This window comes from Athene cunicularia (assembly GCF_003259725.1).
Source record: "Athene cunicularia isolate RWA chromosome 2 unlocalized genomic scaffold, athCun1 chr2_part1, whole genome shotgun sequence".
NCBI classification, from domain to species: Eukaryota; Metazoa; Chordata; class Aves; order Strigiformes; family Strigidae; genus Athene; species Athene cunicularia.
Window position 1 is genome coordinate 98,533,814 of NW_020799095.1, and position 67,890 is coordinate 98,601,703.

Genomic DNA, 67,890 nt, shown 5'->3' on the forward strand with positions numbered 1-67,890 from the left:
GCCAAAAGTCAAATATGCATAGGTAAATATACAAACATAAGTACGTAGTTGAAAGTCACCTCAAGAAGAGAAAAACTGTCTTAAATTAACAGTCTTAACCTGAGAAGTAATTCTGTGGAGACAGCATGATGGAGCCCTGTGATCATTGCATCTCTTTTCCAATCTGATATTCTTGCCACCAACATCATGGTCTTTCTCAGTTTCTTGGTTTGGAGAACTCACCTGGCAACTGGGATTCAATTTTCCCTTTCATTTGCTCTGTTAACACACATAGCAGCTCTGCAGTGCTACTTCTGCTCTCAGCATCTCCCAAGTAGTCCCAGGAAGACCTCAAATTATATTTTCAAATTATGCCTAGGCTCAGTTCTAATGGTTCACAAGGTAAATAGGAACAAAAAATGTTAAATCAATGTGTGAAAGACAAGCAATTTACTGATACTGTGCATGACATGCGAAGGGCTTTCCCTCTACTAAGCACTGTGAAGACCTGCACAGAAGTGCTGTGTACCAGTTTTGGGCACTATCCTTCAGGAAGAATGTGGGATAATTGAAGGGATTCCAGAAGAGAGGACCAGTAATTACTAAGATCCAGAAAACGGTTGAAACATGAGAACAGATTGAAATACTGAGATTGTTTAGCCTAAGGAAGACATGATTGACTCACTTGTTCAGTAATAGTCTTCAAATACATTAAAAGCTATTGCAAAGAGAAAGAAAATAGTCTGGTCTCATTTACTCTGTATAGGAAAGGAAGTAATGGGTGTAGATTGGAGCAAGAACTGATTTAGAGCAGATATGAAGAATTTTCTAAGAGTAAGGATAATTAATGAAAAAGATTGCCTGGAAATGCAATCTATGGAGTCCCAGTCACTGACCTTTATGGACAGGTTAGACATCTGTTGGGAGATATAAATTTAGTTGATTCTGCCTTGAGATGTGACCTCTGAAGTCCCTTCCAGCCCTATGAGTCCATCACTGTGTAAATTCCAGCATGCTCAAAGATTAAACTGATCATCCACAGTGGAAATGTCCATTCCCCAAGGTCTGAGTTACAGTCCATTAAAATCAGGGGCAATTTTTCCAGCGACTTTAATAAGCATTGGATCAGGCCCTAATTGAGTGTGTAATTTGGAGCTGCATATGGAATTTAGTCCACAATTCTGTTAATGGTATTTGCAAATGAGAAGAATCCAACTCCTTTTCCCAGGGTACATTAGTTTGCAATGGTTACAAGAGAAAATAAACACACACTGCAGAAGCAGTGCTAGATTTTTCTTACAAATTTGAGTAGAATTGAGTGAAGACAGACCCAAGAAGAAGATCTCTGGGGAAAAAATAACAACTTTTTCTCAAGAAAGAACATTTTAGATAGCTATTTTTTGCATCAATTAAGGAGGGCCAGACAGAAAGAGACAGCAAAAAATATGTTAATAACACTTTAAAAATAACTAGGTATCATGAACGTGAGAATGAAATGTTTGTCTCTGCTGAAAGATCAAATTAGCCGAGAGCCTGAAAATGGGCAGAGCAAAAGAAGGGGACACATGGAGAAATTCAAACTGTCAGTGGATTCAATTGACTGATGAGGATATATCAATTCCTCTGTAATCTGTTACCAAATAACAAAGATTTTCCTCCACTCTGAATGATCAATTAAATCACAAGCACTTATGCCAATTAACTCTGCAATTGCACGTTTATGCAATCCAGAGGAATACTAATATGTATAAAGTTAAGAGTTTGCAGATTTGAAAAATCATAGATCCTGTGGGCAAACACAGACACTCTGCTTTTGTGGGTTGTGTGCATCTCCTGGAAATTCTTTGTTACCTTTGCCTTGTGGCAGGAAACAGGCAAGTGCTCAAAACACTCTAACAGATGCAGGAAACTAAGGTTACTAATATGGGGCCAATACACACATGAAAGATCTTTGCTCTTGATTAATTCATTATCTCTAGGAGCAGAGACACAAGGTTTCTAGAATCATCTCCCCACTCTAGTTTGTTTGTGGCAGACATGTCCTGTGTCTGCACACAATCTTGAACACTCTACCTGAGAGATCATTTATGAAATATTTATTTACTTTGCATTTGGGGAAGAAAAAAAGAAAAAAGTCTGCATAATATTATTGATGGAATCTTTGACTGCCAAATACTGAATTATTTATAGCTTAATTGTACAAATGATACCCATGAGGAATCTGTTAGATAGCAATATGCAATTGATACACTGCGCAAAACCAGGGATGTGTCTTTCAGACTTTGTTCTGGGTCACCTTAAAACATGTATGAACACTTTGCAGGGGCAAAGCTAGAATACCTGACAGCATTTTTGAAGTTGCAAGGGGTAAAAAGGCCTGCAGAAAGCCCCATGTACCAAAGATGATCTGACCTGGATTACCCCATGCGGGACTTTTCCACTCCCAACCCACGTGTGCCTATCAGCCAGCAATCTATCATGCTGTGCACGGTTCCCTGATGCTGCCCTTCCTTGTGGGCAACCTAGTCCCTTGTGCCCTTCAGCAGGTCCCACCTACACTATGGACACTGCAATCCCGTTCATGGCTCTCCACCTACAGCCATGAATATTTACCATTCTCCTCCCCCAATACCAAGCACTAACAGGGAAGGTTAGGAGAGTGCATCCACAACTTGTCTGTTGCAGACAAACCTATTTTGCTGTTTGGATTTTTTTTTTCTCTTCCCTCTCTCCTAATCCACATTGCTCTTGCCCCTCTCTTCCTGCTGGCTAGCAGACAACCAGGCCAGAAAGCTTCCCCTCCTTTCACCTTTAAACGAGGCAGGTGTTTTTTCTCCTACTTTGTCCCTAGTATGAGTGAAAAATAATTTAAGAAATTAATAGCAATTTAATAGAAAACCAGAGCCAGCCATTGCAAACCTGGAAAGGTTGTTTTTTTTTTTTCCCTGTGCCTGGGCATTCCTTGCATTTTTTTCCTTCCCCAAGTAAGGCAAATAATAGAAATGAGGAAAATGGGAATATATATAGTGGATCAGAGAGTAGTTTCTATTCATTCACCTCCCTCCCTCTCTGGGCCAGCACCAGAAGCTTCGGAGACTCCCACCATAGACAGATAGGGGATAGTATTTCTTCCACACTGAGACTCATCCTATTTTTAAATACTAGCTTAAGACTTAAGATCTGAAGCACCATGTTAAATACCCTTATGTCATTTTGTTCTCTTCGTTCTTTCTTTTCCAGTAATTTGGGTGTCATTTGCAAAGCTATCAGCAAAGAGTTTATGTTTTCTTCCAGATCACTGATAAAGACATTGAACTGGTTGGCTCTTTTGAAGCTGTTAAGTAACCCATTAGAAGAGAGTAGAAACGTGCTGATGTAGCTGCTAATTGGTTCGCAGAGCATTTGATACAGGGAAATTGATTTTTTATAATACTGCGGGTTTTTACCAGATTGTCATGCAGGGCTACATCAAATGACTTGAAGTAATCCATGTGTATTAAGACAATATATCTACCTTAAGCAACTGCATTTTAATCTTGTCTTATTGCCTGAATGCACCTATTTTCCATTAAAAATATATTGATTAACATTACATAGGCTACTACTTATGAATTAATTTTTATTTGTCTCCCATACTTGTCTTTATTAGTATTTTGCCCAGAGTCTATGTAATGCTTGTAATGATCTGAACCCATCACATTTATTCTTTACAGTGTGCCACATTCACTTTTTACCAGTCATCTGAAATTTCCCCAGTGCACCAATATTTGTTTAGAATGAGTATGAATGGCTCCTAAAGTATCTCCACCAATTTTTACCATACTCTTGGGAGCATTCAACCCTGAAGATTTAAATGTGTTTTGCTTCCACTGATGAACATTCTCTCACACAAACAGTGAAAGAGAAAGAATTTCATATCACTTCATTATTATAAGAGTAAAAATTCAGCTTTTCAAAGTAGCTTAGCAAAAACTGTGCTTTCTTATCTAGAAACTAGTCCCCAGGTGAATTCGGTTTCACTCATATCAAACACACAAAAGAAGTCATTGCATTTTGCTCTTGCTAGCTATTCAGAGACAATACCATTGTGACAGAAACAGGTGAGCTGAATTTTGGCTTATGCATCAGTAACAAAACTTTTAACCAAGTCAAAATATTGAATGTTCAGTCTTAGGGATGGCTAAGTCAAAAAGATCACTCTTTAGGCAATTTTCTCATTCTAAGCTGTTTCCAAGTCTGGTATGTAATCTTCAGCAAATCTTAGGAGGCTTGATCTGGATAGCTTTGATGGACAGCAAAGCAAGGAACTGCATCATTAAGTTTTTATTAAGTAACATTTTAAATCTGAGAATTAGGCTCTTCCTTAAAAACTGTCATGCATTTGGGAATTCCAGTGACATCACACATGATATTTCTTCACAATTTTTGCCCTTTATATTTATGAAAAGTGAAATGAGATTTTAAATCTTGTTTGTCTCTTAGAGGGTGAATTGTATAGAGGTTTCTGAACAACTCATTTGGGCTACTGACTCAATTCTAACAAATTTTAGTAACAACTTTTTGTAAAAGACTGGACAGGATGGGACGGCTTCTGGCCACATTATGACTGACCCAACTTCTGATTGTTTCAGCCTGGATAACATTCTATTCTTAAATGCAAGCAGAAGTAATTTGCTTGATGAGATGACCATAGCAACATCATGCTTTACTTGAAACTAGAACAGTAAGGTTTACCCAAGATGAGCTTAAACAGACTTTTGCACATTTTCAGTTTTTCACTGTCTTTGTGGTCTTTGTATGAGTAGCTAATAAAACTCAACATTTTACTTCATTGTGTCATCAGCACATACCAAGTGACATCATAAGGAAATAAAATATTTTCAGTTGCCTCACAGGAAAACTTAGAAATGCACAAAAACACCCATAAAGCCTACTCTCGTGTGAGGCAATACAGAAGCCAGTTCTGATGAAAGCGATGCAGTTGCCATGGAGGCCTGACAGTGTGGTAATTCACTATACACCAAGGCAACCTCAAGACTTCAAAGCCCTGACCCAAAATGCTCTTATTCAATGGCCTCATAGAAGGACAGCAGTTGAGAGGACAGATACCTAAATTGGAAGTATTTTTTCTGGTGGGAGAAGGGAGACTATTTATACTCCATCATAATCAGTCAAAATCTCACTCTCCATAGACCAGCTCTGAGTACAAAAGACATAGGTAAACAACAACTGTGACATTATAGTAACAATTCTGTTCAAAATTGCAGATGACTGTGAAATTTGGCAGAGAATCTTTGTATCACCTCATCACACACTTTCTATGACGTGGTTTCATATGAAATCAGATAGGCCACCTAGCTTTAAACATGGCTTGCTTACATTTCCAGCATGACCAGAGGGTACCAAAAGAAAATTGCAAGTTCCTGGACTCTAATTCCTTGCCTGAGGCTGGCTAGTTTAAAATACACATTGAAATTATCTAATACCCAGGATTTAGAGCTCCCGCTAAGTGGAAGGAAAATTTCCGATGCTGGTTGAAAATGGCAGGGAACACATCTTTCCTCAAAAGTCTCAGGAAATGGGGACTTCCCATAGGAATTCTGACACCATTTCACCAACAAAGCTGTATTTCTTCAAAAGCAACCCTGTCAGAAGGCAGCCTCAGTAACTTCAGGCTCTCCTGCACTACCAGAGACATAGGCTGAGCCATTTTGCCAAACAGCTAAGTAACCACTTTCCCAGAGCTTTGAAACTCATAGCTCCCAGACATCCTCACCTCATTGTCACTGATGTGATAGGAAACAGACTTCTCAAGAGGGAGGCCCTCCTTCTAATCTGGTAGTTGCTTCAGGCCCTGTAATTTTTTAAACCATGTCTATCAGACAAGAAAGGGTACAATTTTCTGCCGTGGTATGCATCTTTCACTGGTGTGTGATTTGCAGTGAGATGAGGCAAGGTGTCTGAAAGCCATGCCTGCTGACAGTGATGACTTGATGACTCAAGTCTTGTGGATTTTCTAAGGCATCAATTTCCTCCTGAGAAAAATAAAATAAAAATCCTTCCATTTTATCTTTCAGTGATGGATGTTGTGTTATTGTTAAGCCTTTATACTCCCAGCAGCAATACTTAAGTACATACTATATGCTGTGGTTAAATCAGTCAATGCAAATCTACTTGGATACATTTATCACCACCTCATCCTTTCTTCCTTAGTCTTCTCCGGAACAGTTTGTCTTTTTCATGAAAAACTACTCATCATTCCAAAACATCGTTCAGCCAGAATCAAGCTTCATGAAAAGCTAAACCATGCAGGTAGGGTGGCTATGTAAGTGCACTGGAATGTATTAGCCAAAGCTCCTTGTTGAGGGCTCCAACTCAGTATCCGGTGTGTCATGGAGTGTATGAATAAGTATTGTCTTTTATTCATTGGACTTTGTACTATGTAAATTCAGGCATACCCACAGGTAAAGATATGGTATCATTTTTTACAGGTGGAGCCTAGGCACTTGGTGCACTCTTAATCTTGTAATTGTTTATGCTCTTTAATTAGTTAGGGTTCTGAAGTAACAATGGTGTTAACATGGCTGTGCCATGAAATGCATGTATATGCACTCTTTGACCATTTATAATATCCTTTTTACCCTGAAATTTTCTATTTCAGACATCATTTTTGTGCCTCCTCTATCACCTCAACGGGGTTGTAACCCACCACAAAGACTGTCTTTCAGGGTAGGATATTATCATGTTGTTTGTCCCTTCTTTTCAGTTCTAAACATTACATTCCCTCTTCAGAATTTTGTAATCAATTGTTCTCATTTCAAGAAACCTATTTCACCTCCTAAAACATAAAAAAAAAAAAAAAAAAAAAAAAAAAAAGACTGTGGTGAAAAACATTAAAAAATACCCCAACGTTTCCTTTTCTGGTATCTTTGTCAGGAGAAAACAAAATTATCTGTTGAGAGCTCTTTCCTAGATTATTATGAGTTCATATTTCATATCTCAAAAACCTCCTTTGTATTCAAAACTGCCAAGAAACTGAGTCACCTCTGTTAGTAAGGCTTCTGTCCTCCTTACTACAACTATGGGGAGAACCATGCTGGTGTTAAAGACTGTGATGTGGGAGGAGAGCTGGTTAGGTGCCAGCAGGTGGTTCAGGTTGCCACCTTGAAAGCAAATTTTCCCTGAGAACCAGGAATGACCTACAGAGTATGGTAAAACTCAGAGGTAAAATGGTATCTCTGAATGGAATGATGCCAAGAAAGCTATTTCATTTTCATTTGGGTTCCAGACTGTCTCAAGAAAAAGCACAGAAAAAAGTATTTATTTTTAACATCCTTTTTTAGGACTCTTATTAAATTACTACTACACATTTTATGCTTTTTTTGGTAAATACCTACAGTGCAAAATTGTCTCACATGATGAGTGATGCACACAAACAGGAACTTGGGTATTTGGTGGTGATTCTAGGTTTGCTGATGACTTTTTTGCAGAGCTAGAATATTGGAAAGGGATTTCGAAATCCACTGTGTCATCCAGATTGCATCCATTGCTCTTTCTTGCTAAACCTCTGTGAAAACTCCCAACATACATTTCTCAGCAAAGCAGCCAGATTCTTTGAAGATGACAAGAAGCAGGGATTTTTTTTATAAGGTGCTTAACCTACATTTCAACCTTATTAAACATGCAAAGAGAAACTGCTACTATCCTCTTATTCATTTTCTATTTATTTTAAGTCAGTAACAGCAATGCTATCACTTGCCCCCCAAGTCATGTTATATTGACAAAGAGGAAGGAACGTGATGTTCATTTTCCTCAAGGGCATCTCTTAGACATGTAAGATGACTTCCTTATTGATTGATACTTGTCAATATGTAATCAGAAGCATAGGGATTGTCTCTCTCTTAGTCCATAACGGATCATTTCCCCAGAGTACTCTCTACTTGCTGTAGGGGAACAAGGGTTTAGTTGTTAGATATTTATCTTTTTATTTAAATGTGTATTTTACTGTCATGGAGGGAGCAAGAATGGCACTGACTAGGTAAAATAAATGTGAATTAAATTGACTTAATCAGAAATGCATTTTTGTTTTCTAAAATTACCAGAGTGTGGCAATCAAAGGTTGAGTGTTTCATCATAAATAAGGTATGTCTCAAAAAACTTTTGACAGATTATGGGAAAGATAAAGACTGGGTTTCTTAGGGAGGTTTTGAGAAAACAAGGTCAGTACTTTTCAAAGAAAGCTTTTTATTTTTTTTTAATACTTCAGAGAGTCTCAGGGATAAAAATGATTTCTGGCAGGAGTAATTTAACAGCCATAAAAAATAAATCCTTCCCAAGATGATAAATGTTTAATACCTAACCAGAAGCCTCAAAATTCTCTTCCACCCCAGTGCTAGACTTTTCTGCACTGAATAATGACATCTTATTAAAAACTTGTTAATTGTTGTGGCACTAAATGCAAGTTAGTACAGGTCTCTTACACTTCAAGTTCTGCCAGTGTACTATCTTCAAGTTTTCACAACAACTCTGTTACAAAATCAATTTCAGTAACACTTCTACACCAGACCCATTGAAAGCACAGTGATTATGAATGCTAATACCATGAGCCTGTCGTCATATTCCTATAAAATACAGCAGTGATAGTGATAATGCAAACTAACCTGCACCAAGACCCAATTGGTAGTATCAGAACACTGACCTTTTGCAGTGAGGACTCTTCTTAGAAATCAGAACAGGAAACCCATCTGAAATAGATTTTCCAGACACAAAAAAGGACTGCATTATGCTACATTATGCTATTACTTATTTCTTCTCATCTAACCTGCTAAATATGGTCAGCCATTGATTTCACAGTTTCTAGTGAAGAGTCTTACTTCTGGACAGTGAGAGAGCATTTTTACCCCTGGTCCAGCTGTTAAAACCTAGATGTAATCAAAAGCAGATCTTATTAGTGGTCAAGAACACATGAATGGATTCTATCGTTGATGCCGAAGCCTTAAGGAGTAACCTGCACCAATTAACAGAAGCAATGTACCATCAGGTACAGATACTTACAGCCAGTCTGTCCTCTCATTAGTGTTTTAACACTTTTAAGAAAATTACTCTGTAGCCTTATGTAAAACATCATCAAGGGGGAAAAAAAAAATCCCGCATCTTACTGTTTTCCTTTCAGGAAAGGGAGGCATTTCACAAACCTGGCAGTAGCCTAAACACTTTCACAGATTAGGTGAGGGGGTGGACATATAAAGCAGATACATGGACTATTTCATCAGCCTTGCTGTCCTGATTTCAGAACAGTGCTCTGGAGATCACAGCAGGGTGTCCTATGATGCTCTTTGCAGAAGGACTGAAGCTGCAACCATGAAGATTTTGAAGGCCAAAATGTCAAATACTTTTTCTTAAGTACCCTGAGACATAACCTTCAGTCTTCAAAAGGAAAGCAGAGGCGGTTTATTTTTCAGACAATAGTACAGCTCCCCTCTCATTGCTAAATTCAACTCTAAACTAACCTAAAGCACTACAGGAATGTGCTTCCAAGCAGTGTAAAACATCCCACTGACAATGCAAGGACTGATCCATTGAGGGGCACAACTCTCTTTCCACACCGAAAGGAAAAATAGCGTTCATTTCTGATTTTCCAACACATGGTAATAGTTAAGAGGGGCTTTCCTTGAATTAAGTAGATCACCTTTTACCATTTCCATGGGTTCACTTTTATTTACACATAGCTGGAGATAAGGTACATAATTTTGTCAATGTGATTATAAATGCTTTAAAGCAGGGAACGGATCCTGCCGGGTATCTTCAAGCAGTAACTAAACTCACAACCTGTGTAATCCCCTTTGAAACACTGGTTTCTCCTTACACAGAAAAATGTTATGTGCTGTTATCTGATTTACTGTGCTTCTTGTGCACTGGCATGCTCTTCACTTATTATAGTAGTTAGAAAAGCCTTACTCCAAAAACCTGTTTTTCCTTAAAAAAACACCCAACCCTTTATTCATAGTCCTCACTGTTTTGATAACAACTTTGAAAATATGAGCTGGACAGTGCAAAAAACTTCTGGTGAGTTTAAAGACCTCTTGAAACAATAGCACTAAGAGGTATGAAACGCTGCATACTTCTTAAGGGAGTGTTCTTAACTCCTAAAGGCAACTTCAAGGAACATAAAAGTAGGGGAAAAAATTAAACGTACCACCAAAATAAAAACACACAAAAGAGAGTCTTATGAGCCATACTAGTCATGGTTGCTATTGAAAGCAAGTGGTTAATTGTAAGCTCACTTTCTACTGACAGCTACTATTCTAAATTTCCAGTTGATACTGGCCACTCGGGTACCTCTGTTCTAATGGATAAATAACTTAGCTAAGGGCTTTTCAGATAATCTTTTTCTGGTTTCTGAAAGTTCACTTGCACTGCAAGATCCCCCAGGAATACATTCAGTTTCTGCTAAAAGGCCAGCCACACATGTTTCAAGCCGTATTTAAATCCCAGGTAAGCAATCCACAGACTGCAGACAGCCCTTTTTCAAGAGCAAACAATGTAAAAAATGGGACCTATTTTGTTCTGCTTTATTGAAACCAGAGACATCCCCAGATCAGAGGTATTTAAAAACATTTATTAGCGTTAATCATTGCAGGTTCAATAAAACACAAAAACTACATTTTAGGGAAAAAAAATATTATTAGGTATGATACAATTAATATGTAAATCAGAAGGTAAAGTATTAACAGATTGCAGCATCCCATACATGAAGCGAGTGGGTCCAGCCCAGTCAAAGCCCTTACATAAACAAAACAGAGAAAGAGTACTTAGGTGATTTTAAAATGACAATTTATCACTGACTCTGGTTTAAATAATTAAGGGTAGGATAGTAAAATATATCATCATTGTACTGAAAAGGTCTGATTATAGTCAGAGTGCTCACATGTATAATCTATCTAGTCACGCTTATTACCACATGACATGAAGGATTAGTAAAGACAAGGGATGACAAGTAATTTTTCTAGGTATTGATACAGACCCATGTTATATTGTAGCACTTCAGATAGACCTGCTGTACCACCAACAAAAACAATCAATTTTTTTTTTCTAAGTGTCACTTTATTAATTCCCAATTCCCAGATAATAATGGCCTTTTAGATTTCTCAGTAAGACAATTTTTTCTATAATAAACCATTTTCATGTATAAGAATGGCAAGTCAACAACTGTACCTATGTGTATCTCCACCTTCTTGCTACCCTTGATCTATAACTTTAAGTTTATAAAGGTGAAATGATCATTAACAAAAAAAATGTACTTACAGAATACAATGTGCAGTATATGAGAACCAGACATAGTGAAAAAACACTACATGTCATCATAACAATGTAAAACTGTACTTATATACACACACATATGCAGAGCATATATGAAAACTAGTTCCTTCATAATCTTGTTTCTAAACTAGTTCATGACAAGCCAGAAAAGCGAGTCACACACAACTGGACAGTCACAGTCTTGAGTCACGGTGCAAACAAGCTCCTTCAAACATCCCTGGCACTGCAGCTTGTGTCTCAGTCCTGATGCCGGCTCTCTCGAGAAAACCAGTCTTGGACAAATCCAGCACCAGCTGGCCAACCTATAACTGCAGTTATTATTTCTATTATTAGAGCAGATCAGCTACAGAGACAGGTGTTCCTGTACAGTAATTTACAGAATCATAGAATATCAGGTCGGAAGGGACCTCAAGGATCACCTGGTCCAACCTGTCTTGGCAAAACGACAGTGCAGACAAGATGGCCCAGCACCCTGTCCAGCTGAGTATTAGAAGTGTCCAATGTTGGGAAATCCACCACTTCCTGGGGAGATTATTCCAATGGCTGATTGTGAAAAATTTTCCTCGTGTCCACCACTCAGAATCTCCCCAGGAGTAACCTGAATTTGGCTTTTCAGCAGCCATTAACTACTGAGGGGAATTCCAGTTGCTGCTGAAACTCTGGACTCTGTTTGGGGGGTGGGTGGTGTGTGTGTTTGTATGTAATTTTTACTGGCTGTTTATGAAGAGTGGTGGTACTTTCCAAGCAACAAGCAACAGAAGGAAGCAGAAATCATTAATTTTACATTTGAAAATCACAATTTTAAAAACAAACCATTTCCCCATTTGAAGAGGCAGGTTAAAACTGCACTTTAGCTTTGATGAACAGCAGAGAGGCAGCATCACTGTCAAAGGCAAACCCTGTCTTCAAAAAAATGTGAGCTGCTCTGCACAGCGGTTATTTTTTCACCTGTGACTTCAGAATTCCCTATTGAACCTCACTGTAACCCAAATCTCAAGAATTTATACAACCACAATCCTTATTCATTTAAATCCTTTTATTGACTAAAAGCAGAGTGGGATTTAGATTTGACCCACCACATGCAAAAATATCTCTGAGGCTACTTAGCCAACATTTGAATTTTAAAATCTGCCAGAGATCCACTGTAACAACTTCCAATTTTAAAACAATTTAACATGTAATTCCTAAACCTGTTCTAAATCACATACAGCTCAATGGTAGCTGTGAGACCTTGTTTAGGACAATATCCCGCACAGATCAGCATCAATTGCCAGTTTTAGCATAAATCAGAGTATACAAGGTACTCACAGAATTGTCTTACAAAGCTTTCAGACATCAAGTAAGGTTTAATGTTTTGAGATGTCTCATTAAAAAATAGAAATATGCCACAGATATTTATGAAAGTTTAAGAATCAGTTATGCATAACATATGTGGAACTAAAATTTATGACACCTTTAAAAACCTGGGTTCAATCTCACCTTGTTTTCTTGGTAACAGGTCTAGCCTTTTACCGGGTTTTGTTTAGGAAGAAACAGATCTCTTGCAGCATTAGGTTACAGATCACATACATTTTATGAATCTGTGATATCAATAAGTTTAATCTTTCTTTAGTGCTGAAGGCCAGGTTAACCTCTTCCTCTAATAGCCAGGTGAAAGAGCCAGGCACAACTGGCAGACGTGCTTGGATGAGATGCAACATCCCCCGAAGGAGCCTGTCTCCCTCTCCAACTATCAACAATGTTGGTTGCTCAATTTTCACTTACATAACCCCAGATTATCCAGAAAATAGTTGCTGCAAGGAAGCAGCAACATGGATCATATATCAGCACATGTGACAACTGAAAGTTTACCCGAAATACCCTTTCCCATGGTAGGTGTCCAAGTCTGTGTATTACACAAGGGCATATTTTCAAGTATAAGTGCTTTCAGAAGAGTCAAAAATATCTGAGAAATTGATTATATGTGAAAAAACAATGCATTTTAGATTCTTAGATAAAATCCAGTGGGACATTTCCCACTTATAACTACTTCAAGCCCTCTGAAGACAAAGCAACTTTCCCATTGATGTCTTCTGGCTCCGTTTCAAGCCCTAATAATTAGCGCCACTTTATCAAAGCAATCTCATAACTAAGCAATAAGGTCTGTATTTTATGTATAGATACAGAAACCCAGCTCTAGCCTGCCTGTTCATGATTTACTGTGGAATGTTGTTTTCCCCTTTTGTTCGCCTTTCATAAGTCCCCCAACAAATGTGCAGTGAGGTTAATTTTCCTCATAAAAGAACAAATTACTGTTGTGGAATGCAGGCTAGGTTTTGGTTCCGAAGCCTGCATTTCTTACCCTACTTCTGATTTCCAACAAAATTGAGGAAGAACATAAATTTGGATTTTATTATCTCAAACACATTCATAAAAGATGGAAGTGGAGAACACGTATAGTTTTACATTATTTCTAGTTCATAACCACCTACTGGATTTTTCTTCTACACTGCACCAAGCTTCAAAGGTATCACACAGTGGGTCTTCCATACCACATCGCCACGCAAGAGAGAAGACTACTCCACAAATTCACAGAATTGCATTTGTAAAGAAACATTCTATTTTGTTTTATTGGATTCCAGCCTTTGACCCCGAATTATATTGTGCTCTTAAGCTGTTTTTGTACAGAAGTATCATTCTTCAAACTTGAAGACTTCTTGGAGCACAGCATTGAGACCATGAGGAGTGGGGCACTGTGGCACCCTCTCTTAGAAATCAAGGAGTTGGCATCTTTGAGCAGAGATAACTTTAGTCTGCAGCACAGATTGGGAGGAAACCTGGTAAACAGTGGAGATTAAGCTGGCATTTATGTTCTTTTTACGATTTCAGTAATTAACACAGCCTTGGAAAAGGAATCAATTCATGCAAAGCACATTGGCTGCATCTTCACTTCTTTCTGGAGCAGACTGGAACTGCATGGGGCCCAGCAGTATCCTTCCTGACAACCCCTTCTTTCACATACACAGCACCTCCTGACACAGATTTTGACTTCTAGCCTGGAAAAATTGCACTTACTCATCCTTTGGATCCATTTTTTTTTCTAGTTAGCAAATTCAGTCCATTTCTTGCTGATGTTTACTGAAAGTAACAAGATGAAGCTACAGATTTAGAAAAATATTGAAGCAGAGTCCAGCTAGAAAGATGGCAGAGAAACTGTAAGCCAAAATTCAGGTTTTAGGGGTTTTTTTGTCACCCTATTTTTACAGAGAAAACACTTAAAACATGCCAAGTCCACTTTGCAATGTAAGAGAAGTTTTTGCAGCAAATCTAAATTTCATATATAAAAGGATCTTTTTATTAAAAAAAAAAAAACAAAAAAAAACAGTCATTGGTTTAAACAGAGAATTGGAGTACTTTGACACTGTAATTTTGACAGGATATTAAAGAGGATTTTCCAGCTAGGTTTCTCAAAATCCCTTTGAAGTAAAGCTTTCTGCTTCTGGTCCTTGCTTTATTGCTCATGGGAAGTATCAAAATTACTGTTTTCAAGATGAAGAGCCATGTCACTGAGATCATGAAGTCCTTTCTCAGTGAAAAAAGTAAATGGTGCTGTTTTTCAAGTAAATCTAAAAAGATAAAGTTGGGTCAACAGCACCGCCTACCCGTCTGTGAAGTCTGCTTTCCAAGTTTGATTGCTCCATTGTTACTATTTTCATGAGGATCTAAGGGTGGAATTTGCCGACCTGAAACACATGAAGAGACAATGAATTAAATTTTCCTCATGTAGTAACAACACATGCAGGTAACAGAACAATTCAGACTGCATAAGAACTACATCTGTGAAACTTCACCAGAAAACAACTGTCTCCTGTGTACGTTTGAATCTTTTCCCTTGCATACTGATTATGAGAGATTTTCACATTTAAAAAATAATATATGAAATGTCTGTTGAGACTGCATGAAGTACACTGAAACAAAGTACACTGAAATTATGTTATCCATGTATTTAAAAAAAAAACCAACACAGTTATCTTACTGAGCACCTTACAACTAAGAAAGATAAAATTCTCGGCTTTCTCCTAATTCCACTGAAATGCAAATGGTGCTAGTTTAACAAGATCTTGCCTGTCCTAAATCTGCATGGAATTTAGTCCTTGTACACTGGAGTTTTACAAAGTCCTGTAACTAAACACAGGGCTGCCTATCCTTGATAAAGAAAATCAAATCTCTTCTTTTATTGAATCCCTCTCTCCTTTGAGGGGTACCCATGTCTTTCCAGCTGACAGCTTTAATTACTTAACACCAATCTCTTCCCCCCTGCCCCCAAACTCTTCTGACCTTTTAATCATCTTATGGGGTGATTATTTTAAGTGTTTGAAAGAAATGCAGCCATCACAGGAGAGCCAGAGATTTCTCCCAGGGGCAGAAGGCACTGCTCCAACTCCATCCCCTGTTTGCCCTTTCAGTACTACTTCATCTTTTGTCTAACTGACTTCCTACTCATGGACAACACACAATGGGCTTAATAATCAGAATCATAAATGGAAAACCAAGATCCTCCCAGGTCCAGTCTATCCTCTGTTTCTGGTATGGGCCTGGCTTTTCCATTAAACCCACTGTGTGAACTCTCCATCATTAACTTGGGAATTTACAGTCATGGTAAGGTACTTTCTCATTACCTTGTGGGTTTCCTGGAAATTTTTTCTAAAGTTGAATCTACTTTCTATGAATGACTCCTTGTTTTACTATTACCCACGTTAAATAACAAGAATTAAAATATTTAATAACATTTGTCTGCTATATGCCACTTTCAGATAACATAAAGTTCCTGTGAACAGCTCATCATAATCCAGGTGGATTTTTTAGTTTAGATTTCTCCATCCTATGGTGCATTTACACACAGCTCTCTCTTGCCAAATGTTCCATGAATTATGTACCTATGTTCAAGCCTGAGTCCTAGAAATTGCTTGAGGGACTGGTTGTGGGAGGGCGAGTTAAAAGCATTCAGGTAAAATCCAACCACAATTAAACACCAAAATTTAATCTGTAAAACTGTCCCTAAATTACCTTTGGTCAAACCTATTAAAATTTCACCTCTCTTAGATCTGAACAGGCATGTTATAAAACAAAAGTGTGACTTTCGAAGCAGGTAATCTTGGGTGTTTGTACAACTGAATAAGAGGGGGAAAATTCCTTACATTACTAAGCTAGCGATCCAAGAAACAGGTATCTTGAGGGCTGAAGCATGTATAAGCACTGACATTACAATGCTGCACTCTATTCAAGTCACTGAAATATCAACTTCATACCCTGCTTACATTCTGTTTGGGCTTCATGTTTGTAAGTGCCCTTCCAAAGTAAAATAAAAAGCAGAATAGGTGGTTATAGACACAGCTGTTACATGCATTAGTTCTGTTGACTTTGTTTGGAGACAAAGAAAATCCACTAATTCATAAAACTCTAGAGAATATAAAGAACGTAGTAGTACCTGTGACAGGTCTTTCAAGAAGGTAATGCTGTTGTTATAAGAGACCTGCAGAGAACTTCTGCATTAGATACCTACTACTTCCAAAGTGCTTTCAACTCAGTCCCAGCTAAAATAAAACCCAGTCGATCTGATTCAGAGCACAGTGTAGCTAAAAAAACCTGGAGTTTACAGACACAGTTTCTATAACATACCATAAAGCAAATACTCTCCAAACATTTGGTTCTCCTAACAGCAAGTTTGGAAGAGGAGAGCTTTAACGTGAAAATTAGATTAACTTTTATTTTAGAAGTCTGCATTAAACAATTGTTACCTCTTATTTGTTTTTCATTCAATGTTTTATATTTCTTAAGTTTCAAGTCTTTTCTACAGTACTCTTGATGTGTATGCAAACAAGTAGGCAAACTTCTCTTTGGAGAAAAAACACTGTAAGCTTCAAGGTCAGCAAGCACTTTGTCCAGTTCAGACCAGGACACAACATATGTGGTTAAGAATCACCTTGATTTATTTCATTTCTCAAAACAATAAAAAACACACAGATAACAACTATGAATAATAAAGAGAAAAAAATCTCTAGACATAATATTTGCTGAGTAGTTATTTTGGCCTTTGAACTTAAGTACTGTTTGTCATTAACTAGTCGTGTTTTCTGCTGTTTGGATACCACACCCCCACCCCTGAATTCAATACAAGGAAATAAGCCTTTGAACAGTCTAAACTTTTTTCAAGTTTGAAAATTTTTTTTTTTAGTAGGTGAGTTTTCTCTCACTTATAATTCTCTTATTACCAAATTTATTAAACCATCAAGTTAAATAATTTTAGTTTTAGTAACAAGACTTATCCTTGACCAAGCAGCTTTTACCATGTGATGTGCAGCTGACAGAAGTAACTCTTGGAGCATAAACTCAGTCTAACACCTGAGAACCAGCTCCACAGCAAATGCTACAGCCATTTTTCACCAAGGGTCAGGCAAAGTGAATAAAAATAATGTCAGAAATCTGTCTGATTGTCTCTCCCTGGGCCTCCTTGACAGCTAGTCTCACAGCAGATACTGCAACAGAGAAAGGTTTAAGCAGCAGCAGAACTAAGGATGAGTGAAATACTGAGCCTGCACTTACACTTCCTGCTTCTAAACTAGCTCAAACACTTTTGGTACCTAAAAGCACTGTGACTACCTCATCATGTCATTCAGCTCTTGACAAATACAGCATCAATATTGCTGACACCAACTCAAATACAGCTAGCACTGTGTCAGGATCAACACAGGTTATAAACTGAATTAATTGTAGGAAGTATATACTCATTTAAAATGTATATCTCACTGGCATGTGTACTCTCTGTTCCAGAGCAATAAAAAAATATCCCTGTATTAGATAACCTACAGCACTGTTAGTTTATGCTGTTTCTTTCATGCAACTGATGTCAGCAAGGAGCAGGAGTGCTCTGACAGCCAGTCTTGCAATTCTCCTGCTGAAGAAATATAAAGATCAAGGCAACTCCTCTTCCAACCAAAGACTGCTCTGTAGAGACAGAGTCAGATCAAAAGGTCCATGAGAGACTGAACTCATCTGTTGCTTAACTTAAAGACAACAAACTAGACCACAAATAGAGTCTTCTCCCCATTCTGCAGAGCAGGACACAACTAGCCAGCTTGCCAAAGACCACCAACAGCACATCTTAGGATTCCAGATGAAACAGGCAATTGCACAAAGAAAACCAGATGCACATATATTTATCTAAGAACACTGTAGCTGAACTGGTGAAATGAGGAACTTAAGGATGTATTATTAGTCAGACAGTATATAAGTCCCATATGGCTCCCATTGCTGATATTTCTATGGAGTGTGGTCCATCAACTGCAATTTAAAAATTGCACATGTATTAACTAAATAACTGATTATTTGGTTTAATTTCACTAATGTTTAGACCATGTTTCACAGATTTTGTGGACACAACTGTTTGTAACCACGCACCTCTACACATTCATGCCGAGGTCTTGGTGTCCTCCATGATCTCATTCCAGTAAATACACCATGATGTGTAAAATAATAAGCATCACAAGAGACTGGTCAAATGTAGGATTACAGAAATTGTCATGGTTCTGAAGTGAACCACCCAGGTTAACAGGTGGCAAGCACTAAATCAATTGCATCTCCTTTCTGGCAAGTTTGAGTTGGGCTGAGGCAGTCCAAGATGAAGGTCAGAGTCTTCTCCAATGTTTGGCTGAGTTCCAACTCCTGCTATTGAATCTGGGATTTGTTAATGTAAAGAGATTAATCAGCACTCTGGGACTTGTGGTTCTGAGAGTGCCAGAGGCAAAGAGATTGGGAAATGGGAGGGTGGGACAAGGTGTAAACAAAATGGAAAGGGAGAAAAATGAAAACTGGAGCAGGGAAGCAACAGAGATGGCAGGGACTGGATGACAGCTCTGCAAGCAGAACTTGAAGAAAGGCAGGTGGGAATTGCTCTACTCAACTGGAAGCAGAATGCATCATCACAGTAATGAAATATGCTCTCTTCATTCTTTTTTGAATGTGATGCTCCAGTTAAAAGTTGTGACATCCATTAGCTCAGAAAAATCAGGTGTGGAGTTGAGCTTTTTGTTTGTTTTAAAACATGAAACAAGTTTCATCAGACCTGTACAAGACTGCTTGAAAAACTGGAAACAGCCTTAGAGCTGAGCATAAGAAAAAAAAACCAAACACAACAGATTACCATGCTGACAAAGGGACAAATACAGCAGTGCACTGAACATATACTTGTTTAGTGTGGGAACAGATGTGATGTGATCAACATGAGCTGGCACATCCAGATGATGAAATCAAAAGAAGCACAGTCCTACTATCTATCACAACTATAATTCTGCTGAGGGTAAGAGGTAAGACTTCACAGTGCTACATCGTGGCTTTCCGCACACTTCTCCCATCCGTTCTCTTCCTGAAAATCACGTACAACTTTTTTTTTTTTTTTAGGGGGCTGGAGGAAGGGGAGATTTTCATCAGTGCAGGATGCAAAATCCATTTCACTCTGTCCCAGAGCGGCAGCCTGACAACCGTTGCAACTAAGGCTCACCTGAGAAAAGGCAGAATTCTTCAAGTAGCGGTACAGCAGCTATACAATGGCCAGAACATCCTCGTAAAATTGCTAGCTGTATCACAGCAAGGTGATCCCCTTGAAAGAAGTGCTCTCTATAAAGCTCTATTAATAAAGCACAGCCATATGTGAAGGCATGGCAGAATGAAGCAAGCACATATTATCCAAGAGTTTTGTCATTTGCATGCAATACTTTCTGCACCTGCAGGACTTAAAACAGTCACACTGCTTATGTCCCCAAATCCTTTCAACATTTGAAACCAGTTTCACTGGTATAAGTTCCCCATGTCTCTCACATGGATTATAAAGCTTGGCCCACTAGTCAGTCTCTAGTTTCTTTTTCTCGCCCGTATTTGCAGTGAAGCAGAATTTCCCCAGTTGACAGAGATGACTGCTGTTTACTTCATGTTGTAAGTTTTCATGCAAGGTAACATGTATTTACAATAAAGGATATTGCATAACGAAACACAGTTAAGTTGCAATTATTTTAATACTCCTAATAGCATATCTAACAGCAACTCCATGCAAGAAAATAAAGCCTCTTTTTTTTTTTTTTTTTTTTTTTTTTTTAAAAAGCAAAAGCATAGATTGCTGACACTGAAGTTCTTGCCAGGGGAAGCAGCAAAACAACTAAATTATGCTCATTTAATTAAAACATGCAGGGGAAAAAAAAAAAAGATTTAAATCTTACATGCCTCAAAGTAAAGAACAGAATTCCTAATTACTTTAATTACTAAGAGATCCAACCTTGATTTGAGGTCCTGCTGTAATTAACTTTGGGCTGTTTTGGTTTATTTACTAGTTTATGTTGAAGTGCTCTTCCATGTTTGGAGAGAAATATAGAACCTCACAAGTTTAACTTTAGGAGTAGTCCAAAAGCCAGTAAATTTTGTTTCATTCCTTAAAATTTGAAAGCAAGAGGAGAACTAATCCTAGAATACAGGGAGCATAAACTGTAAAAAAATATAATCTCAAACAAATTAGGGCAATGTTTTTCCATTCTTTCATGGAGTGTTCAGAGGTGAATACCCCCTACAAAAATTCAATTTATGAGCTTGGGCTGCCTTAAAAATGGCATACGTGAATTGCTTTGTAACATAAATGACTTGCTTTTCTTAAAATGTCTTTCATAGACCTCTTCAAAGTAGTTCACAGATATCAGGATGAAAACCATCATACTCATCACTCACAAAGCTTGAAAATTGTCCATCTGCAGTTTCACTCATCCAAGTCCATTTGAGACAGTGCGAACATCAAAATTCTGTGGGAAAGGATCCCTCCTCATTCTACAGACAGACATTTCACACATTCCTCTCTAGTTTGTCCAGTATACAGCTGGTTAAACTGTAAACTCTAGAGATAGTGTTTGTTCTGGGTGTTTTAAATCTCCCAGTATTTCTAGGAAACAGGTATTTGGGTTATATTAAATATTCAATACATGAGCTGCTGGCAAGGCATCAGAAAAATCAATAGCTTCATACATTTATAACGAAGCATTTACCACATGAAAGGTTGTATCCTGAGACAGAAACTCTTTGTTCTAATTAGGAAGCTTTGTCTAAGAATAACATCCTTATCTGGATTTTATACATCAGTCTGTCTCTCCTTCTTATAGTACTAGCATCAGTAAGACTGAGCGTGCTAACAACTCTTTATACACTTTCTACAGATTGATTCTGATAATCTTATTCATCACTTCCCTCTCACTCTTGACAGAAGATGCTGAAATGCTTCAACCTTGTCCCCTTTGGTAGCACACCACTCTTCAACATTTGCCAGACTTCAAAAAATAACACATGCCCTTTTTTTTTTTTTTTTTTTTGTTTAAGCACAAGTTTCTTTCATATTTCATTTGGCTAGGTATTCTCCAGCACTTAACTTGTCCCACTACCTGTTTACCTTTGGACCTACTGATGCAGACTGGTATTAACCTGGGAGGTACAATCTTGGCTCTATCATTTACAGAGGATGGCTTTTAAGCAGTCTTTCATACGTGGGTCACCTTCACACTAAGGTAACAGGCAATACACACAGGCTGAAGAGAAACAGCTGGGCGTGTACTAGATCTGAATAAGGTAACTAAGGCTTATCTGAGTCTGAAAATTGCAAGGGTGTGATTGCTATTAAACGACAGTACACTTGGGGCAGCTTGTTTAGTCATTGAAAACCAGTCAGTTCTAATAGGTAAGCTGCCTCCCCAGGCACAAGCAGTGGTCAGTGGACTAAAGCCCCACAACCAATAAGGCACAATACAGAAATGGTATGACCTCTGCACAGGCACAACTTTATGCTGTATTATACTGCTATCGTATAATACATTCCTGGCATTTTTGCTGCTGCTTTAGTATAAACCAGTGACAAGGAGCCACTGTGCTTATTCTTCTAAGGCTAGGAATACAAAATTAGTAACATTTGATCCTATGGACACGGAGCTATTAGAGAAGAACTACTGTAACACATGAAAAACCACTACAATCTTAAGCCCTTTTTATGACAAAACCTTTCAAGACAGACAGTGGGAAAAATTTAGCCCAAGTGCAGAACAGACAACTGTACTAAAAATATTATTTTCTCGTTTATAGAGAAATACAACAGCCATTGATGTTTCACAATCACAGCAAGTCTTCAGTCAGTCGCTGCTAAATGTAACCAGGGTTAAGTGCAGTGGCTTGCCATCTGAAATCCCAGGGGTACAACAGCCAGCCAGGAGCTGCATCCCATCACGCAGCTCAGTGAAAACTCTCTAGCATGGAGAACACCGACTTTGCCAACTCTTGTGCTCGGCCTCATTTGCCTGAGTACAACTGCAGAGATCTTCTCCTGCCAGACTTGCCCCATCAGCAAAAAATCAGAAACTTTTACTGATTCTAGTCTTTCACATCTTGTATTTTGTTGAGAAGAATTAAGGACAATGGATTTGTATTGAGACTGTGATATTAAGACATCCCTCAAAGCAGTCGAATCCTCAAATCCTGAGAGAAACTGATTTTAATTTTTTTTTTAAAATAGTGTAATATAATAACATCAGAAATGAAGTGATCTGTCTATAATCTCTACAATTTTGCCAAGATTTATCTGGTTGTCAGCAAAACATCCCCATTCCCCTTCTATTTTCCACCTTCTTTATATCATTACGTTGAGTAAGTTTTTTCCATTATACTATTTCACTCTGTTCACAACATTTTCCCTGGAAAAGAGACAGTTGTTAAGACACCTTAGGAAGGAAAAATGATTATGTTAAAATACCCCTGGGAAATGAAAAGCATAAGCAAGCAGGAGGTAAATGTTTTAGCTAAATTAAAATGTCGTCTAGCCTTTCTGTTTGGGTTATCAATTTCCACAAGGTTTTTAATGGAGCAATTCTCCACACATGTTGAAATATCTTTCCAAATCCAGGCTGTACAATAGGTAACACATACACCTACAAGATCCAAGGTAAACAGAAGTTGCCGTCTCCCTGTTCAGAGGCTGGGGAGCTGGACTATGCCCTTCTACGGCAGCATAACAAGAAGGACACAAACTCTCAGGCAGCATGAAAGCAGAACTAAAGCTGCAGCATGACTTCCAGGGCACCACACAAATAAAATTAGTCAACAGCGTAGGAGACACAGCCTCAGAGGGACTTCATACACTTGAAAAGGAAGAAATGCTGCCATGTAACTTGGGCATAGACAGACTTTTTTGGAAATTGCACAAAGTCCAAAGTGTAAAACATCAGAAAGTTATCCACACCCTCCGCCCTGTCACAATCGTATTAATTAACTGTCCTGCTAATTAAGCATTTTTCACTTGGTTTCCACTATATTTCTATAAACATCCACTATCAACTCTCTTCTTTCTCTCCGCTGACTACTTGATAAGGTCACAAGTACATCCACCGAGACTAAATATTTCTATATATAGAAATAATTGCCTGTGGAATTACGTGCACTTGCCTGGGTATCTAGTTCATACTAAACTTAATTTAGCTGATTTTCCTCGTCTATTATATCCATTATTAGGGACAGTGTATGCTGCCAGCTGCAGCACTGCCTATCAAAAACGGAAACTAATTATCTAATTACGTGGCAAGGATGAGTTCCTCCGCGAGAACATTCACAACCATCAGACGCAGACAATCAAGTAAATTATCACAGGGAAGAACCAGTTCCTCCAGACAGCCATGTTACACACTCCTCCTTTATTAAAGGAGGCAAAAGAAAGGTAGCGTATTCTAGGAATATCATTTCTTATTAACCATTTCAAATACATCCCATGCAAGCAAAGTAAACACTTGAACAGGCCCTGTCTCAGGCAAAGTGTGGTAGATAATATGAGCTGATTATGAATATATGAAATAAAATAAAATGCTTAGGGAAACAAAGTTGAGTTTCTAAACATGCTGTCTCCTAGGCCTCTGTGCCCCAAAACAGGATTCAGAAAAGAAGGAACCACCAGTAATGGAAGAGGATCACGTCATGGAGTTCTTAAATCTCAACCCATACAAATCTGAGGATGAAGAGGGAGCAAGCCAATGTCACTACAAGGCTGGTTTTTATTATCCCTATCATTTTTGAAAGGTTGTGGAAAATGGGAGAGGTCCCCTGTGACTGAGGAAAGGTGAATGTTGTATCTGTCTTCAAAAAGGGTAGTAATAAGCCATGAATCTACAAGCTGGTTAGCCTTACTCTGCTTCCTAAGAAAACCACAGAGCAAATCCTCTCAGAAGATGCTTCGGAGCACATGAAGGTCAAGAAGGTGACAGGGACCAGTGAGCATGGACTTACCAAGTGTAAACCATGTCCAACCAACCTGGTTACCCTAAATGACAGTATGACTGGATCTGCGATTGAGGGAGAGCACTGGATGTTGTCCACCTTGACTTTAGCAAGGATTTCAATACCTTATCCTACAGCATCCTGGTATATCCAAGTTGGGTTGTTATACCATAGACAGGCTGACTGTTAGCAGTGTGAAAAATTGGCTGAATCATCAGACTTAAAAGGCCAGTGGTTAACAGTATGTATCTACCTGTAGGACAGTTACAAGTGGAGTACCTTGCTTAATACCTTTTATCAGTGGCCTGAAGGAGGAAAAAAAAAAATGTACCCACTTCAGCTCTCAGATGATAATCAACTCAGAGGTGCATTCAGTACCCTAGAGGGCAGGGCTGCTGTTCATAGGGCCAACAGACCCAAGCCAGAGCTGACCTATAGATGAATCCTGTATATTTTATAACTGATAAACATTGTGGTAGCAGGTATTGTACTAAGTTATAACAACCCACCTATGCTGATGTAAGAAGTGCTAAAGTGTCGAAGTACTGAAGCCTGAACAACAGGCCCCAAGCTGAAGCTGCTAAATTAGCGCATAATCCTTAACAAAATTTGTAAACTCACTAGTGAAAGATGCAGCTTAGAATATAATCAGTAGTGAGGATGAAAGGCCAAGAGAATGTATCCTACTTTCATTTCTCAGCCTTGTTCAAGGCTGAGAACCCAAGTATTTGGCCTTGTTAGAAACTCCCTTGGTCTCCCCCGCCAAGCCCTGGCCAGGCTTTGGGTGGAATCCAACAGGAGAATGAAACCTGAAATTTTCTGCTCAAAACAAAGGTGCCAGCTATTCCAGCTTGTTGATCTCTGGTATATAAGGCTGGGCCCGTTTGCAGTGACTTTGGACGCCTCACCTACGGGTGGACGCCCCGCGTAGGATTTCCCCCTTGCCGGGACAGGCTCCCCAAACCCTCGCTGTAACTGGGGCTCCCCGGCCACTGCGGGTCTGGGTGATGGGAACGTGTGCAAGTGGTGATGGATCTTTCTTTATCACTATTCTCTCTCTCAGGTAGTAATGATTTGATGCATCACCCTGTATTTTCCTGTTTGTTGCTTTAAGTGCATTATTCTGTCTTTCCTTACTGCATGTTTTCTGTATTACTCCGTTATTTAGTTATCATTAGTAAAATACACCTACTCTTTTCACTCTGGTGTCCAAGTTTAATCGGTATCCTTACTCAGCAAAACAGCTGGAAGGAGGAATGGGCCAACAGGAGCCTTATGTGGTTCAGAAACAATAAATGCCAAGCCCTGCTTGTGGGAAGAGGCCTTGGCTATGAGAGGTGCTGGGAACTGGCTGCCTGGGAGGCAGCTTTTCCAAAGATGACCCGAGGGCAGTAAGCTGAGCACAAACCAGCACCATACCCCAGCAGGAAAGATGGCCAACAGCATCCTAAATCATACAACAAGAGCCAAGCCAGTAGGTCAGGTGAAGTGGTTATCCCCTTCTAGATACAGTCTAACACAAGCTGTAATGCATCCAGTTTTGGGCCTCATGATACAAGAAAAATGTTGGCAAACTGGCACAAGTTCAGAGGAGGGCCTCCAAGACAGTCAGGTGGCTAGAGCACTTGCCCTGTGAGGAGAGGCTGAGGAAATGGGGCCTGTTCAGCCTGGAGACAAGATGGCTTTGGGGGACCGCAAAGCTGCCTGTCACTACCAATAAGAACACAGAGCCTCGCTCTTTACTGAGATGCATCCAGAACAATGAGCGATGGTGACCGTGAATTGAATCAGGAGAGGTTGTGACTTGATACACGGGGGAGGTGACGCTGTGAGGACTATTTAAACACTGCACTCGGCTGTCCAGAGAGGTTGTGGAACCTCTACTCTTGGGCCCTGCCAGACGATGGCCTGAGCAACCTGGTCTGAATTCACTATCAAGTCTGTTTTGAGTGGGAAGTTGTACTGAAGATCTCCCGAGTTCTCTTCCAGCCTGCAAGGTCCTTCACACTTGCAGCCAGAGGCCAAAACTGTAACCCCTAGAAGACAAACTGAACAAGACATTTTTTCTTCTCCTTATGAGGAATGTCAGTCTCATCTTGTTTAAAAGACCTGGAGAGAAAATATTTTTTTTAAATGGATTCCTCCGCAATGACTGTTTTCTACTTATCATAGTCTTCCAGACACATTTCTCAACATTTAAGTTTTTATTAACATGATGATAAGATCAGCAGTATTGCCTCTACAGCAGGCTTGGTCTGAAATACATGATGTGACCCAGGTCAGGATTTATATACATATTTAGAAGGAACAGGCTTACCCTGTATCTACTATGTTTTGCTCTGGTATATTCAGTCATTCTTAGCATAGAACTGTGTAAACACCAGCCATACTACAACCCCTACTGGATTTCTTGTTGTCCATGGGAAAGAATTTTTTTACACCAGAAACAGACAGGTATTTTCAAAAGACCTCCAAAACATCACAATTAAATAACTAAACAAACAAACAAACAAATAGAGCGTTTACTTACTTATTCCTTGAAAAAGTTCTTCAATGTTAACAGCATTCTTTGCGCTGGTTTCAACAACTATTGCACCTATAGATTCTGCATACTCTTTGGCATCCTTCACAGGAACTTCCCTACCAAAAAAAAATTTTTTAGATTTAGAAATAAAAGAAACCAAATTAAAAAAAAAATTGTGGGGGCTCAAAATATCAAAGTTTTACCAATGATCTACTTGCACATTACTTGGACTTGCTGCTGAAGCCATTTCTTGAAAGAAGAATGGTAATTTAAATGACCACTTGCTTGCCTTTTTTTTTTTTTTTTTTTTTTTTTAAACTTTACCCTGGTAAGAAAAGCATTAACACACTAGAGAGAAGATATATAACTCTGCTGATCCAGGCAGCAACCAGCACGGTGCACACCAAGTGCTCAAAAAAGATACAGTACGACTGTTGTGGAAGAGAACAATAAGAGCGTCATATGTTTGTTTTCAAGCAGCAAGAAATCAAGAGCAATTCTGAAAGAAATATGAAAGGCACTGACTCTGAGCACACTGGCAAGAGCAATCTGGGAGTACCAGATTCATTGGAAGACGACCACCTTCTGTGCCATGTCACCAAAGGGACACCACCTTAAAATCACTGGTAGAACATCCTTATTTTGTAGCCAATACTTCAATATGCCAAAAGCTGGTAAATGCAGTTTATAACATGCAAAAGACCTCTGCTTCAGACACAAAGCAAGCCCCATGCTGACCTTGTATCTGCCTGAGCCAGGTGGCAAAGCTGAATCTACCAGTGTCCGCTGCTATCCATAACCACAGCTATTCCTGATCTTTGAGCAACAGCTCAAAATCAGAGACTGAACACTCTAACAAGCACCCAAGGTACACCAAATCATGGGAGCACATGTTGAAACACCAGGCTGCAAGCACCATTTTTCTTCTAGTTGTTCGATGTATCAACTGGTGTGTTTTGTGTAGCTTTATAGCTGTCTGCTGCCTATGAAGAATTTGCACCAACTCCTTCACCAACTTTGATGTACCAATCCAGAGACTCCTAGTACAATTCCCTCCTAGTATGAGTGCCTTGGACTTTAGCAGAAGGTACCTAGGCGGGAGCACAGCAATGCAGTTTCACAGTTTATGGAGGTATGTATTTTAAATAAATCAGATCTGCTGCTCATGGGAAACATGCAGAGAGGCAGAATAATTGCCCTATTTATTATAAATAGTTTTCAGAAAATTAGACTGCAATTCCAGCATCTAGATTCAGAGCTTGTTTCCATTACTTGCTTCTTTGTATTACATGTCTTTTTACCACAGGGGAGGCAGCATTCTCTTTCCTATTTCTGAAACCTTGGCCTTTATTATGAAAGGTACCACCATCTGCAGATGGGTCAGGAGATAAGAAAAAAAGGAACTTAACTATGTAACATAGTATTCAAACAACAGTAAAGAAATTTGAGAGCATAAGGTTATGCAATGAATACTTTCAACTTGTTGTAATTTAGATGAGAAAGCAAACTTCAGGAATCAAGGAAAAGGGAAAACAGCAGCACATGAAAATATTCCAAGGAAGTGTCACAAAACTTCTCAGCCTTTTCTGATGACATTTCTAAAGGAATAAACGTCCATAGCACATGGGCAATAAGCATCATGCCATCCAGTGCTGCCGGCACCGAGAAGGCTGCATACATTAAGTGGAGTTATCATAATCTGGATATCAACATTGTTAAGATGCTACCTTGTCAAAAAGAAAAAGCACTAATGCTTGAACTCTTAAGTCAAGAGGTAAACACATGTGAGATGGGGTAAAGAGAGGAGAAGGCAAGAACCATCAGTGAAATACTGAGAAAGTGTTATTCCAAGGTTATGGGGAAAGTTAGAGGAATACCTATTCTCTGAAAGATGTCAATTATTTCATTTTATCCTTTCCAAATCATTCTATTGATTCAATCTCCCTTGTGATTTTCTGAATAATCACTGAATAAAGAAATATTCTGGATGCATCAAGGAAAGATCTGAGCATGAAGTTCTGCTGAATTCTCTTAACCAAAGATCTGGCAACTTCCAGTGAACACAATTTGTTAAGAAGGTGCACTGTATTTTTAGGGAAGTAAATACTTCTTAGTTGCTGTTATGACTATGGACTTCTGTAACGCTCAAAAAATATTTTGGACACTTATGACATTTTAACATTGAAGTTTCAGCTCGTGCCTTTGAAACTACTTTTTAATTTCCTGTCAGAAGGACAAGACACATATCAGAAGGAAAAGCCTATTACTATTACTTAAAAGTATGCTAAATACTCAACAGTACTAGAATTGACAGTACTGTAACAAAGGTGAGGATTTATACTAAACAAAATTGCTTGTCTACCTGTAGAAATTCCGTCAAAGCAGAGAAAAAAATTTACTTCAACAGAGTGCTAAAAACCTGCTGATAGCCTATTAACAGCACTGAGAAAATCAGCATGACCCCCAAGTGTCCCAAAATCCATCTTGGTAGCTCAAAACGAAATTTTAGATGCTAAAGGAGGAGGGCATCATGGTCAATGATTATGAGAAATAGTGTCAGTCTTTTCCCAAAGGAAGATAATCAGTTCTTATTGCTTCCATTCATTCTCCTTTACATTATCTCCCACAGTCACAGACAGCAGAATCAAATCAATTTGAACCAGGTCAGCTTGTATCTATTCACATTGGTCTTAAATGCAGCTGTGTCTCTGATGTTCATTCAGCAAAGCATCTGCCAAAAGTTCTACAAATACAAAGAGAGATGCCAAAAATGCACAGAAGCAGCAGCTTGCTCCTGTGTGTTCACATCATCTTATTTTTAAATTCTCCGTGCCCGAAGTCACATGTATTTTCTACTCAATGGAAACAATCTGCTAAATTGGTGACACATTTCACCTAAAATCATTTCTACTGAAGTAAATATGAAGACATAAAGCAGCTAGAGAATGCATACAGCTGCATGTATTGCATAAACAATGAGATTTCTGGAAAAACTGTGAAAACATATCACATACGAGATAGTCTGCTATTTTTCCACCAAAATCTCTTTATCTGCACATCACTGACTGACTTTAGAAAGAAAAAACGGTGGAGAATGCAGAAAGAATAACCGCATAAAACAAATATTCTCAAAACTATTCATAATTATGGGGAGAAAAAAGCCTCCTCCAGAACATTTTGTGTATGGAAGAGCTGTACTGGCTGAACAGGAGCAAGAAACAGACAATCAGCAATCAGTAAACAACAGATAGTGCTTGAGAATAACATCATGGGAAGAGCACAGTTGCTCTGTGAGAAACCCAGTATTCTCACAACATTACTGGGGTGCAGGCTTTTCTTCATGTCCCCAAGTTAACCTGTCTCTGGTGGAACAGCATTTAAAAGCTCGCTGCCATGGCAAATGTTACCAAAAGCAGGGGGAAGGCTGCTTATGGATTCATTTGCAATTGGTGCCATTTGTCACAGTCTTCAAACTTATTACCCTTGATTTAATCAGGCAATTGTATTGCTGGGAACACTAGAGCAATAAAATTAAAGTGACTCTCAGGGCAGCTGAGAACTCTGATTTGTGCTAACCCGTTTTTGGTTTTATTTTTATAATCATCCTTTCCTCTTTTTTCTACTCCATATTTGGAAACCTTTAGTTTAGTCTTACAGGACTCATTTTTACCATGTTGACAAGCATACCACAACATCATGTAGGAAATGCCAATATACTACCTGCTTCCCCAGTTCTTATCCCAAGAGAAGCCAGGAGTCTTCTAGCATCAGGTCTTAGAGATAGCAGTGTCTCACAGTTTTGTGTTGGTTCGTGGCTGACAGTGGTGGGGGATGGGGAGGAACAAAAGACAAAAAAAAAAACCACAACAAAACCAACAAACCAAAACAACCAAAAACCACACAGGTCCAATCTTTGTATGTGCCTTGATTCAGTAAAGCACCACATTACTCACTTGAAGTTACACACATGCTTCAGGGCTCTGCTGAACCTGAGCCAAAGTAATTATTATAAAACAACAGGGGGATCATATTTGAACAACCACGAGAGCCTATGAGGTCCTAAGAGGAAAGCATCAAATACAGCCCTTGAGTCTGTACTCACAGATGAAGCAAGAAACGGCAGAGTCATGGACTGACAAAAAGGATCACTATCGCACAGAATGTGCTTCCATTTCCAGAAAAGTTGTTGCACAGTGCAAAGCACAAGTTCTCAAAGCTTCTCTGTGAATAACATCCTTCTACCTCAGGCCCATCCTTCTAGCTTTCCACTGCTGATTTCGCTTGTCACTTAATGCATTCTGCATCTTTTAACATGAATGGAAATAAAAAGAAATATACTACTTTTCCATTCCCAGTGATTCAGTAGCTAAAGGGTGTAGGTTGTACAGATATGAAGTAAGGGCAGTAAAAGAGAGGTTAAAAAAAGTACATAATTCAAGTTGTGCTGCTGGTGGTAAGACCGTACATTGGTAGAACCACTGGTGTTAGGAAAGAGTCAATACAGCTGACCAAAATTATATACTGTTTGAACAACAGAACAACTTGGTTACCCGAAGGAAGGAAACAATATCGTTACTGTAATCAAAGCAACAACAAAAAAGGATGTATTACCTGATATCAGAAAGATCACATTTGTTTCCAGCGATGGCCATTACAATGTTTTCAGGACCATGTTCTTTTAGTTCTTTCACCCATTTCTTCAAAGTATGAAATGAATCCTAAGTCAGAGAAATAACAAATAAGCTAACAGCCTAGTCTCTGTTAATGTATTTGCTTATTTTTTTGAGTTAGAGGAACACAGCTTTGACAGTATTAATGCAGTAATAATTCTATAGATCAAAAGACCAGAAAAAGATTGCTGTATCTATGTAATCCACTTTTCAAACTTTAGGTCATACAACTTCCTCAAATTAATTCTTGAACTTGGACTCTTCCCCCTTTGCTTTCCCCTCCAAAGCAGCACTGAGTATCTTCCTTAAATTTGCAGTGATGAAGAAACTACCACAGCTCTTTTAAGTTTGGCTAGTGGCTAGTTTCCTTCACTTTTAATGTGATCTTAATTTGTTTAATTTCAACTTCTGCCTAGTAGATTACTATCTCAACCAGTGTCATAATTTTTGGTAACATCCAGGAGAGCTTTCACAGGGACACCCCCACCCCCCCACATTTCCAAATCTGTGACCTGGTAAACCTCTATTTATTCATTATGAAACCAAAGAGACAGGTGACAATTCACCTGGCAGTTCCCCTCCAAGTGCAAAATTCAAACATTTTTTGATGCTACCTACGTTTTAATAGCAAATTTTCTATTCCTTTACACTAATGAACTAATAGCATTAAAATCAATTTTGTTCCTAAAGATTTTAATTATAACACATGGTTGAAATTATTACTGAAATTCAAAGTGAGCTCCCAAATATATCATAAATCATTTTACCCCTTCAGAAATGCACAGAAGAGTTGTGTCTAAATCAGCAATGGCTGTATCAGTACCACTGGAGGGAGAGCACTATCAGTCATTTGGGAAAAACACATCCATTCTGCTTAAATGATCAACGCTGAATATTAAGCATCAGAAAGTGAAATACACATTGACCTTCCTCTCCTATTTTTCCTCTCTTTATTCTGAGAGCTGTTTCACATAATCTTGAAGAAAGGCTAGCAAAACAAAATTCTATTCTTACAATGCATTAAAAGATCAACTGTAAGATATTCAAATTCAAAATAAGCATCAATCCAGCACGATTCACTCTTCCTCATCTTTTCTTGGCAAATTAGAAAAGGAGAACAGTACCACTGTGCAACAGTGGCCACCATCATCAGCCACAGATCATTACACTAATGCACTGGAGAATCAACCCAGCCTTCTGAACCTAGTAGTAAATAATTCAATTGGAAGGAAAGGAATAAAATGCTAGTGAACTGTCATGACCATCCATCCATTAATGTCTCCTCTAACTCAGCTTTACCAGCAGGGGTTTCTTTCAAAAGCAGTGGAAGAGGCATTCAGCTAGAACCTCTTAGCCTCCTCTGCCCAAGAAACGAGTCAGAGCAGTTTAGGTTCTGAAAATACAATTTTCATTCCAGATGAATAATGTTGAGAACAAAGGTCAGAGACTTATAACTTCATTACTGCTTTCAAAGTTAAGATACGAGTCGTGCAATGCAAACATGAAATGATATGATTAGTTAAAAATAATTAGGTTTAAAACCAGTAATATGCAAACAACTGAATTTCTGTTCAGTTGATAAAGCAGCCAGCTGCTTTTTGTGGCAAAAACTCAATTCCACAGAGAACATAAGTAGTAGTGGTGGGAGGGGGTATTGCAGGATATTATCCTGTCTGCTTAGCCAGGGGAAATTCAAAGAAACTTTGACAAAACGAAATCACCAACCTTTTGTTTAGATGAAGTTTAAAAAATACAGAAGAAGGACTTCTTTTTTTTTTTAAGGCAGCAGGACTCCTCCAGCCAAATCTACACAAACTACCCACACATATAAACCCCACTGACATGAACAGGAATTAACATATAACTACTTCTGCAGTTGCAGGTTTTAACTCCAACTCTGGCCCAAGCAGAGGAGCTAACACAGGCAAAAAATATACAGGAGGTCTTACCTGTTTGGTGATATCATAAACTATCACAGCTGCTGCTGAACCTCGGTAGTACATTGGAGCCAAGGAATGAAACTGTTAAAACATAATCATCCCCCCCCCAACAAAAAATATCATTAATATATCAGAATTATCACACACTTTGTCAGGTCATATGTCAGGATGGCCATGGCAGGACCACTGACTTTCTTTCATCCCATTAAGAACAGACTTCTTCAGTGGTTGTCTATCTCTAGTCTTCCTTAAATGCCAAGGAAGCAGAGCTCCCTTATCTCCAGCTGTTCTTCATCCCACTGGATTTACACAATCAGCACTTACAGGTTCAATGCATCTTTTCCATTACATGCATAGACTCAGACTCTAAGGACAAGTTTGGACATGAAGATCACCTACACTTGGAGGTCTAACCTGACAGCATATAGGTACCTTCCCATGGAAAACTGCAACATTTTGCTTTGTAGTTTTAACAGACTGGATTCAGCTTGGGTTTGAGTTTTATAAAACACTGAAATTGACTTGGATCAAATTAATTTGTCAAAAACTCTGAACACCTGTCATGTTTACTCATCCTATACAATGACAGGTATTTTGAAAAACAAGGGTTCTTGCAGCTTAAGTTACTATTCAGCTTTTTGTTTCAATGGAAACATCCTTTAAGAGAAAAAAAACACCAATAAATATGTTTATTATAACAACAGCTTGCCAATGAACAGCATAATTTTCATAATTTACCATGACTAAGCAGCTGATTTAGAATTTCAGCTTATAATTACACAGAGAAAGTCAAAAAGCCTTTCTGCTGATTCAACTAAAGTGTCTTAAGCAAACCAAAAATAATCTTTCTTGAAAAATACATTTAGTCTCACCATATTTGTGCAGCCATTTTACAAATTTTTATTTGCAAAGTGATCTGCAAAAGCTTCATATAAAGCTGCAGCTAATAATTGAGGTCAACTCCTAAATCAAATGCAGGGTATGAAGCTCACTGCCCCCGAACATGCACGGATCCATGTGTTACACTGAACACCTCTGCAGATTTACTGGATACATCTTTTTCTCAGAACTGTACTTACAGAGTGAGCATTTAGACCCAGCAGCCTCCACGTTTCTTGCTGTTTTACATGCAATGTGTAAAGCCAGTTATTTGTAATACTGTTTCATTTGCCAGTTTCTAAGCTACTTCTCACAGATCACACACTCCAGCTCAAGGTTAATACTTTCTCTTATAACAGTAAGGATGCACAGCAGCAGTGACAGATGGTCAAGTGCTGAAGTGTTTTAGGGAGCAAGGCAGGTGGGAGAGCTCATTAATAAGAGAAAACAGCAGGAAAGAGCATAAGAAAAGAAAGACGAATCAGTCAAGAAACGTGGTCTAAAGAAAAGGGATCAGCCAAGTTCCTGAGGGAGTTGGGTAGATGCATGCCTTCTGGGCTTTTAGTGTGTGACTTTATTACTTGCATGTTTAGTGTCATAAATTTCCGGAATTTTTAAACTTCCAGATCATGACAGAAATTTCCAGTGTGTTAGAATAGAATAGGCTATTTCAGTTGGAAGAAACCAACAATTATCATCTAGTCTAGCTGCCTGACCAGTTCAGGGCTGACCAAAAGTTAAAGCATGTTATTAAGGGCATTGTCCAAATGCCTCTTAAACACTGACAGGCTTGGGGCATCGACCACCTCTCTAGAATGCCTGTTCCAGCGTTTGACCACCTTCTCAGTAAAGAAATGCCTCCTAATGTCCAGACTAAACCTCCTGTGATGGGTACAGCTTTGAGCTATTCCCATGTGTCCTGGTCACTGGATACCAGGGAGAAGAGACCAACACACCTCCCTCTCTTCACATCCCCTCCTCAGGAAGCTGCAGAGAGCCATGAGGTCACCCCTCAGCCTCCTTCTCTCCAAACTAGACAAGCCTAAAGTCCTCAGCTGCTCCTCACAGCCCTTTCACCAGCTTTCCTGCCCTCCTCCTGACACAATGAAGGACCTTCACATTTTTCTTAAATTATGCTGCCCAGAACTGCACACAGTATTCAAGGTGAGACTGCACCAACGCTGAATACATTGCGATAATCACCCCTTTTGACTGCCTGGGTTGAGTTGTGCTTGATGCACCCCAGGGTGCTGTTTGCTCTCTGGGCTGCCAAGGCACACTGCTGACTCGTATTGACCTGTCACCTGACCAGGTCCCTTTCTGCAGGGCTGCTCTCCAGTCACTCGTCTCCCAGTTTATAGTTGTCCCAGCATTACCCCTAGGTGCAGAATCCAGCATTTGGACTTGTTAATTTTCATCCTATTAATCACAGCCTAATGCTCCAACTCACCTAGATCTCTGCAAGGCCCACTGTCCCTCAAGAGAGTCAACAGCAACTCCCAGTTTGGTATCACCAGCAAACTTGCTAATGGTGCATTCAACTCCTGCATCCAGACTGCTGATGAACGTTGCTGGTGACCAGTCACCAGCCAGGTGTAATCCTATTCACTGCAACCTTTTGAGCTTTCAGCCAGTTCTTCACACAGCGTACCAATGAATCCACTCCTCCCACAGATGGACAACTTGCTCAGAACAAGCTGAGCTTCACTAAATCACACAATCAAAAGCTTCACTAAAGTCCAAAAAAACTACGTTCACCACCTTCCCTTTATCCAGGGTGATCTTATCACAGAAGGAAATCAAAGTAGTTAAACAGGACTCTCCCTTTGTGAACCCATGTTGACCATGCCTCATGTCCGACTGCATTATCTTTAAATGCCTTTCACCCAGTATAACCTTCTCCATAATTTTTCCAGGAACTGACGTTAGTCTAAACAGGTCTGCAGTTCCCTGGATCTTCCTTCACACCCTTCTTGTAAACTGGAATAACACTGGCCAGCTTTCAGTCTGCAGGGACCTCCCTACACTCCCACGACCTTTGGTAGATGATTGAGAGGGGCCCTACCATAACATCTGCTAGCTTCTTCAGAACTCTGGGATGAATCCCATCAGGCTCCATGGACTTGTGAACATTCAGCTGATACAGCCGGTCCCCTAAAATTTCAGTGTTCACAAATGGAAAGTCACTGTTCACACACTTGTGATCCTCCAATTCAGGGGACTGGGCAGCCCAAGGTCTATCAGGATTATTAAAGACTGAGACAAAAAAATGTACTGAATGCCTCCACTTTTTCTTCATCCCTGGTCAGATGACCATTTTCAACATGTATCAATCCAATATTTTCTTTAGACCTCTTCTTGCTACTAACATACTTTAAAAAGCCCTTCTTGTTATCTGAAACAACACTGGCCAGTTTCAGCTCTAATTATGCTTTGGCCTGCAAAAATGAACCACAGCTTTGCATTCTTCCTGCAAAGCCTGACCTCACTTCTAGAGATCATACAACTCCTTTTTCCTGTTGAGCTCCATAAGGAGTTCATTTTTCAGTCAAGCTGGTCTACCCTGCTTCCTTCACTTACAACACAGTGGTATTGACTGTTCCTGTGCTTCTAAGAGGTGATTCTTAAAGACTGACCAGCACATGTGGACTCCTAAACCCTCAAAAGCAGATTCCCACAGTAATCTGCTATATAGCTCCCTGAATAGTTTGAGGTTTGATCTCCTGAAGTCCAGACTAGCAACTCTGCTGTCCTTTTTTCTCATTACACTCAACCATTTCATGATCACTGTGGTCAAGGCCACCACCTACCATCACAATGCCCCACAAGTCCTTCTCTATTCACAAATAGCAAGTCTAGAAGGGCATCTTTCCTAGTTGCCTCACTTAACTTCTTGCCCGGGTACTATCTCCTACAAATTTCAAGAATTTCCAACACTTGCTCATCAACACGTGTTGCATTAAAGTATCCTGAAAATCAGGGACCTTAATTGTGGAGGGTAGATCTGACCTTTCATAGTGTATGTACACTCCTCCCAGTCTGTAAACTCTGGAAAAAACATACTCTACACACATGCTGATTTGGTTTTAATCTAGATTGCATGCTATTCATGAATTTACAAAGACATCTCAGATAACAGTAATCACACTTCACAGGAGCCATGTAGTTAAACTCACATGCTCCAAATTCCTTCAATACTGGCCCAGAAAGCACGCTGAGAACCTGTACAATATCTTGGGAATTTCTCTCCCTTTTCTTTTGACCAGGTGACAAGAACACTTTCCATAACAGCTGTTTCACTGAAGAATATTGACAGCGTTAGGGCCAGAAAGTAAAAATAATAATAATTAAAAAAAAAAACCCCACACACACAAAAAAAAACAAACAAAAAAAAAACCACACACAACCACCCAACCAAAAAAAAACCCAGAAAAGCAGACCCCCTCACTGGATCCTGGTCAAGTAGAACCAGATGCAGACTGTAACCAGGATGCAAACTACCAGTTTTTGGGTAGCATTAACTTTCAGCTGGATTCCAAAGCCAGGTTGTTGTGCATAAGATAAATTCCAGACTTGCTCAGCCAAAAGGAAAGGGTGGGAAATCATGGCTGAGGAAAAGGAGGAAGGACAGGACCACTAGAAGCCAGATTCACCTCAGTTTAGACTACACTCGAATAGGTCTGCACTTGCAGTACTTTCTGCACATGTCTGCTGGTACAGTCTACTGTCACTGGCAGTTCTACTCTTTTTTCCTATAACGGAAGCAGTAATAATTTTGAATTAGTGTGGTCAATATGTAGAAGCAAGGAAAATTTATATCTTTGGAGATTAATCACTTCAACAGTGCATTGCATTTCAGTAACAGAAATGCTAAACAAAGTCAAACCATGCTTGACCTGCTCCTTGTGTCAAGAAACATAAAAAGCAGTGACCAGAGGTGCATCACGCAGGAGGAATGCAGTTCCCCTTCTATTTAAGGCAAAATAATCCACTTAAATATTCCAATTCCTTACAAGCTTGCAAAGAGGGAGGGCAAGACCACAGCGAGCTAGGCTCAGAAAGGCAACTGCCTTTGAAAGGCACTCAGGTTCAGTAGCTGTTATTAACAAACAAGTATGATCTCCCTATTCTACTGAGAAGCTATTTACTTGCTCAGCTGACAGGACAGTTATTTCCTCTTTCATGACTCTACAGTAATATATTAATTATAAGGCTTTTTAAGAGGAGAAATCATTTTGTCCATGTCTGGGCATGTAGCTTCAGGATTTGGGCTTTTTAAATATCAACTGATAGATTTCATCTGGCATGTAAGTTTATATTCCTATTTAGATAAACCTGACACTCAAGATTTCATATTTTACACTGGACAAAGTGACCAAAATGGGATTACAATGCATCTTAACACAACTTCCTATGATCTGTGAGGAAAAGAGAAAAAAAAAAAAGTATTTTGAAACTGTTTAATAACAATTGAAAGTACACTAGTAACAACTATATCAGTTATCACAGTTCAGAATATCAAATAAAACCAAAATTAAATCCCCTTCATCATTCTTTTGTGCAGGCTAATAAACAAACATGATATACTATGTCTCTGTCATAAGAAATCGCTGTTGTCCACAAGAAAACAGGAAAAGACTCTTTGCAACACCAAATAAATCAAAAGGGGTTGAAAAATTGTAACTGAGTAAGTTTTATGATCTAATAATAGACTTAACAAACATGTTTTATGAGCATGGCTTTTCCAATATCACAAACATACTTGTAAAAAGATTATGCAAATAATTATATTTGATGTTTTTTTCTTTCTTTTTCTCCTCTTAAATCAGTGCTCAAAAGAAGAATCTCTTGAACCTTTTCCTGGCCTAATTACCTAGAAAAAGAGAGTCACGCAAAATTAATTAAAGGGATACAAAATACTAATGTGCACATTTTTCACCTGCCAAGGACCAAATGTGGGACAGATGCCCAAAACAAGCAACACACAAAAAAATCATCTTACAGAATTAAATCTCACAGGACTCCTTCTGTATTATAAATGACAATGTCTATAACCTTGATTTTATAGCTCAGTATTTCTGTATCCAGTAATTCCCAAGAAAGTTAGGAGAAACAGGAGCAGTTCAAGCTTTGGCTTGAGAACAGCTCTGCTTCTCAAGAGAGGCCACCTAAAATGCTCGAGCAGGCACCCCTGGCTCTGCCACAAGGACACCCAGGTCAAAACCCCAACTTGCTGGGAAGCCAGCCCCTCTGTAACCCACCCCCACCAAGAGCAGAGCTCTGGCTGATGTCATCCCTACCTGCAGTCAGCAGCAGCTCACATCGCCTTGGGCAAATGGGGAAACACAGACCCAAAACAGTCTTCTACTGGCTCCCACCATCACAAATAACGACACTCCTAACTCAAATCAAAAGCTGATCAAGGTCCAGCCTAAAATAATTTTGAAGTTTTTTTCCATTACACTTTTACAGCATTGTATTATTTTGACAATTAATAAAATTCTGAATTCCTAATTACTAAATTACTTGTAATTTACTTGGCACCTTCACTTACTGAAATTCAAGCATCAATGCTTGCCTTCAGCTGAAATGTGAATATAGAGCAGTCACATAGTTTTAACTTTGCCAGTCTGCTAAACCAGGATCTTTCAGTCTGAGGATAAGGTAATGCAAAAAAAGCAGGGTCTAATTGCTTTTCTCTGTGCCTGGGTCCAGCTTCAGTTCATCTTTTCTGACTGCTGGTGTCCAGGTTTGTAATGCAGCACTCTAGACGTAAAACACCCTTAATTCCCCAACATGTAACACACTTCTGAAGGCTGCATCATACACACATAATCATCTTTTAAGCATTAAATACATTCACAGGTGGCTTCCTCCTCTGTTTCCAAAAAAATCACCTACAACTTTACAGCATATATTTTTGTTGGGAGTTAAAAGGTACAAGGACTTGCTGCTTTACTACTGAATTTCATCCCTACTGTTTCCCACCAGTTTCCACCATAACCCTCTAGGAACTCGAATACCTCCCATCTTTGTATAATGAGTACTGTATCATTAGCAGCTCACCTACTATGGAAATCTAGAAGTCCTGTGCCTCTCATTCAGTATCCACAAAAAGTTTGCCTATTTGCAAATACTGATGCACTTGACTCATTAAGCCCATTCTGCTTCTGTAGGGATTGATAACAACTTGTGAGGCTGAGGTCACTAAGCCATGCAGCACAATAGTTAAGTAGGAGTACATTTTCCAATTCAACAGCTACAATCAGGCCAAAAGGGCCATTCAAAATGTAAGAAAGAAACTTATTTTACCAAAGACACACCAAAAACCAAAATCAATGACTTGTGTAGCTTCATGCAGACTTTTAAGACTCTCTTCCTTAGAGAACACCACACAGCATGCTACATACCTACACAGTTGCATCAGTACTGGTGAAATGCTAACTGGATTCGGAGCACCTTCATACTCATGCTCCTCTACCAACACATCCACTTTGCACTTGCAGTTCATCATCTCTGCCATTAAGGAAGAAGTGGTGAAGCCACATGTGTATTATGAAATTTCCTCTGAAAGCAGGTCCCCTTTTTCTCTCAGGATCCAACTAGAAGCTGCCCAACCTTACAGCTGTACAGCCCTGCAGCACAGACAACAAATTCAATCTTAGGTGGTGTAAATGCAAGTTCAGCATAACCAGAGTGGTTCTTGTTAATTCCAGGAGTATTTTGGGATTCTACAACCCCTCATCTGGCCATCTCACTGAAGTCAACAGAAGCTTTGCCCCTGCAAAGGGCAGAAAAATGGAACCAACCAGCCATTAAGGAATTTACCACCTATTTAAGAGCTCTGTAGTATTTTGCTTTCTGTTTCCTGTGCATCTCATCATGGAGGGGTATATTTGGTTGTAGGTAATGCTTTTCACATTTCCTTTGTACTAACAGTACAGAATGGGGAAGAAAAAGCCACAGAATAACCATATCGCAATACTTAGAAAAGAAAAACAAATTCAAGGGAACACAACATAAATCACACCCAAACTGTGATACTGAAAGTCTTTTAACCATGTCTTATGTAATGCTGGTTTAGAAAGCAAAATGAAGGCCAAATAAATATAAATACAAAAAAACTACCACTCTTGCCTATTTATACAGAGGCTGACAAATGCTACTGAAGACAGTCTGGATTCAGTCAATCTGCCAGGCACAGCAGGGAACAGTAATTCATGTCAGCAGCTCTTTGCACCATCCTGTAGTGCTAACACCCCAGTGCTGGCTTACTGCCACAGCAGGGCTGTCTCCTCCAAACTCCAGAGCCAAAAGGAAAAAAACCAAAACCAACAACAACAAAACCTTCCACAATTCCTCTATTGGGTTGCTTTTACCATCCTAGACTGTAAAGAATATCACTTGATCTTGCTACAAAAGGATTCAAATTTTGCCTACAAGCATGGCTGGAAAGGGTAAGGATGCATAAAGTAAGCAGAATCAGACCAGCACTCACCAAGCATTACGCACCTTCTCACGTCAGGGGCTAAATTCAGCTAAGATTTTTCCACATGCTGCCTTTTCAAGCATCTGCAGGTGCACCGCAGCACAAGATTTGCTTCCTGACAGCTGTAATCATTTGACTAGATTTCATTCCCATTCTTGAAGAGATGCTCTAAGTATGTTGCACCTGAATGGCCAAGATCAAACCACCTGGCTCCTCTCAAGGTCAGAGATCCATACACTTTCTTTATCTGGGTTCTATTAAAGTACAGCCACACTTTCTGGCTGTCTGCTAGCCACTTAACATGTATGGGCAGTGATATAGCTCTGCAATTTCCTTTCCCTTCCTATTATACACACTCATGTTGCTAGACTAGGAATTTTACGCACCTTGGTCCCCTCACTCCATAATCCATTCCCAGCCTCTCTTGCAGGTGATTTTGGGTGTCCTGTTTCTCCCATCCTTGGTCCCTCCTGCCATGCCACTCCCAAAAACCTCTTCAGACCCATTCACAAACCCACCTGAAGCACATTCCTCCTGACACTTTGGCTCCCGTTCCTATAAACCAAAATGCTGAGGTTCTCGCAGTGAAAAGCATGGTAGACCAGTGGCAGAAACACATTAGTACCAGGCTGTTTAGGAGATCTGCCTTAACCGCTTCTGTGGATCAGGGAAGATCTAGAGGTTACCACCACTGCTCCTGCATTGCACTAGCTCATTGAAGCAGCCCATACACCATGAACAGTACCTATTCCACAGCTTGGGAGCCTCCACTTGCCCAAGCCTGGGCATTTACATGTCACCTTGTTCCTATCATCTTCCAGGCAGCAGCTGCCAAACAGAAAATTGGGGTGTGGAGAGAAGCAAAGGCTAAAAAACAGAAGTGTCAAACAGATTACCCTGACACATAAGCTTCTCTCACAAGCAGTAGCACTGGGAGGGATACAAAATTCCTAACATTCTCAGCTGGCAAAGAGCAAATGGAAAAATGTTGTGCATGAAAGCCACTATCAGATACCATTTAGCATTTCATAACCTGGAGTAGTTTTCCCTTCATACCTGAAGACTGAGATTCCAGTTCTCAGGATTCACAAGCTGAATAAATCAGGAAAGATCTGTCTCTGACCTACAGGTATTTTTTTGCTAGCTAAATTGAAGAAGATATAGATAGATAGATAGATAGATAGATAGATAGATAGATAGATAGATAGATAGAAAGAAATGAAGATTTTTCTCAAATATGTAAGAATTCTTAAAGCAAAAAGGAAAAATCCAACATTTTTTATAACCTTTTGAAGGTATTTTAAATAAGCAGAAAACAAATTTTTGCAACATCACAGAAATGACCTGTGATTAGCCCTTCTGAAGTTTTACAGTCATTAAACAAGGGGTGCAAAAGACACTACACCTATACTGCAGCTCACTGTCAAGCTACATGATAGAAGTCTGTTGAAGCTTCAGAAAAAACACATCCATGTGCATCTCTTAAATGATTTACCATGCTTTACGCTGACTCTAAAAATAGTAAAAATAACATATTCACTTACAAGCTCTAATGCCCCTGGTGCTCTCAAACGCACATACTACCATATCACTTGCTGACCTTTGCAGCATGCAAACATCAGCTCACTACAGGAAGGTCCTTACACCACATACAAGGAACCACCTCCACACTGGACTAAGCTGAGGGTCAGAGAGTCATCAGAGTCACCTATATAAAACAGTAGAGCAAAATTCAGGCCATGTCTTGACTGTGAAAGTAATTCAAGTAATTGATAGTTGCTGTAAAGTCCTCCCAATTCAAGTAGTCTGGTTTCAGAGGAAGCATCCATACGCTCAGTGATTAGATTGCTCAGTTTAGGTGAAACGTCCCAGTCAAGACTGCGGCAAAGTCCTCCCCTCAAGGAGCATTTTCACCTCCCACCTCGTGACACTGTCTCTGAATCAGCAGGACAACTTTAAAAAAAAAAAAAAAAAAAGCCCACAACTCAGGGTAATTCCTATCAAGGTTTAAATTGAGCTCAAGTAATTGAGGTTCCTTCTATTAAACAAAATTAAAAATCCCAGAGTTCAACACAGTAAATTTAAAAAGGACAAAGATAAATTTTCCTGCCCTAGAAACAGGGCCCTCAGGCTCCCTAACTATTTGCTACAATATTCCTCAGCTGGCAAAATGGAAAGCTGGCAGCCACCCAAGGTATTCAGACAAAGAACTGCAATTAGAAGCTACTTAGGGCACCATGAACCAAAATATATGCTAATAAAAACATCATTAACTAACTTGTGAAGAGACTTCTTAGGGGAGCGAACCTTTGCTAACAGTAACATAATTGTCGTGCATTTAAATCCTGGAGTGCACAGCAACAATTTAAAGATGATGGGGGAAAAGTGAGATAGGGAAAAAAAAGTGACATTAGAAAAATAGTGTGGTGGAGGGAAAGTGACTCTGAGAAACAGAATAAAGCGAGTTTGTCTGATAGCACACCAACACAAAGCAGCTGGGTCCGCAGAGATCAGTACTTAGGCACAGATAAGTAGGGGGATTTTCTAAAAGTGTGCTGACAGTTTAAGATTCTCCCTACCCAAAAAGGGAAAAGGAAGAACATGATAGAAGGCTTAAAGAAGCTTTCGCCTCTTGTAATCAAGTACAATGTGAATTCCCCACAGCGAGAGCTGCTGGAGAGCCATGTACCCCTCCTCCAGGGTCTCCTCCAGGAAGCAAGCTGAGCATTCACTCCCAAGGCTCTAATTGAAACGCTTTTGATCTCCAGTTTTTGCTGTGTTATTGTCATTCTGCAGAAGTGATGGTTGCTTCTTATTGTCTACAAAATGGCAATTTTGGTTCCTTTTCTACTCTGCCTACAATTCCAAGTTTCCTGACACAACAGAAATATTGTAACTTATCCGTATGAATCTGAAGTTATCTGTTCTCCATGATCAGCCTCTGACTGGTTGGTCTGTATATTAAGATTCTTCAACTCAGCTGTTCCTACAAGCTTTTAAACCCAGCAATGACCAGCATTTCTGAAGGCTTGCAACATTACAAGCGGCTATCTGAATATCAATTTAATTCCTTAAGGGGGTGCTGAGTGCTTCCAGCTGGCTTCTCCGAGCACCTAGGACATGGCTCCTTTTCAGAAACAGCCACATGAATTTTCAGTTTCTCCCAAGTGACTGAAGGCAGCCAGGAGACACATGGGTTCTCACAGGGTATGCCTTAAATAAGGGCTTGTAACTAAGATATTTAAGAGTGGTTTCTCTAAACTCTCCAAGCTGGCAGTTTCCCAGTTTGTTGCCCAGAGAAACTCATGAAAAAGGAGAAACTCATGAACGAGGATCACGGAAGTGCTGCTGCTGCTGTTTCTGCCTGCCCGCTCTACCATGGTTAAGGTTTGAGCTTAACTTTCATGGCATAAGTGAGGCTTCAGTTAAATCTGACTCAGGGCTCTTCTGCTGTGAAGGCTCCATGTCAGCACATAGACACAGCACCAGCTGGCACAGCTGGGGAAGCACAGCACACCCCAACTCCAGAATAAGCACACCCAACTCCTATGCTTGGCCTTGCGTGTAAGAGAACGAAGCCAAACAAAAGCAATGTTGAAAGAGCAGGAAGTCCTAAACAATGCTATCAGCAGTGCAGACAATAGACAAAACTTCCAGACTTCAGCAGTGGAGCATAAAGCCTCAACAAAGAGCATGAGAAGGACAACAGCTCTCAGAGCAGACACACCACTCGGAAAACATCTATTAGTATACTATGAAAAACAGTAATAGGCCCACAGGTTGGGTTAGGCTGGAAGCTTTGGGTCATTACTGTTGTTCAGAGGGTAACAAGAAAGAAATTAGCAGGGGGAGACATTTGTTCTTGAATAGCAGATCAAAAGAAGCAACATATGACAAAGTAATCAGAATCCCAGATCAAATTAAAGTGAATAAACTACTGAGAAGCCTCATGGGTTTAGCTGTAAAATGGGGATGTTCTAGGACAGAGAATGACCTGGAACAGTGTGGACCTCACCTTAGAAAACCTGTCTGCCTCAGTACCTAGGACTCAACATCAATTCTGTTTACAGTATCACTCCAGTTTCCTGGAGTCCTAGTGAAGGATTGGGAATACATTGTGTAAACACAGAAGAAAAAGATGGCCCCTGGCCTAAAGAGGTTATAATTCATGATTACACATGAAAACCTGTAACATAACTTATCTGTAATAGATTCTGAAAAATTTAACATGGTTTTTGGTGGTCACTGCTCATCATTGTTGGACACCAAAAAAAAGGAAAGCAGATGTTTGAAAAATGATGAGCCTAAAAAAAATTGAGAGGAAACATAAGGGACTAGATGGGAAGGATGGATTTTGTGTCCAAGAGTCAGAGCTCAGTCACAGATTTCCTGCCTCAAATGAGGCATCATTTAGTTCAGTAAATATGGCTTTATTAATATTCACCTACTTTAAAAAAAAGCTTTGAGAGTCTTAAGACTATGTGAGAAAATAGATTAATACTTTTACCTAAATGTCAAGAACTGAGTTTTGTGTGCTGAAGAGCTGAAGGAAAAAAAAAAAAAAGCAAGCAGAGTGGGGCATTGGAGGGAAGACAGAGAGAGAATAAGCAAGGAAACTCAAACCATGGGAAAGAACACTGAACCTTTGCTACCTCTTGCAATAATTAGCCAGTTATCAGCTCCAGATCATGCAGAAATTGAACAAACAAGACTTAAGGGAAGGAATTATGCTATACTTCAAATATGTTTTTCAAGATCCGTTTTCCCATCATAAATAACATACCGAATCGCTGAAAGTCAACAGATTTCACCGGGGCCACTTTACATCATGCTGCACATTGTAAATAAAAGCACAAGCATTTCCTGCACTTAACAGCAAAAATCTTCATTGCCTGCAATTCACATACAAGTATGGAGAATAAAGTGGGATGTATCAGGACTGACATTACAGTCTGTATAAGCATCTCATTTTACCTCAACCTAACATGAGCATAGCTACATTTTTCTATGAACAGGAACAATAAAAATTCACAAGAAAGTCTGAAGATATTTTAAAATGTGTGCATGGTTTTTTCCATTTCTTTCAAACTTCTCAAGATAAATGTGGGTATATACTAAGAGAACTCTACAGTTCTACAGCATATTACTACATACTACCACATCGAGGCTATTAAAAGAAACAAATGACCAATCAGGTTTACATATAGTAAATAAGAACTAATGCCCACAAACTCTGTTATGGCTTTTTTGAAAATCCAAAGGAAAAGCTACTTAATTTGAGTAATTCACTTCACACACTTGAGAAATCAAGATGAAAACCCTAAGTGGTTCAAGGTTGCCAGTGCTAATTTCCAAAACAGTCACAGTGGACACAACCTGTGTCCATATTCAATGTCCCAACCCACGACAACCCCAGAGTCACCACCTAAGCTCAGACCACCTGCCAGCCCATGTGCTGGAAGTCAAGTGCTTTCCAATGCCAACAAAAGCTGCCACACATAAACCCAATGAAACCAGTGGGGAGCTGGAGACCACATGGGCACTGCCGAAGCTGTCTTGAAGAAAGTGGCTGACAGTTCACACCAGGCTAAGTGGTATGGTCAGCCTGCCTCTGCATTTTCCTCACCTGTGAAATGGGAACCTATATACTTGGTGACTGCCAACCACCTGCTTCGCAGAGCTTTGGAAAGATTCAGCAGGTTTATGCTTACAAAGTCTTCTGATGACGAAAGGTTTAGAAAAAGTATGCCAACACATTAAAAGAGACCAGGATAAGAAAGAAATACTGCAAAGTAATACTCACCCGTTCCTGACCAGCTGTGTCCCAGATCAGAAATTTATGAAGCTCATTCCCACAAGGCACAGTTTTAGTCATGAAGGATGCTCTGAAAAGGAGGAAGCAGCAGAAATTTATAACGTGACAGTCACTCTGGATATGTAACCTACAGAGCCTAGCCAGTTCTGTAGGGTTAGACTGCATATGGGAAACTCCAAAACCTTGATAAAATGCCTACCAGAAGTGAAAGACTCCCTTTTCTCAGATAAAATATATACCTATATATGTATTTTAAAAGAAGGGAAAAGCCTCTAAGGTTCAGAGGGCATTTCTGCATGGGCCCAGGAACACAAATGCTCCTGCTGTTCACATGTAGCTTCTGCTGCTAGCTAGTTCCATCTTCTCAGTGACATGGACTTGAGAAAAAGGCATCAGCCATCATCATACCAGGCAACAAATGTGCAACTTTTCAGTTAAAGGCAGAACACTGGATTACCATGGAACAGAAAAGTCACCTGTTGGAATGCATGTGGTGGACAAATGGAAAAAAGTTCTTCCCCCTCTCAGCTCAGATGAAGAAATCTTCATGGCTTCTTGTATTTTTTGTAGGAAATTAAATTTGTCTGTTTTCACAGCATGTTTTTTCTTCTTTTAGGTAAGAGGGTTACAAATTTATAGGGTTTTTTTTCCATATTACAGCATTTCAATTAAAGCTGGGTAGGAGAGACTGCTAAACTCTGGCAGATTTTTTATTTCCCCCATCCCACTTGGACACTACTGAACAATTACTGTTGTAGTAACTTTTTTCCTGGCTCATAAAGATGTATTTGATATGATACACTGTCATTACAAAAGCACTGAGTGACATATGACTGATTAAAACATTTCCTGAGAATGATATACCAGAGGTCTCCTCTACAGTCATCTGCAAATTGCTTGAATTTAACAATGGTGCATTGCTTATAAAAATATCGAGGCAAAAAATGTGTAGCATTTTCTCTGGTTGTTTTCAGGCTGTGTGCTTTCAGTTGTTACTCTCCTTCTCAAAGCATTAAGCAACACTTTAGAGCTTCAAAAACAGGAACAGCACTTACTGTAGATTGCAAGGATTATATATTTAAAACCTTATCTATATAGAAGAGTAATTATCACCTGTGTGCAAGCTAGCCATCATATTTTAATCTTCAAGTGGAAAAAAAATCCCTTTAATTTTCATAATTATGATAACAGAGGGAAATTATTTTTCTATTTGAACAGAAGACATTTATTTAGTAAAAACAACTACTTGGGGAAAAATGCCGATGGTGACTTAAAAGTAAAGAACCATTCAAGGTCCCATCAATTCCTTCACTGCAAACAAGTGCCCTTCAGTCAGTAATGTTATTCATTACATGCTTCCTTTCTCTCTGTCCATTTTTCTCTATTAATTACATTCAGGAGTCTAAAATTGTCCTGGAACTTCAATGGGCAACTTCCAGCTGAGACTCCTTCATGCATCAAAAGGCAGAGCTTTGGAAAGTATCATCTAACCCTCTGAACAACACAGAGCGATCAATAACAATCCACAGACAATCTAAAAGAGCTCTAACACACAAGTCAGATCAGCCCTACCCACCCGAATTACTCCTCTGTAAACATTAAATATTAGTGTCCTTTCCCGTAAGGGATCATGAATTTTCAAAATTTTCCAGATAATGTTGGACGTGGCAGATTTGTCCCTAACATATTAAAAGAAAAAATTTTGGAATCAAAATCAACTACAGGCTTCTGATGGTCCGACACATGGAAGCTTGACAGTTTTTAAAGAACAGGTACGAATTAATTATACTTAGCTTAAATTGCATTGTCCCTATTTTGAGAAAGGCCAGATAATGTAGCACATCCTAAACCTAGACGAAAGTATGTCCGCACACAGGAACAGACACTGCCCATGTTCCAGCCCAGCCTGGCAGGACACATAATGTAGGTACATTAAGGTCTCCCCATGGTTCTTTTACCATTACTCAGTTATGGGGTGCTCTAGTCATTGTGCAGATCATGGTCTCTTAGGTTGTGGGGTTTCAGTTCTTTAAGCTATGTGGATCAGATTTGATACCTCATGGATCAGTGGGAACTAAATTGATTTTAATCCTAAGGTCCTACGACCTAAAAACAACCCTAAAGTGTGAAACTCTTGACAAGACAAAAAGAAAATGTCACCAACTGAGTAAGACATCTAAGAATCTCTTGGTGTAAGATGAGTGAAGAAAAATGAAACAGAAGAGCTGGAAGTCAATAGCCATGCACAACACAAGTCAATACAATGTGGTTCTAGACCACCCCAGAAAAGAGGCTCTTTCAAGAGACACCATTCCCAGGAGGAGAACTGGCACAGCTCTGCCAATTTAGTTTAATTTTGTAAGTTTAGGGCATCTCTGTATTCCCAGAACAGGTAGCGCCGAGCAGACCTGGTTTGGGGCAGCCCAGGCTCTCTAAATAGGCAACATGAGCTGACTGGCATTAAAGAAGAGTAAAGAGTTGAATGAGATTGATAAGACAGAGAAAAAATTATATACAGTATTCAGAGCCTTCCAAAGTAAGGAAAAGAGAGTAGCTCAGCAGAGGGCAGCAAGTTAAAAAAATATATAGAAGTAAAATATATATTATGCATGGTACTTACCCAATAGTTGGGCTAATATTGTGATCAAAGTGGTCCTGGACAAATCGACAAACAATGCTTGATTTCCCAACCCCAGTATCCTGAAAATAAAGAAAAGCATGACAGTGAGTTCAGGAGACCCTAGACACCAATTCTTCACCTGAAGAAATAGTCAAATATTAATCTGTGAAATTAAATCATCTCTACTGGCAAGTAGGGCAGGTTAAACATTTCAAAAGAACAGCCAGCACACGGATTATCCTTTTCAAATGTCAGCATCGTGAGTGGAGCTCCCTGGTCCTCTTCCCAACACTCCTTTCTTCTCAAGCATTATTTTTTTGGGTGTGGATTTTATACTCCTGTTGCAAGGACTGCAGTACTTCAAGAATAGCCGTTTACATGTATGAGACAATTCTGTGCTTTCAAACACATGGTACATTACCCCACAAAGCCAGAGAAACAACTTCATTCAGGCCCGTTGCAAGGGTAGCCCGACTGTGCTTCCAAAACAGATTACTAACACCAACCTTTTAGTAGACAGACAGCACTAACTTAGTCGAACTAACTTTTAGCAGCAAGACAAGCAAGCCTGCTTGGTGGAAACTTTGCAGAGGGTTCAGGTGGTTTTGAAAAGGCAGGAATCCAAAGATTTGGATCCCTGGAGATGTGCAGCTATCCCTGTGCAGGTTGTGTTACCAGACTGCGTCGAAACAGCATAACTTTAAATGCAACGCAACTTGCTCTCTATACTGCAATGTGGCAGGCGGCTTCCATTTGCAGGAAGAGTCTTCCCCCATAACTACAGTACTGGGATAAAACTCAGAATAACAAGGGGGGTGGGGGGGTGGAGAAAGCTTGATATTTTGCAGAAATACTCTTTTAGGCATTTACAATACGAGCAACTTCCCCAAAATGCAGTATTTTTCGGTTTGCCTCTGTTATTTCATGAAGCCTTAGATGGTAGGTAGAAGAATTTAAATTGAATTACAAAGGAAGACAAATAGCAATATTGCTATGTCTACCACAGAATTGTAAAGATCCTCCTAGAGACAAAAAGGATGCCAGGAAATCGATCCTGACCTTTCCAAGACATTAACAATGACAGCCCAGGGTCCAATCTAACTCATTAAAAAGTCAATGGAAAGTTTTCTATTAATTTCATTGGATGTGATAGCAGGACTACCAGACTGCACCTGGTAGTTCCATTTGTATTCACATTTTAAGACACTTGACTAATTTACACAAACCTCAAAAACTACCAAGACAAGAGAATACAGTTTGTTGAGAGCACTACACATATAACTACATATTAAAAAAAAAAAAGCAGCCTTTGCCCAAACATGACTATATATAAAAAAAAAGCCTTTGCCTTTCCTGCAATCAATTTTGTATTTTATCTTCTTTTTGAATATGAAAGAAAAATAATGCTTGTATTTAGATTTCCTTTCACCATGCTTAAATGAAATTATCACCGCTGCAAGTGAAGTCTTTAGACAGCACTTACTAGAAAACCATCATTTAAACTCTTGTATTTAATTCAAAGCTGTCCTTAGTCATCTTAAAAGCCATCATAAATGCTCATACTACACAGACGGTTGTTTATCTACTGTGTTCAATCAATAGGAAAAAAAGATCAAAGGAGAAGCAGTGTTTAAAACCAGCCCCATAGTCTTTGATCAATACCAGCAACACATCTTGTTGCTATTCCCAAATTTTGCCTTCATTATCGATTCCAGCTGACATCTCTGTATAATTACTAGGCCAGGATGGCAGAACACTGAAAAAAAAAGAAAAAAAAAAAGTTCCTCTGTGATGAAACTGAGGATTCAATTATTATTCTGGACTTTTTTAACGTTGTGGAGAAACCAGAACTACCACTCACTGAGTGCAAAGAATTACATTTCCCTCTCGCAGGGACACAGTTTCTGCCACCGTGTTTGAAACAACACAGTGACTCCCGTGACCCAGTGACACTTAAGTTTCATGTATCTCCTTCAGCTCCCTTGATGGGTCACTCAGAAGGGCAACTGCAATTACAGCTCCTGAGCAAGAGGAGCCCAGCCTCTGGCAAGGATGCGACATCCACAAGTGTGGATTAAAGCTCAGCTCATTTTCCTGGAAGCTCCTACCTCTTCATCTTTCAGTTCATGTTCTTACTAATGTTTCACGCTAACATTAAAGGAACTTTCGAAGTTTCCATTGCTCTTGCAACAAGCACAGTTCAACTCAAGCTATGTCAGGCACACCAATATCGCTCAAGAAGCTTGAAGGTATTCTTACACTTTACTCCTGGGGCTGCTTGGACGACCAAGAGGGCTAAATTTACCCCTGGTGAAAGTTCAGTGAAACCAATGGATGCAGACCACAAATGAACATGTCTTTAGGATGACCACTGTTGCAGCCAGTGGCCAGCGCTTTCCAGGAGCCAGGCAATTTACTGCACCAAGGGGTTCAGCTGAAACAAGCCCTCCTAGCTTCTGTTTTGTTGCCTGGAGGATACAAACGGTCAGCTACCAGAGTATAATTAGAGCACAGAGGGGAAGGAAGTAAGAAAGAAAACGCTTCCCACTTAAGGCTGCGATTATCATTCCATCGCAGGATTTGAAACTACTTAGCCAGTTTTCAGTTCACATTACCATACCATCAAACAAGACACTCACCTGCCTGATAGCAAAGCAAATCATGGTGCATGAACACTGGACAACAACTTGCACACTTAGAAATCTTTTACCGATAACAGACCTTATCTTTTATTGACAATAGGGAACTACCTTTCAGGTTGATCTCACAGAATTCAAGGAAAGCATGATTGCTTCAAAGAAGCAGAAAAAGTATTCACTTCTCACCAATGCACCAAAATTAAACCTCCTTGATAAGGCTGTACAAAGCCTTCCTGCTACCATCCGCTTTGTCCTTTGCTGTTAAGGTCTCCCTCTAACATCCATTTTTCTAACATCTGACAGGGATGATCTCCCTTGTTCTGTTCCTTTTTCTTCAAAGGATTATAACAGACTTGTCAAGCCACATGCCTGGGTAGCATTCAGGCATGCAGATGACTTATTTTTCAGTTCTCAGATTTCTGCTTTTTGGCAGCTTTTTACACCCTCTAATCTGTTTTTCTTTTTCATTTTGCTCCATGTTGGTGTACATATAACATCAAACATACACCAAGGAATAACAAGGCTTATGTAAAAGGTCACAGCAGTATTGAGCTGAGTGGATTGGACAAGTTTCAGAGACTGAAAACATGTCCTCAGGAGTTATGTCACACTTTAGGGACCACATCCTGCAACTCCTCAGAAAAATCCATATTCACAGGAAATCCAAGGGCTTCAGCACTACACTGACTCATCACGATCAAGAGCAGACCACTACATGAAAGGAGAGACAAGAAAGGAATAAATATAATTATTCTGGAATTAAGGTGTTCAAAATGCATTTGATGAGTCACTCATGGGACCAACTGCGTGTTTTGCTTTTCTCCCTTCTTCTTCATAAGCCTCATAGCACACTTACAAAAGATCAGTTATAAACTGCACTGTACTGAGATAGGCAAAAGGGGTGGGGTGATGAGGAAGGAAAGGAGTAGAAATGTAAACCACTATTAGTTCAGCAGAAGAAGTAACTACAACTTCAGAATCTCCCACTGGTCAGCAAAATGGACATGGAAATCTGAAGCCATATCAGATGTTTCTGATAAATACAAGGAACCAATGCAAGCATGACTAATTTCTGATTTTCACCCTTTAACCCTGAAGAGATGTTCCCTATTCTTCTAAAATCCCTTACCCACAGATTTAGGCATGACAAATTCAAGAGCACCAGGATGGAGAGAAGCACACCACAAAAACCAGTGCTTCCACCCACACTTCTGCTCACGGAGAACCACCACACTTGGCTCTTCTCAGCTCACATACTGTAAAGGAGATGAGACTGTATTTCAAGCCAGTGGAATTACACGATGCTGGCAACTCATTTGCAGGCAAACAACAACTGAGCTTTTAAAAAAAAAAAAAAAAAAAAAGCAGAAGTTCAATAGGAACAATATATTAAAAAAGAAAACCATTTTCCCATTACAAACAGGCAATTGGCATATTCCTCTGTCCATTGTTCCAGATGCATTTATCCTGTCAGAAAAAAAAACTAATACAAAAAATTTAGCTCTTTAATTTAAATCTGGATGTCTCATTTATATCTTTGCAAAAACATAGGGCCCAGTCCTCCAAGCACTTTTCCACACTGAAGGGAACTATACTATTCTGTAAACACATCCTCAATCAGTACGTTAGAGTTTAGCTTTGATATAATAGCTTTTAACAGATTCAGATGGGTCAAGCTCTATTGTGCTGAGCAAACTCACTCTTCATGTAAATTCTTTTTTACATCTGAAATAGAATAAATGTTGAATTCACAAAAAAAAATCCACACATATCATGACTGATGACTAAACAGCAGCCCTATAATTATGCACACTGCTGCAAGAGCTTTTTTCTTCTTGACTACACAGAATATTTCTGTGCTATGTTAACACATAGAGCTTTTTTAATGGATGTGAAATTAAACCATGCAAAAGTCCTTTTATGACTCTAGAATTTTGGAAACACAAATAAATTAAGAATACTAGACGGCACTTCGCATGAGGAAATGACACACTAAGAATGAAGATACTGAAGAAACTGCCTTCAGTCCTCCTACTTGAAAAGTAAGAAAAAAAGAGATCATCTGGCTTGTAACCACCACGGATCTCATGACTAACTTCCCATTTCAGCTTTAAAAAAGGATTGAGATACCCTGGAGACGGGTGCCACAAAAATCTGCATTGAGAAGCAATGGAGAACCAATGTCTGTAAAATAGGGATCCAACACACGGCTCCTTCAGAAGGATAGAAGTTTTCCCATCAGCTTAGACAGAAATCAGGATTCAATTCAATCCACAGTACTTCAATTTGTAATTTTTACAAATTAAAAATGTCTGTCTCTCCGAAGCATTTCTCATTATAATCAAGATTCATTGAGACACCATCTACAGGCAAAGGTCTCATTAAAACTGACTGGGTTTAACATGTGTTAGTCTTACATATCAGAAGAATAACCAAGTGCTCAAAAAAAGTAGGTAAAGCAGATGTCATTTCAACAATAATAAGGAAAACATTTGGAAGTGTTAAGTCTTTATCCTTTCCCATAAAGCAAGAAACTGATGCCATGGCACATCTGGCTTCCACCGAACTCAGGAGGACTTCCCTGCACCTCACAACAGAAATGCATCTGCCCCTCAGGACCCGTTTGTGCTGGGGCCCCCCAAAAGCTGACCTGCTAACCACCCCAACTGCAAAGGCACCATAAGCATTTGGCAGCTCAGCCCTTCCTCAGATTCAGCCCTTCTCTTGGTCCCTGATCAAGAGAAAAAGAGTATGACTGATGCAGTCAGGGCTGATCAGGCAGGCAGCCTCTTGCGGTGTAGCTTCTTCATCAGGCATAGAGCTTGAATTACAAAGCTGCTCACACCGATGAAAATCCAAGTTCCAGGCAGAAGTTAATACTGGAGCCTACCAGCAAGCTCTTCTGAAGCTTTCTTTCAGACAAGTTAGCATCAAGATGTGCAGTAAGTGCACACACCAGTAACAAGCGCGGTCAAATCTGGCTCACTAATGATCTTCCCAGTGTACCCTCCAGTGAGATAATGCTGCCTTGTGTCACCTTTCAGACACAGAGAGCAGGGGGTAATAACAATGCTCAAATACACAGAACAAGGGTACAGTCAGAAAGTTGTCCCACTGTCCTGGAAGAGGATCTGCTCAGAGAGGAAGCTGCTCCTGACTATTAAGAGAAGCAACAATTCCTGGCTCCCTGTCACACGTTCATGCCACCGGACAAACTTTTTGGCTTGTTCATTACTAACTAAAAAATAACAGAGGAGCCAGTTTATGCTCAAGATTTTCCAAGATAAATTCTCATCTTTGTTACATCAATTTGACCCTTGCCAGTGCTACAGTAGAGAGGAAGGAGAGGTCCTTGCCTTGCCCAGTGCAGAACTTTCATTGTGGGAATAATTAAGATGTACAGATTAAAACATCTGAATCGGTATGAAGTTTGTAAAAAGGAGAACACTGTCCTTTACCATCAGTGTATTTGATATTTTAAATACAAAAAAAAAAAGGCTCTCTGAATTTCTGCAACTGGCCAGGCAAATATGAGGTAGAAAGACATGGTTTAAACTTTAGGGGAAGAAAAATAATCAACGAGTCTTACAAAAAATGCAAATGCAGAGAGACCTTTCTAGTAGCTCTGTGAAGCGCAGCTGGTTTTGACTTGGCAGTTGAGCTTCTGCACATTAAAATAGCCATTCTTTCCACTGTCAGAATTGGCCATGATTTAGTTTCTGATTTACAGTTGAATCCCCCTGACCCACTCCCATTATCCCCAGCAGGACTTTGATGGAATTTAAAAATCCATAGCAGCATAATCACATCACAGCATTGCTAGACGGTTAGCATTTTGCTAGCTATCATCAAACAAACCGCTAGGCCTGCACCATAAAGTACTATTGGGCTTTTGCAGAAATGTATGCTCAGCTCTGGTCAAGCCTGGTATCTAGGAGGAATGTCAGTCCTCGGGCAAGGTCTGGCATGCAGCACTGAGATATCCAACCTGCATCTTCCATGCTTTCCGAGATGCCACTTCTTAACCCAAAGGCACACGATGTGGTAAAGCTGAGTGTAGGATTGTGGCTGTCTTAAATTCCAAAGAAGGCAAAAAAGCAAAAGCTGAACAACAAAATAAAGCTTTGAAATTTGCAGCATGCTTTAATCCTCTATGCCTGCCATTAACATTTTAATCATTACTCAGACCATCAGATGAAGACAGCATTGCAATACTTTCCATGTCTTACTAATCCAGTTACAGCTGCTCTAGAAGGCTGTGGCAGTCAGCTTGAAGAGTATCTGAAACTGGCTTTGGATTTTTAGCAACCATATGAACATACAAGGAAGAGTTATGCACAACAGACTCCTGATCGCAGTTTCCAAGGGCAGTATTTTAATCCAAGAATTACTCTACACATCCTTCATCTTTCCCTGTATTTGGGTATCACTTACTCGTCTGAAAACACTGCTGTAAGGAGAAATACCTTTCAGGAGACCTGGGTTCAGAGACACCCCTGAGACTGAACTGAATCTGCCAAGTGTCAGGCTTGTCCCAGTGAAAATGCAGCCATGCACTGCAGAGCGGTGTCTAGGAAGAAGTGCAAATAGCTTCTCGCTGTATTCAGTTTTTCCATCTGCAAGATGTATCAAGTGAGCAAATCCCACCACTGCATAAGCATACAGATGAAAATACAAGAACAGCTCAGACTGACACATTGGCTCTCAGCCGCTTCACCAGCAAAAAATTGCCCGAGGCTTCAGCCTGAACCACAGGGATGCAGGCTGAGGTGCTCTGAAGCCTCACTTCTGCAGTCAAAAGAATATGCATCTCATTCAGGACACAAATAATTTTCACAAGTTTCAATCTTCATTACAGCCCTGTACAATGAGAAATAGAGCCTCCACTGTAAGCGTGATTGTTGGAGAAGATAATTTTCCTGTCGATTTGCTGGGATCCCCCTTCCAGAGCTACAGAACTAGCTCAGGGGCACACTTGCTTCCCAAAGCAGCGGCTTGAAACTCCCTGATAGGCCCTGTACCAAATGAGAAGCTCGTTGTGTTTTTCCTCCCTACCTCAACACAACCACCTTCAATCGTTTGACTTGCTTCACTACCAAGACTCACAATGTACTTCTGCAACAAGAACTCCAAACGACAGCAGGCATGGCCTTATGCTCCCCGTGATCTGCAAGGAGTATCTGCAAAGGTCCGGCAGGTACTTGGCTGCAAAGCAAATTCTTGAAAGGGAAGAACTGGAACCACAGTTGGCCTCCAGGAGTGTCAATGTGCCATCACATACTTTTCTGAGTGAAGGGTATTTGCTAAATGAACACCAACGCTCCCAGTGAATACTGGAACTGAGTTCCCCAAGATCCCAGCACAAACACACAGATCTCAGTGCAACTGTGTTTTGAGGGAGAGGATTATTCCGCGGTGTTTCACTTCTTCAGTAGAAACCACCACAGTTTTTTTGGTCATCTGTCCATCTGCGAACCTTACAAGATTATTCCTGCCTGCATTTCTGTTTGTTGCATACCCTTCCTTAAACTCATAATATGTGGCAATATTGCTATCTTTTAACCAGTCAGTATATTACTCCCATAAACGAACTGTGCCAATTCTCCCATGGTAATATACCCTACATATCATCTCTAACTGCTAGTGTAATTTCAGGCCAATGCTTGTGTTGAGGAGCACAAATTAGCTACAGAATAAGGCTTTTTTCTCTGGTGTGCATTAGAATTAGATTAACTGTAATTCCTTCTACAAGTAGGAAGTGCACCACTTGCTCTCAGAGACATTCTTGTACCCCCAACTTGTTATATCAGAATACAATCCTTCTTCCTAGTGCTGTAAGAACTACAATTGGCACAGGAATTCTTGGCACTATCATTCTCAGCTCGCTAGCTGTTAAACAAAAATAACAATTACTTCAATTTACATTGTAACAGCATTATGGGGATTTACATCAGTGAGAGTTGTAAAGTGTTCAGACAGTAGTGGCAAAGAATCATTTAGGTGCCTTAAGAGATAGGTGCTGAGTTTATTTGTTTGGTATTTACATGCATCTTCAATATCCCCTGTACATTCCTAAAAGCCATTTTAAAACAGAAAAGTATCTGCTGGACAGGGCTTAATGCTATCTAACCTCCTGTGGTGGTTTGACTCTCTCTGGACAGCAGGGGTCCACCAAAGCTGCTCTGTCACTTCACTCCTCAGCTGGACAGGGGAGAGTGAGTATCATGAAAGGCTCATGGGTTGAGATAAGGATAGGGAGATTACTCACCGATTATCATCATAGGCAAAAGACTCAACTTGAAGAAATTAGTTTCATTTATTACCAAACAAATCGGAGTAGAATAATGACAAATAAAAACTAAATCTTAACAACACTTTCCCTCACCTCTCTCTTCTTCCTGGGCTTAACTTTATCCCCTATTTTCTTCACCTCCTCCCCTCCAGTGGCACAGGGGGATGGGGAATGGGGGTTGCGGTCAGTTCATCAACCGTTGTCCTCTCGTTTTTCCCCTGCTTCAACCTGGGGTCCCAACTATGGCAGACAGCCCTCCATGAACTTCTTCAGCATGGGTCCTTCCCACAGGCTGCAGCTCTTCATGAACTCCTCCAGCGTGGGTCCCTTCCACGGGGTCACAAGTCCTGCAGCAAACCTGCTCCAGCATGGGCTCCTCTCCCCACGGGTCCACAGGTCCTGCCAGGAGCCTGCTCCAGCGTGGGCTTCCCAGGGGTCACAGCCTCCTTCAGGCACATCCACCTGCTCTGGCGTGGGGTCCTCCACGGGCTGCAGGTGGATTCTGCTCCACCGCTCACCTCCATGGGTGCAGGGGCACAGCCTGTCCCACCAGGGGCTGCACCAGGGGCTGCAGGGGAATCTCTGCTCCAGCGCCTGGAGCACCTCCTCCCCTCCTCCTTCACTGACCTTGGTGTCTGCAGAGTTGTTCCTCTCACATAGTCTCACTCCTCTCTCCAGCTGCTGTTGCACAGGCTTTTTTCCCCCCCTCTTAAATATGGTATCCCAGGTTGCTGATGGTCTCGGCTTTGGCCAGCAGTGGGTCCATCTTGGAGCTGGCTGGCATTGGCTCTGTCAGACATAGGGGAAGCTTCTAGCAGCTTCTCACAGAAGCCACCCCTGTAGCCCCCACTGCTACCAAAGACCTTGTCACACAAACCCAATACACCCTCAAAGTATAACATGTCATCTGATCCCTTCTCTTGATTTGTCTTCCTTTAGTCCACATTAGTTAGCAAAACATGTACAGTGACAGCCCATCTGGCTTCACCTCAGAGCTGGATGTGTCTGCAGTCCTGGCCACCTCTCTGGTTCTCAACCAGTCACTGAAGCCAAACGTCTGCTGCCAGTTTTGGCTCCCTTACCAGCATGATTATTCAGCATGTGGTTTCCTTTCACACACATCCTGCACACATTCTTCTGTGGAATTAAACTCAGGCCTGCATACCTACCCTGGTATCTGCCAGACTTGGAGCCAGGAAATGCAGTTCTACTTGTCCTGCCATTTTGTAGGCTTCTCTGGAGTTAAGTTTCTCCGTATTCATTGTCACAGGTTCACTGCTTTACCCCAGATCCCAGCCCAGGAATCTTTTAGAGACAAAAAGCCCTAATGCTCAAGTTTCAAATAAAGTTTCTTTAATGCTAATGTCTGTATAGTAGCTAATGTTAGTAATAAATTTGCTTCCCTACAGACATTCATATATATGTATATTTAATATTATATGAAACCAAAGTCTCTCCTAGAGTGTTTCCAAGATGCTTGGCATTATCCTGCTATCATAACTAGTGCTTCAATCTCAAGCTCTTCATGATGAGTTGAAGGCATAGAGAGTCACAGCTACAGCCTGAAGAACTTCAAGACGAGTGGACTAGGCAACATTCCTCCCCTTTCTTCCTCTTGGGAAGAAGGCAAGAGACAGTGCTGGAAAGATGACTCTGTCAGAAAGGAGCTATCTTTCCTTTGTACATAGTCCAGTGGCTGACATGGCATTAAATCAGCAGTAAGGAACAAATCCTTGTTTTACATGGCACTAGCAGTGAGTGGCAGGATTAGCAGTCAGTTAAACTATCTACTACCCAAGAAATCACAAAGTGGCTCACATGGCTGCTGCAGATTTAGTCACCCAGTGCTTAAAAACTGTGATGCTCTTCTGCAACCTGCCAACTCTCGTGTGTATGGGCGTTGGCATGGGAGTATAAAAGAATCTTTATTTATGAAACAGGGGGGACATGGAGGGAAAGGGAGAACAAAGAAGCTTCCTTTAAAGCTATTCTTTAAAATAACTCCAATAGAATAAAAATTAAAAAATAAAACCATAAGGCAAAACAGAAATGTAAACTGATGAAGAAAACAGCCTGTGGGTCATTACTCCAGCTACCTCAGTTCCTTTCTCTGCAAGGTGACTGAAGAATAGCAACACTGTAGAATATATTTAAAAAAATAATAACAAAAAATTAACACCGCAGCTAACCTAGTTCTGGAACATCCAACTTAGCAATTTTTAAAGCTCATCTAGTTCATTAAAAAAAAAAACCAAACCCATATTCTAATTCAAATATAAATGCTTAATCACTGCATCTTATCATACAAAGTGCAAGCTAACCACACTGCCATGCTAGTATGAGCGTGGACAGCAAAGATAAGAGCCTTCATTCGTTATTAATATTATTTAGAAACTGCTTCCCCACATCAAATTTCCACCCAGTTCTCTGTCTCTCTCTCTTTTTTTTTTTTTTTTTTTTTTTTTTTTTTTTTTAACACATTTCCTTTCCCTCTCCACGCAAGTTATCAAATTCAGAACAGTAGCTGAACTGCTGAGAGATACGGAGGATTTTAAACTGAAATCAAAGAGCAGAATCTCAATCAATCAATTTCTTATGCCCTTGACAGCATGTGGTATGGACGGCTGCAAAGGAAGAATTGCTTAGGCTGGTGAAAATGAAGACGGGAACTTGGTGTTTATTTGCATTCCTTCATCTCAAAATGTGGCTTTTGGACACATTAGGTATTTGCTTAAGATGCTGAACTTGTTTTGAACTGGCTCTACAGTTTCACATAAGCGCATGATTTCTGTAAAAAGCACCTGCAAATAAGGTGGTATCAATCTAGCTGACTAATAAGATCAGAGGATGAAAGGAGAAACAAGAGGAGCATCTTTCAAAGGAGCAGTCTAAATCTTCTTTGGAGTAGCAGCACATGCCAATGAACACACAAAAACCCTCCCACTGGATGGGGGGGCACTGAACAGTGCAAAGCCTGAGGATATCCTTAGTGAGACTTGCTCGTGCTTTACGCTACAGTAAGGCAGCTTTTGAATACAACAGTGTGGTCACAAGCTGTGTAGAAACAGTCCAGCCTTTTCACGGACCTCAATGACAAACAAGGCACTGGGTGATCAAGTCACAGGGAACAACTGTGCTCCAAAAATCTGACTCAAGATTGAACCAACAGCGAGAAGACAGACCCCTTGCTACCTGACACAGCTGCCCACCGAAGAAAGCTCCATCACAAAACCAAACACCATAAAACCCTTCTACAAAGGCTGGACTGCGCTGCAACGCAAAGAAGGGCATTTTCATTGGGAAATAGCACCACCTGGTGACTCCTGGTACTAAGGGAGAAGAAAACGGCCAACTTGACCATACTTGGACAGGAAGAAAAGTGGAAGGAGCACTAGCTAAATTGCTCAAGTGATTTGGGAACCGAGAGCCTGGGCAAAGAGGGAGAGAAGATTGCATGATGGACTTACAAGAACTAGACAGGTGGGACAGACAGAGATGGAAAGAAAAATGCCTGAGCACTTTCCCTTGGAAACACAGGCATTTCCCACTGTTGTTACCACCTTCGGAGCTTGCTGTGATGACAAGTAGTGTGAACGCAGCAAAGGCAGCTGCAAAAGAATGTCCGTATCTCACACATAGATCACTGTATTAATGAAGCAAGAAAGGAAGAAAAACCTGCACAGTATCAACAATGTACATCAGAGAGGCGGTTTTCTGGTTCATTTTTAAGAGACCTGTAGCCGTGGGACTTAATAAAGTCACTACCATCCAAACCAGAATCATACCTCTAACTGCCTTCTGCTGACCACTGAATCATAGATCCTCCTGACCAACACATAACACCGACTAGCAGGTAAACCTACCCTGCTAGATGCCCTGTAAGTGATAAGTGTATTATCTCACACTCCATTATATGCTCTCCCACCACTGCAGTTCACCTTAATGACCTCTCCCTGTTACTGGCTTGCTCACATTTCCCATCTGAGCACCACCACAGACACTTAAGTATGATCACTTTCATGTTCACCACTTCATTTTCCAGGTGAGGAGGAGAAATGAGCGCTCCAGTTTACCTACTGTGGTGCCACAAATGGGCAGTGGTCACCACTCATTGTCCCCCCTGCCAACAAAGTAGGAACCAAGAGCAAACTTAGGAGATCTCTCCAGCATGTGAAATCTCAACAGGGAGGAGCTAAACAAAGCTGAAATAAAACAAAGAAAAATTGCAAGTCCTGATTTAATGACTATGCAATTTTACTGACAGCAATACCTGACTTGGGCAACTCCAATGGTAAGAATTTATTTTCTGGACAAACTTGGGAGACCTCTTAACACCTGCATCCTTCCATCCTTTTCCTATTCACTCTATCTCAAAATACAAATGCAGTCACAAAAATCCACTTGCTATACTACTATTCCCACAGATAAATTCCTCTTAAAAAAAAACCAAACAAACAAAAAAAACAACAGTAAAAATCTATGTGAATATCTGCTTAGGTATCCTGATAATCAGCCCTGAACTTGAAAAATTAAGTAAGGGGTAAGTGTAAGGAAGTAACTTACAAGTCACTGTACCTCACCGTCAATGATAATGAGTATTAATTGCAGGGACTGTTATCTCTATTGGCCATATGCACACACACCAGCGTAACAATCTGGTTAAATATCATTCATCATCATTGTGCAATGCAGTGATCAGAGAAACTAAATTCAATTTTCAGACTAAATACATAAATAACCCAAGGCTTTCATAGTTCAGTAAACACGTTAGGCAACAGCAGGATGAGAAATGTTGGTTTTGAGTACAGTTTGGCAGCAAAAAAATGGGATAAACAATTCTGTTATTCTTTCCAAACCAAATTCTTTTTCTAAGTTGAACCTTGCCCACAAATATTTGTAGCAGCTGAAACTTTCAAAACAATGGTATGACAAGGAGATAATCTTTGACCTGAATTGCTCTTTGACACAAGTTTCTGTTCATACTCCAACACCCTGCCTCTTCCGTTGTCAAATCCTATCATTAGGGGCCATAATTTCAAAATACAGGCTTGTTAGTGTCACTTACTAAATGGGGGGGAAGAATATTTTATATATCTGTCACCACATAGAGATAACAAAAACCAGACAATCTGGAATTGATAATCCAATCCAAACAATTATAGTTTCATATTAGAGATTGCCTACAAATCTGAACAAAACTTTTTTTTTTTTTAATAAATTAAGGCAGTGGCTCTTATGCAATCATCTATATGCACATCAGGTAGGTACACCATTTGAGGAAATAGCTCTTGGTCTTCAGTTTAATATTTCAGTAATATAAAAATAGTCCAGTGGTTGCCCGGAAATTTTGTAAGAGGGCTGAATTACCTTAAAATTTGCCCATCCAAACTCAGTACACAATTCAGCGTTCAGACATTCCCCTCCCAATTTGTAACTACTCCACCTGCAACTTATTATTGCATTTCATACCAAAGAGAAAGAAAAAAGCCACATAAATTACAAGTGCCAATTGAAACACCAGTTGAAAACTTCAGCCCTGGAGAAAAGCCTGATCCCGTCTGTCTTGCAGCAACGAGCCACAGAGAGGAAGGAGGAAGAGTTTCGGGGGCAGCTATATAAAGACATTTCCCCTAACAAATGGGAACCAGCCTCGTGGCCCAGCATCTTTGCTCCAAATTAGCAGAGCTTTCATACAGTGTATGTCACCTACCAACAACCAGAGTCTAACAACTCTTCCTTGCCTCTCCACTGGCCAAATGCAGCCAGATTCAGCCAGTGATTCAGGAAATGCCACACAGGTGGGACAGAAGCTAAGGATTTCGTTCCTGGTTTTATTGCTAAAAACTCTGTCTCTGCTTATCCGTTCCTTTTAGCTGACGCAACAACCTGCAAAATCAGCAGTCTTGGATGACCATCGAAGGTCTGAGGTAGTCTCCCTTAGCAGCAGCAGGCTAAAGGCTTGGCAGCAGCTAATGGCACCTTCTTCATTCAGGTTGCCCTTAGAACTTGCCAGCCCACCTGCATCCTTTAGAAACCTGCCTTCATTAATCTTCCAGACATACTAAAACGTGTGCCTTCCCCCCAGGACATCAGGGGAAGAGGGCGAGTTGAGATTTACTGGAATTTGCCATTATTTGTTATCCACAGTTAACACGTAGACAATGTACCTCTACATGGCCAGTAAATGGCATCACAGAGAGGTCTAAAGTCCTTGAAACTGGGGGTTTTCATTTCCTGAATTGAGGTGTAGGACTGGGAATGGACAATCAGAGGTCTGCATAAACCTAAATCTGTGTTAAATTTTTTTTTTTTTTCACCAAACTATCATGTTTAATTAATTTAGATTAATAGTGATTTCATGTTCATTTCACCTATTGCCTGGATCTGAAGTTCTCTGTAATACAGTAAACATCACCACTTACTTTAAACAGAGTCATATAAGAACCCATCTAGTGCTTTCCCCTCTGTCACCCATTCAAGTGAACAGAAGAGATAACAGTAAGCACAGTATAATAAAACCCAGGGCTGAATTTTTTATCTGTGGTTTTACTGTGTGCTGCTGTGAACTTACTGAGAGTAAAGCTGAACAGGCTCATAAATGAAAGACATTATCAGTGCAAGGCTGTATCCCTTAAGCAGTTGACTTCTTGAATGTTTTCACCTCCCACTGATTTCAGCAGAAATGAAACCCAGCAGCTCCTAAAGCTAGTACCACGGCATGCATTCAACTTTTTAGGGAAAAGCCCTTTAAATGAGCAGGAACAGGTTTTGTTGCTGTTATTATTAAGGCACCTTCCTCTCTCCAACACAAAAAACCCAATAGGAAATAAGTATCTAACTTATAACTGATTCACAGAAGAAAGTTTTGATTCACCTGACGAATTTTTCTCATCTTCACTTATAAACTGGAAACCAGAAACGGTCAAAAGCATACTGACTTTGCAAATCTCAACTGAAAACACGCTGGGAACATTTCAAGTGGCAATGCTAAACCATGGAGTTTAGACATCTCCTCAAGGGACAAGAATAGCTGGGCTAGAAGAAGAGGCAATTTGATCTTTCCCTCCAAAGCAGAAAGAGACTGAGCCATGCAGAGGATACTGAGTCCCTCTCAGGACAGGCTGTTTGGGTGGTAAACATGCTTTCTGTGCCACAGCCCGAGTGCTTGTGACCATGTGGGACTGAGTCCAAAGCTCCTGCAGACCCCAGACACGGTAGAATGACAAGCACAGGGATTTCTGACAACATCTCAAGTGGCTCATGAGATCCTACAAGAGCCTCACATTCAGTTACCAGATCTGCAGCAGAACATTCTTCACTGATCAAAAGATACCGCTCAATTTAATGCAGTGTAAACAACAATTCTGCAGGTTCAGCTGAACAAGTGTGTTTTGAAACATAAATGAAATAATGCTAACTAAGACAAAGTTACAGCTTTAAAAGAAAAAGGAAACTGAAAGCTAAAATCAAGGGAAAGGTGGCAGGGTTTTTTCACACCCCCTCTTATTATTTTGTATGTATTGCTCTGCTGTTTTGTTCTGTGTGATTTTCTGTTTCCTTATTCTCAGCATCTCATGTTCCTCATTCCCTCCCACCAGTCCCCCACAAAACTCCCCTAATGCTTTCCCTTGGTCTCTCAGTTTCAGTCCTCCACTTCCTCCTCCTCTGTTCATCTCTTTTTTCATGACTTTGTTCTTCCAAATTCCCTCTACTGACTTTTATACCCCTTTTCCTACTGGTCATCACTTAAACTATTCCTGGAAAACTTTTTAGGCTGTAAGGCTATCACTCCTTCAAACTTTTTAAAATGTGGACTTACTCTACTGGTGCCAAAGGTTCATTCTCTTTCTCTCTTTTGCCACACCAGCCTAAAGAAGGCAAAGCTGAACATGAAATTCTTGTTCAATTTAATTACCTGACCAAATAAAGCACCACCTCCAAAGAGCCCACCAGATCCTGAAAACCAAGCAGAGGTAAAACTGAGCTTTTAATGTTAGATGTCAGGAATCATTCAAGAGCTGTGTTATCTCGAATAACTTCATTTACATAAACTTTTTATCTTTGTCCTCCATGCAGGACTACATTCTGCTGCATATTAAAGTATATGCTGAGCTTTACGCTTGGGACTCAATTTAGCCCATTCAGGAAAGGCTGAAAGATGTACCCTGATACATGGCTGAAGAAGGATTACCCCAATGCTTAGAATTAAACATGTGTTTAAGGACTCAACTCTACAAATTAAGGCTTCAGTAACACAACCTTGAATCAGCATTTATGTTATCCGATTGTATAAAACCACCATTTTTGTCACATAAAATGTGTTCCAATTGTCAGTCTAATGCTTAGGCATGGGTTTAGTCTTTTCAAGCACACCCTGCGGGGAAAAAAATAAAAATATCCAAGGGTAGGG

General features: G+C 40.0%; 1 protein-coding gene across 1 annotated transcript; it reads right to left on the bottom strand.

The window, feature by feature from the left end:
- Positions 1-14,652: 14,652 nt before the first annotated feature.
- RAB31 (RAB31, member RAS oncogene family) lies at positions 14,653-60,742 on the bottom strand. Its single transcript, XM_026841432.1, has 7 exons — positions 60,650-60,742; positions 50,550-50,629; positions 47,918-47,999; positions 33,756-33,827; positions 31,748-31,854; positions 27,143-27,252; positions 14,653-15,020 (listed from the first exon to the last, which is right to left on the bottom strand). The coding sequence occupies exons 1-7, from the start codon at positions 60,740-60,742 to the stop codon at positions 14,923-14,925; spliced, it is 642 nt and encodes a 213-aa protein (XP_026697233.1). The 3' UTR covers positions 14,653-14,922.
- Between the last annotated feature and the right edge of the window lie 7,148 nt (positions 60,743-67,890).

Excerpts from the sequence above, each read along its gene's own strand:
- RAB31 (XM_026841432.1), bottom strand. The coding sequence starts at position 60,742 with ATGAATACGGAGAAACTTAACTCCAGAGAAGCCTACAAAATGGCAGGA. Across the intron at positions 50,630-60,649 it reads CAAGTCTGGCAGATACCAGG|GATACTGGGGTTGGGAAATC; the intron begins GTAGGTATGCAG and ends CTTTATTTTCAG. Across the intron at positions 33,828-47,917 it reads ACACAGCTGGTCAGGAACGG|TTTCATTCCTTGGCTCCAAT; the intron begins GTGAGTATTACT and ends ATGTTTTAACAG.